The sequence below is a fragment of the Camelina sativa genome, chromosome 4 (genome assembly GCF_000633955.1).
Source record: "Camelina sativa cultivar DH55 chromosome 4, Cs, whole genome shotgun sequence".
NCBI lineage: Eukaryota > Viridiplantae > Streptophyta > Magnoliopsida > Brassicales > Brassicaceae > Camelina > Camelina sativa.
In genome coordinates, this window is record NC_025688.1 from 711,672 (window position 1) to 783,760 (window position 72,089).

Below are 72,089 nucleotides of genomic sequence, written 5' to 3' on the forward strand. Positions count from 1 at the left end.
TATAAATATATGAACAAAACATACATAGTTTTTTTTTTTTTAGTAAGACAAAACATAAATAGTTAAGTACTAAACAACTAAAATTAAACTTTTAAATGATTAGATAAAATAACTAATTGATTCTTTTATAAATAACAATATTTATTTTAATTTGTTTTGAGTTTAAAGTGTGACCAAAATAAAATATTTTAATTTGAGACCGACAACCCCGTCTGATCCGCCGGTTCAACCACCGGTTCACGGGTTTTTAGCGGGGTTTTCTGGTTTTTTGCTGGTTTTATTTGTTAGGTTTTTAGAGGTTACCCGGACCGGAATATCTATCGGGTTGTGGTTGGATCGAACCGACCGGCCGGTCCGCTCATGATTAGAAAAACATTGATATAAATCATTCAGATCTCTATTTACCAAAATACATCTCTCATATTCATACAAAAAAATAAAAAAAAATAACAATCGTTTCTCAGTTTACAATGCTAAACCGTCTTATAAACTATAGTTTATTTTGAAATTATAATATAAATAAAAGGAATTTCAATCTGTGCTCTAGCACGGGTCCAAATCTAGTTGAATCTGTAAAATGTTAATGCAAAGTCTTTTTTTTTTTTGTCAAACAATGCCAAGTCTTATGACATGGATGTTCGACGTCGTTCAGTTATCACCGTTCCTTACTTAAACAAGTAAAACGCTGTCGTATAATCTATCAAAGGACTAAGGGCAGTTGTGTAATTTTATAGACAGCAGAACCGCAGAAAGGATTCAAAGCGAGAGGGGATAGAGTGAGAGAGAGCTTCGATGACAATGGCGTCAGTGAGGGAGGGAGTTTCACAAAGTCGCTGAATCTCGTCTCGATTTCTAGCTCAGTATTGGGATATGGAGAACCGGAGATCGACGGTTGAGATGACAAATCCAAGAATATGTAAATTATGAAAATTGAGAAGATTCTAGAATATATAGTTTAGGAATATTTACATTTATCTAAATATATTATTTTACATTTACATTATCCTAGTTTAGGAAATCTCTTGTGTATATAAAAGAACATAAGTTGTAACATTATAATTATGAGAATCTAATATTAATTCTTCCTGAATACTTTTGTGTTCTTACTCTCATCAAATTTATCATGGTATCAGAGCCAAGTTCGCACATACTCAACCCAATCCACAATCTATATATGTAAATATTTCTAAACTATATATTTTAGAATCTTCTCAATTTTCATAATTTACATATTCTTGGGTTTGTCATCTGGACTGTTGATCTCCGGTTCTTCATATCCCAATAAAAATCTTTATTACAATAATCACAAGATGTTAAAATAAAGACCTTTACAATAATCACAAGAAAACTATCATATATTTATGGTTATGAAAACGTTTATTTTTCCAAGATATTGTCTTCGAAGTTGACGATGGTTATATAAGTAATGAATGAATTAAAAATCGAGGGTGAAGTTGACGCGGAAATGACGATGGTTAATATAAGTAATGAATGAATTATATATGTTGTCTTCTTCTTAATCGAGGGTGAAGACAACATACAAGACATTTAAGATATGAAGACAAAGAGAAGAAAGCACAAATTGACAAACTTATGACGGAGTGCAATGTTTTTATTCCAAAATATTTAAAATCACAAATTAATATTACAAACAATATCAAAAATCACTAAGACAAAACCAAAACTAATTATAAATTTATAATAGATATGTACGGCTATGTGATCTATATCACCTACTAGATATCGCACACAAGCTATCTCACCGAAGTATAAAGATGTCTATTTTCTAAATTTTCAAACTTAAAATGTATAGTATTCTAATATCTTTTCAAAAGTGTAGATTTTGCCAACTTACTCTAAAAAGTATCTCAAAATATCTGGCTTTTTCACTCAATCACAAAATATATCTCTTCATCTCCAATTTTATTCAATTCAAGGATCTTGCTTTTCAACTCCGTTTTTCGAATTAACTTTGTTCTTATGTGTGAACAATAAGAACAAGATGATTGAGAAAGCTAAAAGTATTGGGAGTATATTGGAAAACAAGATGAGTATCTTGCGGACTAACTATTATAGATCATCAAAGTCCGTTTAGGAAACCCAAACCAAAGAATATTTTAGAAATTCTACTGTGATAAAGATAAGAGATTTAGAAGATTTATTTATTCATGCATGTTTATCTATTTTCTGTTCTAATTATGTTAGACATAAGTTAGCTTCTAGATATATTGTATCAATTCTCTTGAGATCAGTAACACATAAAAAAAAGTTTTCCCCCAAATAATTTTCTAGTTTCCATAAAGAGTCAGATGATAGAATCAGAATTCAGAAGCTTCCCCTAGCTCACCTTGGCACCAAGATTTCCTCTTTATGAGAGTCATAAACGTGGGTGCTTTCGTGGCACATTTGGAAGAGGTGAATCGGTGGTTTCAGATGCACGGTCCAAATCTAAAATTAAGTGGATAAAACAAAAGTACTTTGGCGTGGGATATACTAATATCATCTACATTGCATGCACAACCTCTGTGAATGTTTTAACATAAATTTAAATATAAAATGTGTTGTAAGAGCATTTGTAGTTTGTTAGAGATTTTCAGGGTATGAATAGTTGCAGCAGTTGGGACGGATAAATCCATCTGCGGATCAGACCGTTTTTTATTTACTATTTATTATTTGTAGTCCGCAGTGGTGCAGTCTACATAAAACAGAAACAAAACCGCAGCGGACCAACTGCGGACCGTTTTTTCTTACAAATAGACTTGGACCGTAGCGGTTCGCTGTCCACACTTTGAATGGTAACTGCGGCCAGGGCGGTCAAATCCATTTGCGGTCTGGACCGCTCCATTTTAAGGCGGTCTACAGACCGCTGCGGACTAACTCTATTTGTATGCAAAAGTGGTCCGCAGTTGGTCCGTTGCGGTCTTATCTCTGCTTTATTTGGACCACACCACTGCGGACTACATTTACTGAATGGTAAATAAAAAGCGGTCTAGTCCGCAGACGAATTTGTCCGCCTCAACCGCTGCAACCATTCATAGCAAGGAATTGAATGGTAACTGTGGTTAGGGCAGCCAAATACATCTACGGTCTGAACAGCTTCATTTTTAAGGCAGACTACAGACCGCTGCGGACAAACTCTGTTTATATGCAAAAGCGGTCCGCAGTTGGTCCGTTGCGGTCTTGTCTCTACTTTATTTGGATCGCACCACTGCGGACTACATTTGCTGAATGGTAAATAAAAAGCTGTACAGTCCGCATATGGATTTGTCCGCCCCAACCGCTGTAACCATTCATGACCTTAGAACAGAGCGGTCTGGACCGCAGACAGATTTGTCCGCCCTGACCGCAGTTACCATTCATACCCTCATAGTCTCTCAAATATATTATAGTAATATCAATTATTTAGTTTAGTTATTTGTTTAAAATTTAAAAGAAAAATAAAATTTTAAACCAATTATATATTGCCATGTGTATAGATAGTTTCTCATGAGATTTTCAAAAATTCTCATTTGAGAATCAATTCTCACTTCTCACTCCTACTTTTTATTAATTTTTACTTCTTTTATTGGTGAGAACTCATTTGAGAGCACACCACTGTACATGCCCTAAATATCTTAAAAGCAATAACAAATTCAATTAAAATATTTTTATAAAGACATTTTAGATATAGTGTCTCAGACCATCTCCACTCATGAACAACTCATTCAAATTACTTAAAATTAAATATTTAATATTTTATTAATAAAAGAAAGTTATCTATTTAATTTTAAAGTCAACAAAAACTTCAGCATATAAATGATATTCTGAAAGTTCATGATTTAAACATCCCAAATTTGAAAGTTCAGTATTTTTTTGACATTTTTCTCGTTCTTAAAGTAATTAAAGAAGAAACGTTTCTTTAGTTTCTCTTTTCTCAGTTATGCATTTTTAATATTTTTTATTTTTTTTAATTAAAAGCAACCCTCTACAAATAACCAGTGGAGATGCCTCACATTTTCCCAGAAAAATTATCTTACAATATTAATATACATTTTGTAATTACTACTCCATCCGTTTCAAAATATAGGATGTTTTAACTAAACCAAACATATTAAAAAGTATTTACTTTTAACAAGTTTAACCAATCAGAAACAATACTGCATAATATAAAATACTAAAATAATCTAAAAATTGCATAGAAATTTGAAAACATCATATATTATGAAACAAAATACTTTTCTAAAACATCTTATATTTTGAAACGAAGGGAATATATATTAAGACACTCATAAATCTAATGGAGTTGCTATAATAAATAACAAAACATCTTTATTGGCTTCCTGCGAATTTGTTTACCATAATGTATATTTCTCTCAAATCAATTTTTTGAATCATCTTCATTTTTTAATGAATCAGGAAAAAGAAAACACAAATTAAACATTATTAAAAAAAATATAAAACTAGGGTAGTCATTTTAAATAAAAATAAAAGCATGTGTAAATATTATACTTTAAAATGAGAGAAAATAAAAATATATCATATACTTTCAAATTTTAAATTAATTTATTGTAAAATAATTTTACGTTATATTTAGTTTATATGAAAAGGAATTAAATTCAAAGGAAAATTTTATATAATGAAATATATTAAAAATGGATAATAATGTATTTGAGTCTAAAATTCAGCCGAGACGTCCTTCGCGAAGAGGGTGCAGGAGGCTATATATAAGGCTAGGCTCATTAGGGACGTGTTTGATTCCGCTGATTCCTCTTCACACAGTCCTTTTTTTGTTTTCAATCTAATATAGTAATTTATTGAAATACTATCAAGACATTGATCGCTACTTATCTTCGTATTTTTTTTTGTTTGTTCACAAATTGGTTTTGTAGTCAGTAGACAAACCAAGATTCATACTTTTTATTCAGCCACAGTCATCTATAATGTTAGTCTTGCAAGAAAAATCTTATAGTTGTTACTAAAACAAGACTCGTAATGTTATTCAGCCAAAGTCATCTTTAATGTTATTCCCTTTTTTTTTAATTGTCGTTTAAGATTTTTGCACACAAATTAAGGAAATTATTAAATTTTATGTTTTGCCCTTTATTAATATATTTTATAATTTTTTTATTGATTGAAACTTTAAAACAGCAGGGATAAGATTGGAAAATCTAACATCAAACATCTGCATTGAAAATCTAAAACGACAACTAATATGAAACAAAAATTAAGTCATAGAACGACCACTACAAGAAAACAAGCGTTTAGCGACTCCAACAATCGTCGCAAAAACCTACTTTGCGACTACTATGCGACTACTTCAGATAGTCGCTAAAAAATGGTCGCAAAATTTAGGTGTCTTAAAATGGTCGCAATTTTACGACGGAATTATGACTGCTCTTATATAGTCGCTAATAAGCGACTCTTTACAGACTCTTTATTTTAGGAAGCTTCGGTCGTAAAGGTAGTTACAAGTCAGTCGCAAGTTAGTGATTAAATTGTTTGACCATTTTCAGACTCCTTTCTTTCGTCGCAAAATAGTCCTCGTTCATTAGTAACCATTTTGCCACTAGTCTGATAATTTCATAGAAATAATTTTGGTCGCAATTTGGTGACATTTTAGCATATAATAAACCTGTTTTATCTATCAAATTTGGAATGAATCACAATAAATTAAAATTGAAAACCAAATTACCACAAAAGATATCATAATCATTCATTAAACATAAAGATTAGCATAATCATTGTATTAACCAAAAAGATCATCCTAAAGCAAAAACAAGTAAAAAGTCTCAAACAAGCAATTCATGTTTTTTTAGCAAAGACAATGTTTAGAACTTAGTAAGTGGATAAAGGGGATGTGGTGGCTGGTGTTGTGTCTAACTTGGTGGCTGGTGAGTACCTGACACGGTGGCTGGTGGTATGTTGTCTTCAGGTGTGGTTGCTGGTGTTGTTGCTGGTACTCTTGGTCGCAAGGAAGCAATAATAGTATCATATGTTGGATCTTTCTCTTTCACGTAGATGAGAAGCTCTTGATGCTCCTGCTCACGTCGGGCATTCTCAGCATCTAGATGAGCTATCTTCTTGCGAAGTTGTTCATGAAGCTCGTGAAGTGATGGTGGAGAAGATTCTGCATAGCTCTCCTTCCTTTTCCCTTTCCTTAGTGTCTCAACAAGAGATCCAAGACCAAAAAGGTTTCCCTTCTCATCTGTTTGAGTACACTAAAACAAAGAAAAACATCAAGGTTAGAAACAAGTCTTAAGAAATCAAAATGCTCAGCAAATAAAGAAACCATGCGGATTAAGAAAACTAAAATATGGATTAAGAAAGGAAAATACTCATTCCTTTCATCAAAATAAAGAAAGTTACCATTAAGAATAATCATACACACTCATCAAAATAAAGAAACTAAGAGTTACCTTAAGAAAGATATCATTCTTTTCATCAATGCTGAGAGTACGATGAGTTGAACGTTCAGAAGAATTCCCTGAATTTTCTGGACCATCATCGTCCACTTCACACAGTCTCTCCTCTAATGTTTTCTCATAAGTCTCAGCTACTTGTTTAGCTTTTTGATCAACAAACGATCCGTCAGCTCGAGTATGTGTCTTCATGAACACTTCAGCAAATGATACCGGACGGCCCAATTCTTCTTCCTACAAAGAAATTGTGAAATGTTAAAATCATGGAAACAAGGTGTTTAGAGTGTTATAATCATGGAAGCAAGGTGTTTAGGGTGTTAAAATCATGGAAGCAATGTTAAATTACCATTTCTTGATGAACTTGCACATATGATTTCTGACCGGCAAGGTGTTTGTGGACTCCAAGACCACCACGATCGGAGTTTCTGCACTGCGAGGCATTTGAGCTCCTCTCCATTACATCAGGTTCGTTCCAATGATCACACATCTCAGCCCACAGTTCTGCACTGGTGATCCAAACAGGTTGTTTACCACTGCTTTTAGCTTGACTAACAATGCCTTTCATTCGCTTCTTGGCTATCTTTAAGAACCCCTCTCTAACAAGCTCAGTAATCCCAGTATCCCAATAGAACTTCCGCTACATATTACAATTGAGTTAAGTTAGTGATGATACTAAGTCAGTTATGAGAGATAATAAAACTTTGAAAGCTATAAGACATTACCGCAAATGTCCTGAAATATCTCTCTTGAATGGGTCTAGGAGTAACCTTCCAGCTGTAGTAAGGACCATCAAATTTCCTTCTAAATATTCCAGAGATCACCCGAGAAATTTTTCCTTTGTGTCTGTTAAACCTGTCACAAAACAAACACAATCAGTCTTAACCAATACAAAGTAACACAATCAGTATTATCGAAACAATCAAACACAACCTCTAATTAATGAACAAAACAATCAATCTCAACCTACCACTAAGAGCAAAGAGAACAATCTCAATCTCAATCGCAAAACAAAACAAACAATCTCAATCTCAATCTCAACTTAATCAACAAAACAAACAATCTCAAAACAAAACAATCAATCGCAACCTACCAAACAATAAAACACAACCTCTAACTTAATCAAACAAAACAATCAATCTCAACTTAATCAACAAAACAAACAATCTCAATCTCAAAACAAACAGTCAATCGCAACCTACCAAACAATAAAACACAACCTCTAACTTAATCAAACAAAGCAGTCTTTCATTAAACTTAATCAAACAAAAACAAAGTCTCAACCTAACTCTAAGAGCAAAAAGAAATTACCATAGAGTCTCAACGCCGGGGATGGGATCGACAGACAGGACTGGGAGATGTTGTCGGCCTGGAAGAGCTAGCAGAACATCTAACAAAGCTTGGTAGTCTTGTTCGGCCGGATTAGGAATAGGGTTTTCTTCTTCGGCAGGATTGGGATTAGGGTTTTCTTCTTCGTAATCCTCTTCCATGTTTAGGTCTGGTTGTTCTTGTATGATTGGAGGAACAGGAGGCGGTGGTTGAGGAGCAAGAACTGGTACTTGAGAACCAACCCGCGGTGGTTGAGAACCAACCCGCGGTGGTTGAGAACCAACCCGCGGTGGGGGAGAACCAATCCGCAGTGGTGGAGAAGCAACCCACGGTGGTTGAGAAGCAGGAGGCGATTGTTGTGTCCTCGGCGGAAACTGGGACGGCATAGTTCTATATGAATTAGTCACGGACTGAGAGCCTGATGGATTCGAGGAGTGAGACGACGTTCCGACACCACTTCGACCTCCGCGTGAAGTCGCACCATTCGAGGCGTGATTAACCGCGGCAGAACTGGGTTCCCTCGCACCATTGGAGGCCTGATTAACTGCGGCAGAACTGGGTTCCCTCGCACCATTGTAAACCCTAACACCTCCAGCGGATCTGCCTCCGCGACCCCTAACACCTCTAGCGGATTTGCCTCCGCGACCCCTACCAGCCATTAGAGAGAGTTGAGAAAGAGGAGAGATTTGAGAGAAGAAGAGGAGAGATTTGATCGATTGAGAGGACAAGAGGAGAGATTCGAGAGGAGAAAGAAGAGAGAGTTGAAAGGTTTTCGACACTTAGTGAAAATAGAAAGAGAGAAAGAAGAGAGCTTGTTGTGTTCTTTGCCTAGTAATTAACGAAGAGGAGTCGCAAAGTGGTCGCAAAAGAGACACATACTAAAAAAAGGGGGGAATATTACGCGCCTAAAACTTGGCAAAAAATAATAAAGTGGTCAAATAGAGTAACACAATGGTCACAGAAGGGTAGCGACATCGTCGCAAAATTAGTAGCAAGATAGTCGCAAAAAACAAGAGTCGCAAATAGAGTAACAAGTTAGTCGCAACTTGTTACTCTATTGTGACTCTCCGACTTTAGTCACAATACAAATTTTTGGAATCTATCATTTTTGCACAATTCTATTGATATCAATCAACAATATGGACTCATGATTGTCTTCTAGAGTATATGGATTAGTTTATGACCTTTAAATATTGTTTTCATATCTTTGTTTTGCAATTTTCATAAAATTACAAACCTTCTTATGAAATAACATGTATACTCTTTACAATGATTTAGATATTATGAAATTTTTGTGTCTAAATACTAAAATGGAAAGCTTTGACAAAGTTTATATGACTGATATTGATCAATTCAAAGTGGAAATGTGTATAGAAACATGTTAACATTTCTCTAATGTGAAATTTCAAATTCAACAAATCGAGAGTTGCTAAGGAGTCGCAAACCAGTATCTAATTCAGGTGTTAGACGCTAAACAGTCGCAAAAGTGGTTGCAAATAAGTCGCACATGTCGTAGCACCTTCGTCGCAAAAAATAGGAGTTAGCAAGTTATCGATAAATAAACTTGTGACCGGAGTATAAGTTGCAAAATCGATGCTAATTTGTGACTCTTTGTTTTTTATAAATTACTGTCACTAAACAGTCTCAAATTGCGATTGTGTTGCGACTATAATGTTTCCGTCGTAAAAGTGCGACTGTTTTGCTTCTTCTGTAAATTTCGTCGGGAAACAGTCGTGAATGAATCGCTAAGTGGTCGCTATTTTTTACGACTGAATTAAGAGTCACAATTGGTAGTCGCTAAACGCAGGTTTTCTTGTAGTGGACAACTAAATTAAAACGGAGTGAGTATTTGTTTTATAAAAAAAAAAGACAATGTTGTTTAAATGAAACGTAATAATTAAGGTTTCTTCAGCTGACAATTGACATGGTTAAAGAGAATGAAACGAATATATTTCAGCGGACCCGCCTAGTGAACTCTCTTTATAAGCCTCCGGCCTGCCCGGTCATACTCGACTTGTCTTTCACTTTGTCCAAGCAAAAGCTCCATTGGGATGTCATCTTTTGTAGCTGCTGCATTCCCGTACTTTGCCATGATTGCGTCCTTTCTCTGAGATTTCTGGTTCTCCTTTGCAACCTTAACCCTCTTATAAACCAACTCAGCTTGGGAAGGAGCCGCTTGCATATGCATGTCCTGTCCTTTTTCAAAAGCTTCACATGAATAGGTGTTTAGCTGTTTGAACTCCAGAGTTTGGCCACTTTTTCTATATTGGTTATCTCCTAAACAAAAGTTATCATTCGGATCTGCATCCGGGAGCGGATCTTCACGCATGGATCGAGATTTAGGGTCGTAATAAGCTGAGTTCACATCAAGGTTCACCAAGTATTTTGCAGTGTCTTCTCTGATACGCAGATTCCTTACAGTTCCTGTGCTACCACCATCAGTCGTACGAACACGTTTTGTAACCTTAGCAAAATCCTTATCAAGCTTAACTTCATCAACCCTTAAGTCGTCGTCTTCTTCCTCTCTATCACTTGTTGCATCGTTATTGTTCTTCTCCTCTAGTTTCTTAAGGTGCTGCTCCTTGAGGTACTTCTTTCGTGCAGCCTCTTTCGCGTCAAACAGATCCATCACAAAACGGTAGTTCGAAGGATCATAACCGTTCCATCGGTCCCTCTTACCATCGTAGTCCAATATAATACTCTCGATTTTCTCATCAGGTGCAATGTTCTTGTCTGTGTATTTCGCTCCAACCTTGCGAGGTCTATCCATACATGTTTTAACATCATGCGTCATTGCACCACAGCTCTGACAAGCTCCCTTGCAATATTTCTCGGCTTGGTCAATCTTGGCACATCTTTGATAGTATGTTTTTGTGGAAACGGTTTCGGTTTTCCAATTCTTTTGATGCTCCAGACTCGGGTTTTCAGAATTAGACTTGGTATACCATGGAACTTTTGACAAAAACTGAGGTGTGTGAGGATTGATTACCTTTCCATCCTTGTCTACCTCAGGTGGAGCAAGCCCTGCTTTACGAGCTTCCTCTAATTCGTTTTGCTTCCTACGATCTTCCCTAGACTTAAAACCAACTGAAGCTGTCGCCATTGTTGTTAGGTCGTTTCGATTTACTCTTTGCACAATTGCACGCAACAATTAGAAAGAAAATTAACGGCTGCAAAGAATGAAGTTTGGTGGGATTTGTGATAAGAAACTAAGATCCCTAAATAAACTCTTAAGGGAAAGTTTTATCTTTCTCCCGTGAGCAATCATATTTATAGTTAGAGCTTAACATAATTTTTTAGGAAATTCTTTTAAACCGGAAAAGGAAAAAACTAATGAAATTTCTAATTTAACTAAAACATAATTTGTAAACTTTCCTTCTTGAATAAGAGTGTCCTTTTTCTTTTTCTCGACAGTTGCTTGTGTAGAGGATCAAATCTAAACATGTCTTGTCTTGTGCTTCTCATTGTCTTCTTCAATTCCTCTTTCGTTCTTCTTCCATTTTAAGTGTAGAAACAAGAGAGGAGAAGCCATTATAATATGAAGACAACAAAAAAACACTAAAAACAAAAAAGAAGAAGCACAAATTGAGTATTTGAAAATAATTCAATTCATAAATATTACTGGACAACAATATTACACAAATCACCAAAGCGATAAGTCATATAATACTTTTACCGATTTTTGGTTGTTGGCTAATCAGCATAGGCTGATTCTCAATAATACTGGCTTCAGTTTATCTCTCGTGCTGTATATTTCTATTTTAGCCAAGCTTCAAACAAATCTGAATTTTGTGTAGTGGTTGAATTACCAATAACGCAATAAGTAACCATAATCTTTCTTAAGTTTATATATCCACTATCAAGAAAAGAGACAAGTGCTTATTTTAGAACACTTTTCATAAGTTAGTTAATTATCTATAAATCATCACATACTTCTCCACAACTCAGTTTTAAGTCTCTAAGAACAAGATTGAGCTAATCGCGACTTTGAATTACTCGAAGAGTACGCAAAAACAAATATGAAAAACGAGAAAAGAACACAAGCGATTTAATGAGTTCAAGTCCAGAACCGGGAATGCTACGTCTCGCCGGAGGTATTACTCCGGTAATCTACTAGAACGATAAAGAGAACAATTCTGTTACAAAGCTCGAATCCTCTCTCTCACCTTCACTCTAGATTAAATCACTTTTCTCTCTGATTAAGATCTAACAACCTCTTAATCTCTTATTCTTTAAAGATAAAATCTGAGTAAGATAAAACAAACCCGATCTTAACCGACTCGAGCTTGATCCAAATAGAGAAAACAACCCTCACGTGAAACCCACGTGCTTTCTTCTTTGTAATTAAACCCTCTCTTTGACCGAGAGACTTCTCAACACTTATGCATTCCTTATGTAGAATCTGAGTCACAACACCACAATTCTCCAACTTGACTCTGATTTTCACCCTTTGCTTGTTCTTTTTCTAGTTCCTGGACTACCCCCTCCGGTACTTGAGCTCCACCGCTCAGTGTTCAGTAACCCGGTGCATCTCTAATGCTCCACTCAACTTCTCAATTGGCAGCACCTTCGTAAAGATGTCTGCATAATTGCATTCACTACCAATCTTAAGTACCTTCACCCGACCTTCATTGATAATGTCTCTTATGAAGTGTAACCGGATGTTGATATGCTTGGTCCTCTCATGGTGAACTGAATTTTTCGCCAGTGCTATTGCACTTTCAGAATCAGAATGAACCTCCACGAATCTCTGAGGATGACCAAGCTCACCTGCTAAACCTTTTAGCCAAATAGCTTCTTTAACAGTTTCAGTCAGAGCCATATACTCTGCTTCAGTTGATGAGAGAGCAACTACCTTCTGTATCTTCGACTTCCAACTAATGGCATTGCCTCCCACAGTAAACACATAACCTGAGATCGATCGCTTAGAATCTCCATCTCTTGCATGATCCGAATCACAATAGCCTCGCAATAAGAAATCATCATTCTTTCGATAACAAAGGCTTCTCTTCTCAGAACCTCTCAGGTACCTCAACACTCCTTTAGCTGCCTCCCAATGACTTTTAAGTGGCTTTCCCAAGACCCTGCTAATGACTCCAACAGGATAAGCCAAATCAGGACGAGTATCAATCATTGCGTACATGATACTGCCCTTAGTATTAGCATAAAGAACTGTCTTCATCCTATGAAACTGATCGTCATATTCCTGATCAGTTGCAGCTCTTAACTTGAAATGTGCTCCCAATGGAGTCGCAACTGCTTTTGACTGATTCATATGAAAAAACTTTAGGATCTTCTCTACATAACCAACCGGAGACAACACCAATGTTCCAGCAACACGATCTCGAGTAATTTCCATTCCCAAAATTTTCTTGGCATCACCCAAATCTTTCATCTCAAATTCCTGACCCAACAAAGTCTTCAATTCTCGAACATGAGATTTACCAGTAGATGCAATCAACATATCATCAACGTATAACAACAAATATATATACGTACCATCTTCAAAACTTTTCCAATAGACACATCTATCATAAGCACTTCTGTTATAGCCTATCTCACTCATGAATGCATCAAACTGTAGATTCCACTACCTAGGAGATTGCTTGAGACCATACAGAGATCTTTTAAGGAAACATACCTTATCAGGATGATCTTTATCTTTAAACCCTTCTGGTTGAGCCATTACTATCTCTTCATCCAAAAAACCATGTAAGAAGGCTGTCTTCACATCCATCTGTTGTAGCTCCATATCAAACTGTACAACCATTGAAAGCAGATACCTGATTGACACATGTTTCACTACTGGTGCAAATATTTCAGAGTAGTCTATTCCCTCCTTCTGAGAATACCCCTTTGCAACTAAACTTGCCTTAAACCTTGGTGCTTCAACTCCAGGAATTCCAGGTTTTCGTGTATAAATCCAGCGACAACCGATTACCTTAGCACACTCTGGTTTGTCTCCTAAATCCCATGTGTGGTTCTTTTCCATTGATGACATCTCCTCTCCTATAGCAGCATTCCATTTTTTCCAATCAGGATATGATAAAGCTTCTCTATATGACCTTGGTTCTGTCCTGCCTTTATCCTCAGTATAGTAAGCAAAACCCGCCATATAAGATTCATGGTATTTTTTATTCACCTTGATAGCTCTTTTCCCTCTATCTCTGACCAACTGGTAGTCACTTAAATCTTCCTCGTCATATTCTACCTCTGCATTTTCTTCTATTGTTTCTTCTTGATTTAGAGGTTGCAATGGCACCACTTCTTGTTGATCACTCGTAACTCCACCTTGATCAACTGAACCTCGATCAACTCCACCTTGCTCTAAGGATTCTGACTCGAGCCTCTTTATACATCACAGCTTCTCTGAATACCACATTACGACTTATGACACACCGACCTTCTTCAGAAACCCAGATCTTATATCCATTTACACCCTCTGGATAACTCGTGAAGTAACCCTTCTTTGCTCTTGGGTTTAATTTTCCTTGGTCAGCATGAACATTGCTGGTTTAAATTGTTTAAGCGGAAGTAAGAGCAAGGTTTGATAGAAGTAAAGTAGAGAGAATGTGATAAAATATGAGATTCTATTAGAATAGTGTTTACAATGTCGACTAAGAGCCTTAAATAGAAGAAAAACTAGGTTAACAATCCTATACACTCGACAACTTGTAAATAGGGACATAAAGAGAGAGAAGGGATTGATCCCAAGGCTGATAGCGACGTGACTTGGTCTCCCTAAGGGAAACTATCTCGTGACTTTATCCTCCAACGGCTCCATAACTTCTTCGAGATCCTTCTAATGGGCCTTGTTTGAGTGTTTCACCTCATCTCTTCTCATTACACTCGATAGGCCTCGGCCTTAATGGTATTCGTACGGATGACCGTACGGACAACCTCAAGTCTCGAGTCTAACATGGTCAATAAACATAAGCTAGACAACCAAACCTTCTTAATGAGCTTAAATCTGGTATTCTTGAAGTCCATCTTTCTTCAGGAAGATCACCCTCAATAGCAGTTGAGGGAGATCGATTTATCAAATACACAGCGGTGGAAGCTGCCTCAGCCCAGAACTGTTTCTCCATTCCACTTTCACTCAGCATGCTTCTCACCTTATCCATAATTGTGCGGTTCATCCTCTCAGCAACTCCATTTTGCTGTGGAGTGTAAGCACATGTTCTATGCCTCACTATACCTTCATCCTTGCAGAACTTATCAAAGTATTGATTACAATACTCGAGCCCATTATCTGTCCTTAACTTCTTTACTTTCTTTTCTGATTGTGTCTCCACCATTTTCTTCCAAGTGACAAACTTCTCAAAAGCTTCATCTTTCTTTTTCATAATATAAATCCATGTATATCTTGAGTAATCATCAATAAACGAAATAAAATACTGACAATTACCCAATGATGTTGGATTATGAGGAGATCCCCACAAGTCTGAGTGCACATAATCCAGCTTCTCCTTTGTCACATGTTGAGCTTGAGGAAAACTCACTTTGTGGTTTTTCCCAAATACACAATCTTCACAGAACTTCAATTCTCTGATGACTTCCCTTTTAATACACCCTTTCTTGACCAAATTTTCCAAACCCTTCTGACTCATATGTCCAAGACGACTGTGCCACAGTACAATCTCATCATTCGACACTTCTGAAACATGAGATTCACCTATCACCGTTTCCCCTTGAAGAATGTAGAGTGTCTCCCTCTTTTCTCCTCTTAGAATCGCGGAACAACCCATTATAACCTTGAGAATACCATTATGAGACTTAAACCAACATCCTCTATCTTCAAATGTGCCCAATGAGATCAAACTTCTAGACATTGTTGGTACAAACCTCACATCAGTTAGAATAATAAAGGTACCATTTTGATTCTTGATTTTCACACTTCCAATTCCCTGAACTTGAGACATCGAATCATTGCCCATCTTCACATAGCCTGAGCTTACCTTCTTGAACTCACATAACCAATCCCTCCGTGGAGTCATATGAAACGAGCAACCAATATCCAATACCCATTCATCAGTTTTACTTCCAGATGTAACCAAACTCTCACCAACAGCCACTAGAACCATAGCTTGATCACTTGAATTTGCTATCCCAGCTTCTCCATTGTCAGAACTCTGCATCTTTCCTTTGTTCATCTTAAGCCATTTAAAACACTGTTTCTTAAAATGACCCTCCTTCCCACAGATCCAACATACGCGTTTTCCATCTTTAGACTTCGATCGAGACCTTCCTTTACCTTTGTTACTTTGACCACTGTATTTCTCTACAGATCGACCTCTGGTAAAATGTCCCTCACCTACAGATTTACTGTTCTGAGCTACTTCCCTTTATTTCTCTCTTGCCGCAACCATAACATCATCTAGCCTCAGTTTCCCTCTCCCAGTACTATATTTCAAAGTCTCTACCAAACTATTGAACCTAGCTGGCAAAGAACTCAACAGGATTATAGCTTGTACCTCATCTTAGACTTCGATCTGAAGATGATTTAGATCTGCAACGATCTTCAAGAAATCGTCAATATTATCATCAATCTTCTTACTCTCCTGCATCTTGAAAGTATAGAAATTCAATTGAGAGTAAACCCGATGCGGCAACGTAGTAGGCATGAACATCTTGTCTAGCGTAGACCATGCCTCAGCTGCAGTTTCACACAGTTCAATGTTCCGCAACACCTTATCCGCCACATTCAAGAAGATCACGTTCTTCGCCTTATCACACCGTTCCGATCTAGCTAACTCATCCGCCTCCCGTTTCTTCTTCTTTTCAGGATCTTGTTCTTCCTCTTCCGTGAGTGGCGGAGACGGAGCTTTCTCCACCATCACATCCTTTAACCCGATCACACTTAGATGAGCTCGTATCCTTGTCTTCCATAACGAGAAGTCACCGGAACCATCGAACATCGCAATCGGAACTCCTGACATCTTGATTCAGCTTCGCTTCACCAAAACCGTAGCTCTGATACCAATTGTAAGTCTCTAAGAACAAGATTGAGCTAATCGTGACTTTGAATTACTCGAAGAATACGCAAAAGCAAATATGAAAAACGAGTAAAGAACACAAGCGATTTAACGAGTTCACGTCCCAGAACCGGGAACGTTACGTCTCGCCGGAGGTATTACTCCGGTAATCCACTAGAACGATAAAGAGAACAATTCTGCTACAAAGCTCGAATCCTCTCTCTCACCTTCACTCTAGATCAAATCACTTTTCTCTCTGATTAAGATCTAACAACCTCTTAATCTCTTCTTCTTTAAAGATAAGATCTGAGTAAGATAAAACAAACCCGATCTTAACCGACTCGAGCTTGATCCAAATAGAGAAAACAACCCTCACGTGAAACCCACGTGCTTTCTTCTTGAGCTTGTAATGAAACCCTCTCTTTGACGGAGAGACTTCTCAACACTTATTCATTCCTTATGTAGAATCTGAGTCACAACACCACATCAATCAAAGGGTCTCTTTTGTCCTATATGATATCAGTCCACAACAACTCAGACTGTTGTATTTTCTATGGTAAAATCCATTTTTAATCAGAACTGTACATTCATAGTGCTACACTAACAAGACATGGCCTCAACAAGACTTCAAGACACAGCAAAATATGGCACCCAAGAAACGGTGAAATGAACAATTATGGACAGAAACACAAATGCTTGGAACCAAACCTGTTTTGTCTAATTACCTGCCGTTGAAACAACAGTCTCCAACATAATTTCAATGCGCTAGCTCAAACAAATGCTTAATATAATAAACAAAACTAAAAGTGGGACAATGACAATTAGCACACGACTATAAATTAGCACACAACTTTTAAAAGTTGTTTTCCGTTACATACGAGATTAAAAGACTATGTGGATTCCAAAAATTTTACATGTGTATTTGTTAGTGAGGAGTAGAGCTTTAAAGGTGCCATCGAAATTGAGAAATTCTGCTGGAGGTTGTTCCATGGATGTTTCTACGTCTATAATTTTAAGAAATGTAAACTTGGCAAGATGGTTTAGTGGTGTAGTTGGTTTTCACGTCAGTCTAACACACTGAAGGTCTCCGGTTCGAACCCGGGCGAATCCATTTTCTTTTTAGTTTTCCCTTATAATAACCGTTGGATTATATTTAACATCTTCATACGTAACATTTCTCCAATGTTTGTGATTTGTATTTTTTGAAAATCACCTAAAATCTTCTAAAAATTAACAAAATATATAATATATACCTTTTATTTTGCAATACCTCATTGAGATTTGTGATCAGATACTATAACCTCATTTCGAGCTAATTTCTTCTATTTGGTACGTACGTACCTTTCTCGATAGGGGTCTAATAATAGAGCTAGATTGTTGTATAATCTTATGATTAATGTAGGCGATGCTCCCGGAAGTTTTCCTGGTTGCGATGGACACAAATGCAATTTGGATAAATATAAATGAGAAACCAAAGCACATAAACGAAGGAAGAATATAATCAGAGATGACACTAGCTTACTTGCTTATTGAGCTAAAAAATATCGTTAAGTAAAACTCTAGGCCAAAACAACGTTTACATTTGTTCTTCGTTTCCATGATCTTCTTGTTACCTTATTTGCTCAACATATTTTTTTCTTTGGCCTCTTTTATTACTTTGTGGATTAAATACAAACGTCCTCTGAAATTTTTGTTTAATTTGTTTGTCTATCAACTTATTTATTATATATCATACTCAAATATTAGGAAAATAGTGTTTTTCCAATAGAAAACAGTACTGTATACTCTTCTTATTATGGACATTAGCACTAAGCTGATGAGCGTTCCTTTACCAAATCCCATTTAGCACTAAATTCAAGAAGACATGAGTGTTTTATTTGATGTGCATCATTTTAAAAGTCAGCTGTAATTGATAATCTCACATTGTAAAATTGTAATCAATGCCGTGGGCATGACAGAGTCGTTCTTACATGAGATGTTTAGTTGTTACCAATCTGTTGAATGTTTTGAAGATTTCATTAACCAAAATCAACAATCTAATAAACTTTTGACATGTCCGATTCCGATAGAGTTAAATGATAAATATCACTTGATGAGGAGAGGCTAAGGCTCTACATCTAGGTTTTAATAAACTAGTTTGCTAGTGGAAATGTGTTGTTATGGACTAAAACCAACAATACAAAAACGTGTATATAGGCGAAGTAACGAAGAGGATTTGGGCATCAATATTTTAGGGGATTATAATTGTTATGTGTATAAAGTAAGATAACTATTTGTTTTAGATGATGATGAACTAGGACCATTTGCAACCTCATTCTATTTTGGAGAAAAAACTTCTTCAACCTTACATTTTCATCTCCAAAATAGATATTTCCAAATTTGATATATCTATATTTTATTAAAAAAACTAAAGTTAGTTATTAATTATAATTTCATATTTAAATTTATAGATAACTATGTGAATTATATAGTTTAATAATATTATTAAATACAACAATAACATATATTACATAGAAACAGAAAATCCAAGACAACAAAAAGTACAAACAACATAGCGAACAATTTTTTTTTTGAGAAATACCCTAAAATAGCACTAAAACAAGTTTTTTTCCAAACTTAACATAAATTTTTAAAAATAGCATTATTTAACATATTAAATATTTTTTTTTAGGTTTGGGTTCTCAATTTCACAATTAGGATATAGTTTTGAGGGGTAGGGTTTAGTATTTTGAATTTATGATTTAATTTTGAAAGATTAATTAGTGCTATTTTTGGAATTTTAGAGATGTTGTGGTAAACAAGAGACGAGAAACAGTTTAATCACACACAAGAAGAAAAAAATAGAGATGTTGTGCTAAGTTTAGAAAAAAAACTTATTTTGGAGATATTTTTGAGAATCTCCTTTTTTTTTTTTTTTGGGTATAATTGATTTAACAATAAAATTTAAAATACATAATGAGTACTTAAACTCAAAATTAATATAAAATACAACAATAACTAACAAATGTTTTATAGTGTAATTTTGTTCTATAACAAATTTTAAATAAAAATTTATGGTAATTTTTTGCTTATTTCTTATATAAAATATTTGGGTTGATTATGTAATTTTTATAAAAACGGTCATTAACAAATCAATACTTATATACAATATTTCAAATATATTTTGTCTGAAGTCAAAAATAGATGAATCTGTTGGAGAAAAACCAAATACCAAACTGGAGCAAAAAATGAAGAAATGAGTTGGAGATGCTCTCCTATCATTTTGTTTCGTCTCCTCGTGGTCCAAAGGTTTCTATATCCTATGCAAATAAAAGTTGCATATGTCTTTCCCATTTTTATGAATATTATCTCTCCTCACTTTAAAATTCATCTTATTTTCTTACAATTTTTGCAAGCTTAATTAAATCAAACGGGTACTTCCCCGGCTGACACAATATTTTTTATCATTAGATCTATCATTAAAATTTTCAATTTGGTTAAATTTCTTCGTAGATTAACTCCTCACTTTAACGAAAATTCACATATCTATCTATTCAAAAAATTATAGAAACGAAAGAAAGTGAAATTGGGTTTGGAATTATAACTAAACATTATTTAAAATGTGTGTCGGCGAGGTTAAACAACAAAAATATGTTGTTTGATCTTTTGAAAAGATGAGAGTATGAGACCGATCGATATATGTAAAGGTAGGTGCAAAACCACGTCATCCACCCATGAGTATATTTGGTAAATTTGTCATTTGACATTTAAGTTAACCAGTAACTAAATAAGCAATTATATTTGACATTTGACTAATGACTATGAGTTAACGCGTAATTAGAAAGAATACACAATGACTATATGACTATGACTGTCTGTGCTTATCTTCTTATAATTAAAAAGAGAAAGTACAAATTAGAGAATGTCCAAAATTCCTAATTTAATTATTCAAATTGCCACTGAATTATTAATAAAAGAGACACTTTCTTGAAATCAAGAAGGACAAAAATGACTTAAAAAACTAAAGATTCGATTTTAGCTGTAGGGTCCGCGTGTTTATCCGATTACCCACCGGATAATCCGACAACCTATCCAGCTGCATGGATATTGATTTAAAATTGGGCCTTATAAATTATTTTGTATGCATGTTGGGCCTTGCGTATAGGATAAATCCTGCAAAACAGACAAAAATGTAATAGTTATTAGTTTGTTACTAATCAAGGAATATAGCCTAAAAATATCCATAATTGAGTGGTAATAATGGCATATGTTTAAATGTTAATATCTGCCTAAATCACACAATGCAAATCACTGAAATTTTGACTAATAATTCTCCAGTCACCTTATAATTAGCATACAATTACCATATTTGCCACACAATACACTTACCAAAAAAAACAAAAATAAACATCGAACATAGCTAAATCGATACCAAAAAATCAATGTTAATTATGCGTATCAAAGATTTTTGTGCTTGCACAAGAAATCTATCATTTATTGCTTCTAACCTAAACACTAATATATGAATCACCTATAAATATCATCATGAAACGCATAGACCCAATCATCACACATTCACCAATTTTCAAATACAAGTTTTGAAACACATACCTCGCAATGACTGCATCCTACGAGATGTGAAGCCTTTCAAGACTTCACAGAAAGTGCAATTCAAGGTTCTTCATACCTGGGAGACATATACACCAATGTTTGGTGAAACAATTGACATGATACTCGATGATGCCAAGGTAAGTATAAAGATCTGATATTGTTGTATACATACACATTCAGCAGTATTTATGTTCATAAACCTAACCTACTGTTATGTCATTTTCAGGGTACAAAGTTCACTCTTCTGTGAAAAAGGATCTAATGAACCGGTCCCAAAAATTCAAGAGGAGAAGTCATGCAATTCATATGAATTTAATATTTGAATGTAACATATGATTCAATATAAAATGTTGAGATTTAGAGGTTAGAAGCAACTCTGACCTCCTTATCCTTCTATGTGAGAGTTGGCAGATCAATATGAACTTGAAAGACATGTAGAGTGAGAGAACCAGCCAAAGTAGCAGCATTCCTTGACAGGCAAATGACATCATCTCTTTTAACTTCATCAACCTGCATGTTCGTTTGCGAGGTAAGTCTTCCAATATAGCCATCTAAAAATGTCTAAATTTTAATACAGAGAAACCATCAGACGTATATTTGTAAGATTTTTATTTTATTTATACCTAAAGCCTAACTCATGTTGTGTCACTACCAGTTATTGCCTAACAAATATACTATGAGCAATCGATCCATGCGAAATCCTAATTCGATGAAGAGCTGGTACATATCAAAGAATTAGGATTTTAAAGCATCAAGCAGTGAGAGAGCTCATGGATTTGGAAGGCTCGGATCCTCGAGAAGAAGATGGCTCAAATGCATCTTCGGTGATGGAAGTGGAGAGAGATCTCACGGGCAATGTTTGCTATTTAGTTTCTGATGGAGACGGAGAATGGAATTTTGAAAGGAAAAAAAATCAAAATTGTATTGACAGAGAATATAGTTATATGGATTATATAGCAGAATCAATAATATTGAAAAAAAAAACTTATTTTCACCAAAATAAGAGAATCAAATCAATTTAAGAAGTAGCAAACTCAGTGAGAAAAAGAGTTCTTACACAATTGTTACGGAATAACCAGCCTTGGAGATAGATAAGAGTAGTTCTTTCCATTTAGGTAACCATTCGTGATGGGATAAGACAAAATCGGAGGCAAACACATAGAATTGTTAATTATATAATACATGATTGGTTGATCCAGTGGAGGGAAGGTGGTAAGAAACGAAAAAAGATTGGTAAGAGACCAATTTTAAAGGTCACGGAGGAAGAATCGAGGAAGAGAGGAGGAAAGAGACAAAGGAACAATGACTTTAGGTTTAATGTCTTTCTTCGGCTGATTTTTGTTTTGCTCCAACTCAAAATATAATAAATCTTATTATAATCATACAAATTATATGACTACTAGATTTTGATCCGTGCATACGCACAGAATAATTATTTGTAAAATTTAATATAATAGAATTTTAAATAATTTTTACAACATAATTTGGTTGTATATTATCAATTTATTTTTAGTAATTTTAACAATATAATTTGGTACTATATTATCAATTTATATGTTAATACTAAAAGTAACAATAATTTGTTAAAAGTAATATATTGGTAAGTATTTTACTATATAATTTGGTCGAATTATAAAATATCTATTAATAACGCTAGTTTTTAACAAAATATTAAAATGAGAAATAGGCTATTTTTTTAAGATAAAACAGAAAAAAGAAGAGACCCCATAAAGTAATAAAGTAATGAGAATATTTGTGTGATTGTTTAAAAAGTAACAACTAATGAAAATACTACACTAATTATTTGAATTAGAAGAACTAATTTTCTCAGTTTGTTTTTTTTGGAAAACTCGTTTGGTTTACTGTTAAATAAATAAAAGGAAAGGAGATTACTTAAAACAAAAATCAGAAAAAGGAGATAATGTAAAATCCTCTCCTTCGTCGGAACCATACTACGCCACCTAATTGCGATTTGAGCCAGCGCAACCCATACCTTCTTCTCTCTTTCACCACTGTTCTTTCGCCATACCTCTTTCCTTTCATCACCGTTCTCTCTCTCTGTTATATACATGAGCTGAACATGTATGATCGGGTTCAGGTAATTTCCTTTCTTGTAAGTTTTTTTAATTTAGTAAGAATCACTTCTTAAATTTGACAACGAAGTAACTGACTTGAGAAATAACAGACTCCTATTTAATTTGCGACTGTCCTCCACGTTATCAATTATTCTGATCAATGTTCTCCGTAATCTATTATATTGTATACTCTATTTGGTTTATTAGATCACAACCGATTTGACAATTCAGTTTTGATTTCAATTTGATTCAGTTTTTATTCAACTATTCAGTCTCTGATTATTTATTTATTTATTTAGTTTTTGGCAAACTTCAGTCTCTGATTATAAGTGATATTTTCTTCAGTTTCTTTACTTACCTTCTGTTTTGGGAATGAAATATTTTAGTCAATTTGTTCTATTACTAACTCTATGTATTTCTTGTTTTTAGTTCTGTGAATATTGGACAGATTGTGAACCAAAAGTTGGACAAAATGGTTCGATTTTTTTATGTACTTATTTTATCTCTTTTTATTAAGGATTACTGGCTATTGGAATTGAAACTTATAAACAATTCGTATAAACTTTCATGTCAATTTTACAGCTGAGAGGTTCTAAGAATTTTGGACTACAAACACAACATCCGTAATATGTCCGTTATAGCTCAAGTTGACGACGGTATAATCTTGACCTTCAAGCTCCTCAAGCTCTTCTATTCTAAGACAGATTTCGGCTACATATCTATCCTCAATCTATTCTCTTTTACGTAGACTGATTAACATATATGGTCTAACCAAATCACGATATCTTCAGTGGATGCAGTTGATATTGGAGTAGACATGCCATTGACATTATTGCAGGTTCATTCTATCACTAAGGTATTTATCGTTGCTTGGTTTAACTTTTTAAAAAGTAGCTAAAAATTCGAGTAAGAGTCATGATTTAGGAAAATTAGGAACATTAAACCAAAACAAAAAAAACATAGCAACTGTGTTCTTCAAATAGAAAATTGGATTGCATTGACTGCTATTATTCTTCTTATTGAAGGACACCTAGAGCAAAACATGCATCTCTAAACGTAGGATATAAAATACCATCAACAGTACGTAAATCTTCAAAACTGGTTTCACCTCTTCTATGTGTTAAAAGGATTCTCATGTAAAACTGATCACCAATAGCTGTTGACCTAAATTGCATCTGAGTAACACCTGAATTTCTTTTACGCCTGGTCCACTTTTTAGTAATTCTGTTCCAAACAAAGTGTTTAGGAAACTCAGTGTAAGTCAGCTGTTTTACTTATGGGTTGTGTGTGTTCATCTTCATCCACTCCAAAAATTGAGAACCATGAGAGTAATAGAGAGACATCTTGGAACTGAAAAAAAAAGATTATAATCAATATAAGTAAAGATAAACAGAATATAATAAAAATGGAGAAACTAATTGATTCAATAACTTGAACAGACGGTATCAAGCGGTGACTATCATTCCCAGAGAAGTGAAAGAAGCAAAGGAACAGACGTTATCAAGCGGTGACAATCGTTCCCAGAGAAGTGAAAGAAGCAAATGAATACTGTAAGTACAACTAACCTGGAGTTAAATAGGAGAATAAATCATCTTGCCCTGATCTTTGCTTGTACGTAGTGGTGTTAGTGTCAGAAAATTACGGGATAAGTACATATGAAGTTTATATAAAATAGAGTTGAATATGAAAACAAATACCTGAGAAGTTTAAGTAATCTGATCAATAGATTCCTAGCTACTTAATGGGAAATAATCTTCAACTTTGTTGCTCAAATCAGTTGTCATGAGTTGAGAAACTCTAAGAACATCATCTGGTTCCTATTGCCCAGCCTGCAAAGTTTTGTTGAAAATAAGGGAAGATATCGTCAAGATTTTTCCTTTTAACAAAGAATTTGCTTATAAAATTTAGGAAAAATAAAAGACTTACTGCATTTTAAATTCAGCAATCTCAGATAGGTCTCCATCAAGAAACAACTTTGTAGAGAATCTAGAATTTTGAACAGATACTTTACCTATATAAAAAAAATGTTTTGTTAAAAGGTCGCACAGAGGGATATGCATTGAAGAAAATCATAATTAATATGCATTGAAGAAAAAGTAATAGATATGAACAAAAGCTAAAGAACTTACCTCCAAAGATAATTGTTGTTTTCAAACAGATTTAGCTTTCTGAAGTTGAAAGAGGTTTTCGTGTTTGATCTGGTGGTGCATTGGTAATTGAAAATAGAAGAGGTTTTTTTTTTGGTAACGAAATAGAAGAGGTTTTGAGGTTCGTTTTTTTGTGTTTAGAGAAAGTTGAAGAAAATTTATATAGAAGATGAGAATTGTCGTAACCACCATGAACGTGGATCTATTAGTGGAGTTGTGCTTCTAGTCGAGCAGAGGAGAGGAAGATGAAAAGGTGCACACACGTGTTTGGATGCTTAGGCTATGTTTGTGGGCTTCATATATTGTGCATAAGCCAAAAACTCAAGGTTCACAAAAAATTGGGCTTATAGCCTTGTACTTGGGCTTAATATACACATACAGCAAATCAAAACCCTATTTAATAGTTCAGAGATTTGCTACAGTTTTGTATAAAAGTTCCTATTTTTTTGCCACGATCTGGTTTACATTTTTTTCCTAAATTAAAACAACAGCAAAATCTGATGTGGCTTTATTCCATTGTTAGTTTTTTTTTGTTTTTTACAGAATTATTTATCCACGATCTTTGGAGTTTTTTTTTTCAGAAATTTTGTTTTATTTTGTTGACAAATTAAATTGAAAAGAATCTGATGTGGCACAATCTTATTGGACAAGTGACTTGTGCTTTATAGGATAAAGGATGTAACCAATGTAGAAAATTCGCTTCCTGTAGGTGGATCATATTTAATTGTTTTATCTTTTAAATTAAACTTACTATGATATCAAATTAAATTACAAGTATTATTGTTAAATAATACGTATTATTTAACAATAATACTTGTAATTTAATTTGGTATCATATTATTGTTAAATAATACATATTATTTATTTAATCTTAGACTAAATTTTTTTTATAAGTATTGAAATAATAGTAAAAAAATATACATTTAAAGAAATTTTAAACAGTTATGTATTTTTTATATTTTTTTTAAACATGTCGTTTATTTTATTTTAGATCTTATGTTTAATCGGATTTGGATCAAAAGATATGCTTCTTTTTAAAGCGGGTCATGTATTTTGTGTATTTTGTTTTTGCAAATAACATTACCATATTACATAAGTAGAGCAGATGCAGCACATGCAGCAGATGCAGACATACTATATATTACACTAGGATAGTTTTCTGGGGTTAAATTTCTTTAATCTGTTGTAGGACGAATCTAGCACGACTGGTTTGAATTATTAAACCAATACTAAAACTATGACCTTATTTTATATACTGTATATTTCTTTTTGAATTAATTAGGTTATAGATTATATTCTTATTTACTATACGAACTACGAAATATATCGACCTACAAATAAGAAACAACACTATACAATAAAAATAAATTAAAACACAATAAGAAAATAAGAACATACACTAAAACACAATTTGGTGTTCCAAAAAAATAAAAATGAATATCAAAATACAATAAAAAAAAACTATCCCACGGTGTACAGCGGGTTCGAACTTAGTTAGATATTAAGATTCTGAGCTGGCATCATCTCTCTATTCATCTTCACTATTATATAATCCCATTATTTGTCCTCTCTTCGCTTTTGATATCAATTCCATTTCAATCTCTTTTACTCATACAAATTTTGTTTCCTCGAAAAAAAAACACACAAAATGAGAAGCTTTCTCTACCTACGCGTAGTAGTGTCCCTCTTCTCATCATATGTTAACGCATGTGACCGATGTCTTCACAGTTCTAAAGCATCTTATTTCTCATCTGCCTCTGCTCTCTCTTGTAAACATTCCTATCTTCTCTCATTACTTCTTTTAAAAGTACTTGTTTCTTTCTTTTCTCATGTCTTGATATGTTTTCACAGCCGGAGCTTGTGCTTATGGCTCTATGGCTACCAGTTTCTTCGCCGGACACATTGCGGGAGCTATACCTTCCATTTACAAAGATTGTGCTGGCTGTGGAGCTTGCTTTCAAGTCAGATGCAAGAACCCCAAGTTGTGTACCAGTAAAGGAACCATTGTGATGGTCACAGACTTGAACACGGGCAGCCAAACCGATCTTGTTCTTAGTAGTAGAGCTTTTAGGGCTATGGCTAAGCCTGGTTCTGGTGCTGACAAGTATCTTCTCAAACAAGGCATCGTCGACGTTGAATACCAAAGGTTCCATTCTTGAAACACCCAACTTCTTGGTTTGTTTATGGTCACTTGACTTATTTTGGTACTAATAAAAACATTTTGGAAATGAAAACAGAGTTCCTTGCAATTACGGTAAAAGGAATTTGCACGTGAGAGTGGAAGAAGCAAGCAAAAAGCCAAACTACTTGGCGATAAAGCTTTTATACCAAGGAGGCCAAACCGAAGTGGTAGGCATCGACATTGCTCAAGTTGGTTCGTCACAATGGAGTTACATGACTAGAAGCCACGGAGCCGTGTGGGCTACTGACAAAGTACCAACCGGAGCACTACAGTTTAGGTTCACGGTGACAGGCGGCTACGATGGCAAAACAGCTTGGGCAAAGAGAGTTCTTCCGGCCAATTGGAAAGCGGGGAGGATCTACGATGCGGGCGTTCAGATCACCGACAATGCTCAAGAAGGTTGTGATACATGCAGTCACATATGGAACTGACTCATTACAATTCTTCTTATTTAGGCAAACAACAAACAAGTACCATTCGATTATATATTAGAATTTATTTATACGAAACAAGAGGACTAAGAAGATCTATATATGTGGTATATGTACACGGTACACTGCTCAAGAACCATAGTTCATTCTAAAAAAACTAGAGTCACTATATCATTGCAATGTGCAAGCAAATTAAAGAATCCGACAAGAAAACAAAATAACATAGATATGTTATACAAGCTATTAAACACGCATATTGGATGCAAATGGTTGTCAACTAAAAATATAAAATAATGAGATGAAAAAAAAATGAGTGGAATAAATTGTGACAACCATTTTGGAGGCATCATACATTTTTTTTCTTTTCGTCAATCTGATTTCATTGATCTACAACAAGAGAGATTACAAGAGCTGGCAAGGATATCAATCCTTCCAGAGAACTAAGCCGGCGAGTACAAATACACTCCCGGAGACTAAGACCAAAAGAGGTGAAACAAAAGGGAAAAAACCCAAACATGTAAAATACACTACATCCAGTTTATTACTTCTCAGATCAAGATCTAGAACTTCAAAAAGAGACAAATAAAACCTAAATCTTGGATAAATTAAAACAGATCTGAGATAAAAAAATCACACAAATGGATAAGAATACAAGATTCTCCTTTACCACAGATTAAAACCGAATGGAGATGCCGTGCGACCCTCTTTATGATGCTCCGATGAGAAGCCTCAGAGGCGGTGAGACAGATTCAGAACCTAGAGAAATAGAAGGAAGGAGATCTAGATCTACAAAGTGAGATTCTTCATCTAAGACAGAACAGATCCGGTTGACGGCTGCCTCTGCCGTGAAAGGGGACAGCCAGATCCGAAGCTGAGCTTGATGGAGATTCAAAGACAAGCACCAGGAACCCAGAAGGCGATAAGGTTTAAGATTCATAATCTAGATCTGAAAAAACCAGATCTGATGCCGTTGGAAGAAAACAAAGACATAGATGAACCGAAGATTAAGAAAAAACAAGACTAAAAGAAAGAAAACCCCAGCTCCGGTGCTAAAGAAGCCACCGGAGCTGGTTAGACCTAGGCGGCGGCAGATGTTTTCTAGAGAGAAGGGAGAGGTTTTGATTTTTAGAGAGAGAGAAAAAGGACGTAAGTTGGAGGCATCATACTATAGTGAGGAAAATGAAAAAGAAAAAAAAAGTATTACATTAAGATATTAGAAAAAAATAATCGATTAAAAAGAATTCGAAGAATAATGACATAAATTTGACAATATTTGTTGTAGCATTTACAACTAAGCACAAGTAGAACATATATAGACAAAAGTTACAACTTAGAGCAAGGCCATTGCATATCCTGTGGGATGTCTTTTGGTTTTTTTAATAATAAAACAAAATAAAAATAAAGTTTTAATTGTAAAAATACACAGATCTGTGTCTCTGCACCGATGAGTTTAGATACCCAGAGACACTAAACGTGTCATTATTCTAGTGGTTACTCTTTGTTTTGTTTTATTTTGTTTTTTTTTTCTTTTTGTTTTCTTTCGGTTGCTTCCCTCTCTCTCTCTCTCTTGATACCACTGAAACGAAGAAAGTTAAATCAATTTATCCAAATCGATGAAATCAGAACAACATAAGTTTTGATCGGTTTCCAGATCAAATATATCTCTCGTTGTCGTCATCTTCTTCGATCCAAGTCTTCGACCTATGGAGAAGGCTGTGGAATAAAAGAGACTTACGACCTCGACAAGGAGGAGAAGTTGCAGCTAGTTGAAGCAGAGAAGAAGAAGATTAAACAAGAGTATGAGAAGAAGGAGAAACAGGTCGATGTCAGAAAGAAGATATGAGCTCTCATCAACATCTCTTTTGTTTGTACTGTGGTCTGAGAATTATGTGTTCCTCTTTTCTTGCTTTAGATATATATTGGTTTCTTGCTTGTTCTGTAACAATGATTACTCAATGCAACTGAATGCTTCATTTTTGTTTCTCACATGGTAAAGATACTCATAATTGAGGATGACTAATGGGAGGAGAAACAATAAAAAGAAGTTAGTGAGAATCTAAAATTAAATTAGTATTATTTTAAAATTTAAGACATTCATGTGAGTATTATCAATGGGAATGCCTTTAGAGCTCTGTTTGAATTTTTGTCCAAAAAAAAAGCTCTGTTTGAACACGAGTTGTTAAAGAACTGGGAGCATTTGGCGGTTTTGATACAGGAAGAGCGAATTCCTAAGGAGATATGCAGATCAATACCATGGCTTATGTGGGAAACTTGGAAATGGCGGAATAATTTTGTTTTCCAAGGCAAACAAGGCGACATAAGAGAATTGGTGGCGAAGGCTTTCCAGGAATTCTTTCAATGGATGGCAGCTCAATCAGCTTCTGGTAATCTAGGCCTTCACTGGGAGGGGAGATCACCAATCATGGAGGTAAAATGGCGGAATCCATTGGTAGGTGTTGTTAAATGCAATATTGTTGTATCTTGGCATAATAACACAACAATGGCTGGTGGCGCATGGATTGCGAGGAATGATCAAGGTGAAGTATTGTATCATGCTAGACAGGCATTACAGCCTACAGAATCACAGGTGCTAGCTTTCCTGAGATGTTCCTTATGGACACTTGCTTGAGGCATTGCATACTCTACATGTGGATTGGATTGAAGTGGTGTTGGATAATACTGCGGCTGTTGAGGCTATAAACAACCCACAGGAGTGGCCACGATATTGATTCTTACTAAGGGAAATCCAGAATTTATTGTCAAGCTTTAACGTTTGGGAGTGCCACCGAATTGCGGCTTCAGCAAATAAAGTGGCAACGGCTATCGCGAATAGTGTCACACGTGATGGGCGTCTGCAGTCTTACTTATCACTTGGGGGTCCTTCTTGGTTGCTTGACCAGGTGCGAAATGAGGCAGGTGCTTAAGTGTGTCGACACAATCATACAGCAGAGGGAATGATCAGTGGTTTGGTCATGCTGGGTGTTGCTCCGCTGTTTCAACTGGTGCACTTGGAGGATCTTCTGATCTCAGTATCAAGTGAGAACTGGTGGTTATTTTCTTTCAAGTTTTCAGATTTTTTCCATTTCCTGCTTGTAATCACTACAATCTTTCGCTCTATGAGATGACAAAAAAAAAAAAAGAACACGAGACATCCCTAGAAAACTGCTTAAGTGTTTTTTGCTTTATATTTCAGAAACAATTTAATAATTATATATACATATAATACTGTATATGGGACTAGATATTGGAGACAAAAGAGAAACATTATTGTTTTTATTATTTTCAGTAACTCAAAATTTGGCAAAAAGGTTTTGTGGTGTAGTTGGTTATCACGTCAGTCTAACACACTGAAGGTCTCCGGTTCGATCCCGGGCGAAGCCATATCTGTGTTTTTGATCATTTTTCCTTAAATGTTCCCAACAATATATGCGTTGAAATGGAGATTTTAATTCTGAAACCTATAATTTTTAGTACTTCGATAACTATTAGTTATCTTTGATTTTATCCATCTTGATGAAATATTTGTATAACTCCAATACACAAAAAGTGCTGGAGACTTTTGAGCTATAATAGGATTCTTTAATCTAATGGGCAAGACTCAAACACATACTTAAAATGCAGTTTAATTATCTCAGGTAATGCAAAACTGTTTGTGTGGGACAAAAATAAATCGGCAAAAATATTCTTGCTTATGTCTAACTGTGGTGATGTCTAAATTATAGGTTTCAGGTAATACACATGGTGATGTAATGTCTCATCTAACTTTATAATTTATTGGCTTTTGTCCTTGGTGTTGATTGAGTTTGCAATTATTTTGATCTTCAAGCAGGCCAAATATAGCTCGATCGTAAGGGTTTGGAGTTTTTTTGTATGTCACACTCACACGCAATGCAACCATTGCAATAGTTGTTATCAGAGACATTAATGATTCTTTTATAATACCGCCAAAGAGAATCCAGCAAGAACAACGGAACGAGCACTTTTGTATTTTTTGTGAAACATCATCAGGTTTTCGACAGGGATCCCCTGTGACTCTTCATCATACGTACAAACGGCTGTTTAAGTCCATCAACAAGCAAGCACAAGTGTTGCCTTAACAGAATCATATTCATATCATATTTGTTTTGTTTTGTTAAGAAATACTTTGCAAGTCGGAAAAAATTATCATGTTGAAAAAAAAAATCTAACAAATAACTGATTTGAATATGTTTAATTTCTAAGAAATTTTTATTAGCAAACTGTTTTTGGAAATTCTTTCAAAATGTTACAAAAATTAAGAGTCACAAAAATAAGTGTAGCTCTTTTAAAACATTTTAAAAATTGGCTTGAATTAGCCGAACTAGACGATGTGCTTACTTAAACAAAAAGAAGGCTAAGATTAGGTGAGAAAATGCATTGGTTTTGGCATTAGTCATGCTCACCTCAGTGGACTCTTTCGCAGCCCCACCACTCCAAAAAAATGAGAAGAGGATCTCAAAGATATACTCTTCTTGTTACTAGACATTAGCATTTACCAAATCTCATTAAGCACTAAGCTCAAGAGGACATGAGTGTTCCTATATGTTGATACGCATCATTCCCTTTAGTTTACCACTCAGTAATTGATATAGAATCTAGAGAAAATAGAATCGTAATCTTATATTTCGTATACCCCCGACAATGAAACAAAAAGAGAGGGAGTAGTATGAAGATATATATTCACATGTAGTAATCAATGCCATGGATATGACAGAGTCGTTCTCACATAGATATGTTTAATGGTATACCTACCTGTTGAAATATTTTGAAGATTTCATCGACTTAAATCAACAATTTAACAAACAAAATTATAATATGTCCGCTAAATGATAATTAACTAGAATATATCCCGTGCTTAAAAATTATTGTTTTATTTAAAAAAAAAAATTATAAGTATTATATGAAAGTTCTAAACAATTTGTAAATAAAATAAAATAAGGATGATAAGAGAATCATAATTTGAAATCTTAACAAAATCTTCAATTTAATTATTAAAAATAATTGTATTGTATACTTGGATATAAAATCTTAGTTTTCAAAATTCTGATTGGTTTATATATATTCTTTTAAAAAATAATTGGTAATTTCGTCCATAATTTATTAGTGAGAGAAATTATTTAGATTTTTTAATATTTGATATATGAGTGTTTTTTATTTTTAATTTAATTATATTTATTTAAATAGTTAATTAAGCTTTATTAATTTTTTTATAAATTTTTACACATTTTAAGGTTAGTTTCATACTTGTACTTCTCAATTAATATAGTAGGATAATACTAACACAGACATATAAGAGTTTAATGATAAATCTCTTGAAAATCAGAGGAGAGGCTCTAGTGCTCCACATCCTAATTATTATTTGCGTTTATACTTTATACACCTGAGTTGTTATGGACTAGAAAACCTAATCCTTTTAGTTAAGTTCACGTACACCTCTCATTTCCTTGTGACTTTTAACAACAAATGTAGGCTTCAAATGGTGATTAACAAACTGAACCAGCTGAATAGGTTAATAATGATGGGTTGAATAAAAATGAGCTGAACCATCAAAATGAGCTGAAGAAACTGAATGAGCTGAAGAAGCTGCAGAAAAATAAATTAGTATGTTAAATGGTGACCATTAAGTTGAATAGCTGAATACAAAAATATAATATTAATAATATCTCTATAATAGTATCTGAAATTATATATTTTAAATATAAGAAATATATTTTAAAAAAAAATAATATATTATTAGTTTTTATTTGGAAATAAATTTTTATTGCATAATATTATTACTAGAATATCTTTTATTCCTAACAAATAATTTTAAATTATTTAGTTTAATATTGAACATTAAATAATGTGAAAAAAAATTTGCAAACAAAAAATATATTAGATAGTGATGATTCGTTTGTTACATATTTCAAAATATAAATATATGTATAATAATTAAAAAATATAAATCTTATTTTAAAAACTAATTTTTAAACTCACCATCTTTAACTTTCCTAGATTATCGAAATAACAATCTAGATTTCCACGTTTGTTTTGTTAATTGATATTTTTTTAAAAGCTAAAATATTAATTCAAATATGTAAATTGAGACAATGTAATTTTTTTTTTTAAGTTTTCCATTTCATTCAATCTGTTCATCTCCTATTTTATGGTTGAACAATTTTCAGCCAAAAAGTGCTATTTTTCAGCCATGGGATGGAACCCAATAAATTTAGGTTGAAAACATATTTATCTTAAATGGTGAGTGTTTGGTTGAACAATGTTGAAAAGCACGTTCAACTCATTCAACCAGGTTGAAAAATACAACCATTTGCAACCGTAGAGTTCTTTCATAAAACAAAAGTGAGAGGATTTTAATTTTAATTAGTGAGGAAGACACATATATAGTAGTAGTAATTAATACAGATATAAAACACTTGGGTAGATTTATCATTTTTACATTAACCAATGATACAAAAACTTGTGTAAAGGAAAGTGATGAAGAGGGTTTAGGGAAAAAAGGAAGAAAGTGAAATTGGTTTTGGAATTTGTTCTTATCTTTACCCCCTTCGCAAAGCCATCCCCTTTTTAGGTTTCTCTCTTGTTTTAAAATGATTTTATAGGGTAAGACATGTTTATGGATATACTCAATGATTTAAATATCAAATGCATGCTCTATAAAGTAATAATAAAAATTGGGATTCAAATTTTTGTATATTTCTATCTGAAAATACTTTCAAATCACTTTAAATCAAATGTGAAATTAAACTTTTATTAAAATTAAGTATCGTTAAATAAATAATATCCAATTTCAACTAGTAAATGAAATTATTAAAACAAATAGTACATGATTTTTTGTAAAGATTTTAAACAACAATGATCTAATAATACATGATTTTGTTTAGATTTCCAAATCAACTAAAATCCAATAATCATACTATTTTATAAACAAAGTTCTGTCTGGCACATTTCCGAAATTTTGTTTTTATCACCAAACAAGAAATATATGTTTGCGCCTTCAAAATATTAATAATCAACTACAAAAAATATAATCTAAGTATTTCCTAAGGTTACAAAGGAAAAAAACAAATACTTATGGGTTTGTTTCGTTTCTTAATTAGTTTTTCAATACTCTACCATATGTTTGTTACCTAATCAGAAGACCGACATGTACAAAAGGCTAAAAAGAGCCGGTGAATTGGCCATGTCATCGTCCCACCCCATGACTCATATTGGTAAAACTAAAAATCTTCTCTCTTTCACACTTGTTCTTTTTACTTTGGTTGGACTAATGAAAGTAATTAAATATCATTTTATTAACATACGAGTAAAACGCGTAATTAAGGAAGCTACACATCACACACATAGCTATGACGTGACCGTGTGTGTTAGATATGAAGACGCTGAGCTGGCATCAACTCTCTCTTCAATCTTCATCACTATTATATAATCCCATTCTTTGTCCTCTCTTCTCTAAACTCATGTTATTCACATATCTCTCTTCTCTCTAATTTGATCATATAGATATTATTTGTTTCTTCAAGAAAAAGAAAACACAAGAATGGGAAGCTTTCTCTACCTTGTTGTAGTCATCTTCATCATCTTCTCTTCATCAGTTAACGCATGTGATCGATGTCTTCACCGTTCTAAAGCATCTTATTTCTCCTCTGCTTCAGCTCTCTCTTGTAAAGATTCAATCTTCTATTCTCTCATTACTTATATAAGTTACCATCTGTTTGTTTATTTTTCTCATGTTTTGTTTTCTTTTGCAGCTGGAGCTTGTGCTTATGGCTCTATGGCTACGAGTTTCTTCGCCGGACACATTGCAGCGGCTGTACCTTCTATCTACAAAGATGGTGCTGGTTGTGGAGCTTGTTTCCAAGTCAGATGCAAGAACCCTAAGCTATGTAGCAGTAAAGGAACCATTGTGATGGTCACAGACTTGAACAAGAGTAACCAAACCGATCTTGTCCTTAGTAGCAGAGCTTTTAGAGCTATGGCTAAACCTGTTGCTGGTGCTGACAGAGATCTTCTTAAACAAGGCATTGTCGACATTGATTACCAAAGGTTTGATTCTTAAAACAACACCTAACTCTTTGTTTTTCTTAATCACTTTAGTTATTAATAAGAAGCAATTGGTAAATGAAAACAAAAACAGAGTTCCTTGCGATTACGGGAACAAGAACATGAACGTGAGAGTAGAAGAAGCAAGCAAAAAGCCAAACTATTTGGAGATTAAGCTTTTACACCAAGGAGGTCAAACAGAAGTAGTAGCCATCGACATTGCACAAGTGGGTTCTTCACGTTGGGGTTACATGAGCAGTAGCCACGGAGCTGTGTGGACGACTGACAAAGTACCAACCGGAGCACTCCAGTTCAGGTTCATAGTTACAGGAGGATACGACGGCAAAATGATTTGGGCTCAGAGTGCTCTACCAGCTAATTGGGAAGCTGGTAAGACTTACGACGCTGGTGTTTAAATCACAGACATTGCTCAAGAAGGTTGTGATCCATGCGATGCTCACATCTGGAAGTAATAACTCAATTCCAAATCCAAATTCTTTAGGCACAAGAAAACACACTCTTTGATAGGATTATATATATATGTAATGTGTAACAGAGCTGTTTATTCAACTGAGTTTAAAAGAACAAAAACACAAATCTTGATTCCAATAGAGTTCATAAAACATTACTTTACAACAGGGGGAAACGATAATTAAAAAACACAGATAACAAACGCAAAGTAGAAACCCTAAAACAAGATTTTGAAAACCCTAAATTCCCAATTTTTCAAGAACTGGTGAATTTGGTAACAGCCTTGGTTCCTTCAGAAACATCGTGTTTTGCGAGCTCACCAGGGAGAACAAGTGATGTGACCCTGAGACGCGGATGCGGATCGATGAACAGTTGCGTCTTCGGCCAAGTCGAAACCGGTGAAAGTTTCCTTGGTCAAGCCTTGGAGGTTTGAATCTAGGGAAGATTCAAACGACAGAAACGGGAGAAGAGGAGATTCCAACGAGTCGTTTGCGAGAACGGTCGTGAGGCCTCTTCGGAATGTACGAATGCGGTCGGATGAGTTGGATGCGGCTATCGGGAAGATGCGATGGAAGCGACGGTGGAAACGAATCGAGATGGAACGATGGAGAACTCGAGGACTTGTGGATGAGAACTCGAGGTTGTGAAGAGGAAACGATGGAAGTGAAACGAGAGGGGAAATGAGAGTGGATCGAGTGACGACACAAGAGGCTTGGCTCTCCTCTTGATACGGTCGCTAACAAACGTTGAACCCGATTCAAGGTTTGCTAGGGTTCTCTCACTTAGACAATCCCGGATTGAGCTAATGAGAGGTTGGAGACAAGTCAAGAATCTCTCTTGAGAAAAGTTTTATTTTCATTCAAGTCTAAGGAGGTACAATAGCTAAGAGAGAGTTTAAATACATTAGGTCAAGTGAGGGCTTAGGGACACGCGGATTCACTATGATCCGCACAGTTGTCCTTAGACGTGTTTCCCTTGTAAATGGAACACGTCACCTCTGTTGACTTTCAAAGCAAAGCTCTCAATGTTCAAAAGCAAAAGGATCAAAAGACGAATATTCCCAAAGTTCAAATTTAAACCAAAGATAAGAGGGAAGAGAGATAACCGCCTTGGCCTTGCGCGGGAAGCAACTTAGCCTTAGGCGTTGTACACCAAGCTCCATGTCTCGTTAAAACCTCTCCGGTAAACCCATTGGGAAAAACCCGGAGTAGGGAAAAGAGTACACTTCCTTGCTTAAGTGACTTGATCGTCTTCACTCATGGGTAAGAGTGAAGACTAAGCGAATGGAACCTTCGGAGTCTTCTTGGGACGGTTGAGGTTGGATGAACAGGTTGAGCCGTTGCTTGGCCGCCTTCGCTGAGCTTCTCGAACGTGTCGTGGCTCCGGAGGTGATTGCCGGTGCTTTGGTCGCCTCGGTCGCTTGCGTCTCGGACAGGTTCGGCGTCTCCGGGTCGTCTTGGTGGTCGCCTTGGTCAGCCTCGTGTCTTGCGATCACATCATTCCCTCCCTCTTCAAAGCGTTTTGTCCCCAAAAAATCCTCGTCGTCACCTACATCAAATGGGACGAGATCAGTTACGTTGAAGGAGGTAGATGTACCAAACTCACCTGGAAACTCGAGTCGGTAGGCGTTGTCATTGATCTTCTCGATGACTCGGAATGGACCATCTCCTCGCGGGCTGAGTTTGTCCTTGCGCTTTTGTTGGAACCTCTCAGGCCTTAAGTGTAACCAAACCCAGTCGCCAGGCTTGAACAGCATCGGTTTACGTCCTCGGTTGAGGAAGCGTGCGTACTGCTCGTTCCTTCGTTCTATATTGGCTCGAACCTCCTCGTGTAATGCCTTGACCATCTCTGCTCTCGCGGCTCCATCTTGATTCTTGGCTTCATTCGGCGGTATAGGAAGGAGATCCAGTGGCGTCAACGGTTTGAACCCATAAACAACCTCGAAAGGAGACTTCTTCGTGGACGAGTGCACCGCCTGGTTGTAAGCGAACTCGATTATCGGAACACACTCGAGCCAGGAGCCTTTGTTGCTAGCGATTGCTGTGCGGAGTAGAGCGCCTATCGAACGGTTGACGACCTCCGTTTGGCCGTCGGTTTGAGGGTGAGCCGCAGTGGAGTATAAGAGCTTCGTTCCAAGCTTTCGCCAAATGGTCCACCAAAAATGTCCAAGGAACTTGGGCTCTCGATTGGATATGATGGTGCAGGGCACGCCATGAAGCCTTATGACTTGACTAAAGAACAAATTCGCCAATTGCACAACATCGTTGTTCTTGTGGCACGGGATGAAATGAGCCATCTTCGAGAACCTATCAACAACCACCATAAGACTATCTTTATGCGCCAAGAGAGGTAGGCCGAGGATGAAATCCATGGAGAGATCGATCCATGGTGCGGTTGACACTGGCAAGGGCATATAGAGGCCATGTGGATGAGTTGTCGACTTGGAAGTGCGACAAACGATGTATCGACCAACGTGCTTCTCCACCATACTTCGCATCTTTGGCCAGTATAAGTGCTCTTTTAGCACGGCCAAGGTCTTAGTGATACCGAAATGACCCGATAGTTCTCCACTATGAGCTTCACGAACAAGCAACTCCCGGATAGAACCATTTGGTATACACAGCTGTCTTCCCCTGAACAGGAACCCCTCATGAAGGTAGAAATCGGTGGAAATTCCCTTCCCATGGTTCTGAAAGCAATTCCCAAACTCAACGTCTCCAACATAAGCATCCTTGATGCTTTCAAAACCCAACACTCGCGCGTCCATCGTGGTGATCAGTGTGTGTCGTCTTGATAAGGCGTCGACGACGACGTTCTCCTTGCCTTTCTTGTACTTAATGACATAGGGAAACAACTCGATTAACTCCAGCCACTTTGCATGACATCTCTTGAGGTTAGTATGACCGCGGAGATGCTTTAGAGTTTTGTGATCAGTGTGGATCACAAACTCTCTCGCCAGTAGATAGTGCTGCCACACCTCCATTGCTCGAACGAGAGCGTACAACTCCTTGTCATAGGTCGGGTAGTTGAGCGCTGCACCACTAAGCTTCTCACTGAAATACGCGACTGGTCGGACTCCTTGAGTCAACATGGCTCCAATCCCAACTCCCGAAGCATCACACTCGACTTCAAAAGTCTTGTTGAAGTTAGGCAACGTGAGCAATGGCGCGTTCGTGAGACGTCTCTTGAGTTCAGCGAACGCCTTATCTTGTTCTTCTCCCCAATGAAACTCGCTGTTCTTTTTGATCACCGAGGTGAGAGGCGCGGCCACGGTACTGAAGTCTTTCACGAACCGCCGGTAAAAACTTGCTAGGCCGTGGAACAATCTGACTTGACTGATGCTTGTTGGCGTGGGCCATTCCTCGATCATGCAAATCTTTTCCTAGTCCACCTTAAGATCCTGCGAAGACACAACAAAGCCTAGGAAGACCAACTAATCAGCAGCAAACATGCACTTTTTCAAGTTTGCGTAGAGTCACTCTTCGCGGAGAGTAAACAAGACTGAATTTAAATGTTCAACATGATCAGCCAAACTCGAACTATAGACAAGTATATCATCAAAGTAAACTACTACGAACTTATTAATAAATGATCTTAAAACATGGTTCATGAGACGCATAAAGGTAGAAGGGGCGTTAGAAAGACCGAATGGCATTACCAACCATTCGTACAAACCCTGTTTCGTCTTGAAGGTGATTGTAACGCCCGCGATCCTGAATAGGATCGTAGGCCATGGCTTGGTCCGAGATGGAAGGATGATCTCAGACAAGTCGGGGAAGAGCTACTCGTTAGCTCGGACAAGGGGAGAAAACGAGCCAAGTATGGGACAGCTTCGGGCCAGCTCCGGACAGCTCCGGGCCAGCTCCGGACAGCTCTCGGCCAGCTCTGGATAGCTTGAGGCCAGCTGCGGTCAGCTCGGCCAGCTAGTGTCAGCTCGACCAGCTGCCAGGGAGCTCGACCCAGCTCGACCAGCTGGACGACAGTGGACAGTTCACTGACCAGTTGGGAGCTCGGGACCGAAAGGGCACGGCCTAATAGCCATGGCCGAACGGGTACGGCGAGCGTACATGAGCGAACAGGAGTGAATGAACGGATTCGTCCGAAGGGTGCCTTTTGGGGCCAAAATCGCGGCCCAGGACCCTATATAAAGGGGGCGATCCTCTCATTCTGCGGACACGTTCGGATACAGAAAAATACACCAAAAACTCGAGAGTACGAGTAAAGATCAGGAAGAAGGATCCGAGAAATAAAGAGTTCGGCGAGAAGGGTAATAAGGGTCGGAGGTACGGTACAGTACCGTCCATATAGGCTCTGGGAATTGGGGTAGTGCATCAAACATAAGCATAAGTAATGCTTCGGTTGGTCCGGTTGGTCGGAGGAAAGGGGGTGCGGCTCGGCGGTTGGACAGGGATCGGTACAGACCCCCAGTACACCGTCCGAACTGATGCGCATGCTACCTCCCTACCGATCAGCGTACCATCCGGGGTGTCCAAGTACGGACAATTCGGGCGGAGAAAAGTAAACGCGGCTCGGCGGTTGGACAGGGATCGGTACAGACCCCCAGTACACCGTCCGAACTGATGCGCGGGATAACTCTCTACCGGCCGATCTCTGTACTGGACGGTTATTAGTACCTAGCGTGCATTGCATGACATGTACAGCGGGAAAGGGAATGTTATTGATGCCTACTTTGTTTCAGGAAAGGAGGGTGATCGCGGGAAAGGAAGTGCTTAGGCGCGGGACTCATGGCCGGGAAGATGAGTGGTGGTGTGAAGGGTAGATAGGATCGATTATACAGCTTGTTCTAGCTTATTATGCAAACTCATAAGTTGTATCGAATCCTTTGATTACTTAATGAATATCGAATAATTATTACTCTAAGTATTATATCATGAGGATTATGTATGAATCACAGAATGTGCAAACGAACCTTGTTTAAAGGAATGGGCCCTAAAATATGACTAAGTAGTGTAAAGGGACGGGAGAACCTCTCCGGCCATAGATGGCCGGGGATGGGGTCTTTCAAGTTGGTATCAGAGCATGCTTGGTTCTAGGACCGGTAGTGCGGGTTTGGGGCATCACCACTCATCGGCTTCATGGGATCTCGCGGTAGTTGTTCTTACTGTTTGCGGTTTGTTAATTTAGCCGTGACTAATGCATAATTTTGCAGATGGGTAAGAGCAGCAAGGAAAAGAAAAGAAAAGGCAAGGAGGTGGCCGATGGGACCATGGACGCGGAGACTATGGTCGATGCGGACGTAGGGAACACGGACACCCTGATTGCAGCCGGACCTGAGGCTGGAGAAAAACAACCGGATAATGATAAGCCGGAGAGTAGCGGAGCTACGGACGTGAATAGGCAACCGAATGTTGTACCATCGTCCCAGGAACAGTGGGAAACGATGAAGGCCATGATGGCACAGCTGGACGTGCTCACAAAGGCGTTGGTACCGGATCCTGTGGTACCAACGGTACGTAGCAAGATTGTTGCGGGGACCATTGGGGTAGGTCCTGGAGATTCTCCGAGAAAGAGAAAGGACTACCTTGATGCACTGGAGCATGTCACGAGGCTAAAGACAAAACATTTCTCGGGTAGTACGGACCCGATTGTGGCTGACGAGTGGAGGAGTCGACTTGTAAGGAATTTCAACTCCACTCGCTGCCCGGAGGAGTATCAAAAGGACATTGCTGTCCATTTCCTGGAAGAGGAAGCCCATGACTGGTGGGTATCAGTGGAGAAACGTACAGGTGGTCAAGTCCTAACCTATGCGGACTTCGAGATAGAATTCAACAAGAAATTCTTTCCCCCGGAGGCTTGGGATCGACTGGAAAGCGAGTACCTGAACCTGGTACAAGGGGTAATGACGGTACGCGCGTATGACGTTGAGTTCAGTCGCCTTAGGCGCTTTGTGGGAAAGGAAATTGAGGATGAGAAAGCACAAGTACGTCGCTTTATCCGTGGACTAAGGGTAGACATCCGCAACCATTGCGTGAACGGTGTCTTTAACTCGGTCGTGGAAGTGGTGGAAAGGGCGGCTATGATCGAAGCTGGGATAGAGGAAGAGAAACAGCTCAAACGCGAGAAAGTTTCTTCTCGTTCGACTCACCCAGCCAAAACCACCGACCAAAAGAGGAAGTGGGACAAGGTGGATAACGCAAGGTCTGAACCCAGGTATGGGGAGTGCAAGACTTGCGGAAAGTACCATAGCGGTTCTTGCTGGAAGACCGTGGGTGCATGCGGACGCTGTGGAAGTAAGGACCATGAGATCCGAAACTGTCCAAGGATGGACAATGGCAATGGGCCAAGGACCTGCTACTTATGCGGGAAGGAGGGACATTTTAAAAGGGAATGTCCAAAGCTTGATCAACGGGGAAACCGTGGTGAGGAAACTTTACCGCCACCACCAAAGAAACAGGCTGTTGCACCACGCGTGTATGAGCTGTCTGAGGAAACTGCCGATGGGAACTACAGGGCGATTACTGGTATGTAACGAGAACCCTTTCTAGTTCAATTCGTGCATTACATAGCATCATGGTGCATGTCTATGGGGATAAGGGTACTTAGCATTCTAGAGGAATGTGTAGGGACCTTAAGTATAGGTGGTGTGGAAACGCACACCTTGTTTGATTCGGGGGCCACACACTGTTTTGTGAGCCCAGAAATGATAGGAAAAGGTGGGTTCCAGAGAGAACCAAACACCGAATATGGAATGGTCCGAGCAGCCGGCGGGCAGGTGATGTTCCCGTACGGTGTGGTTCGCGGCATCTCGGTCATTGTCAATGGTGTGGATATGCCTACTGACCTAATCATTGTGCCACTCATGAAACATGATGTTATCTTGGGGATGGACTGGTTGGGAAAGTACAAGGCTCACCTTGACTGTCACCGAGGGAGAGTAAATTTTGAGGGAAAGGAAGGAACATTGAGATTCCAGGGAATAAGATCAACTTCGGGAAGTTTGATCATCTCAGCAATCCAGGCGGAAAGGATGCTGGAGAAAGGTTGTGAGGCGTACTTAGCCACAATCACAACAAAGGAAGTTGGGGAAAATAAGGAACTGGATGAGATTCCGGTAGCCAATGAATTTGCCGATGTGTTTGAAGCGGTACGGGGAGTGCCGCCGGATAGATCAGATCCGTTCACCATCGAGCTGGAACCGGGGACGACCCCTATATCTAAAGCGCCTTACCGGATGGCACCGGCAGAAATGGCGGAGTTAAAGAAACAATTGGAAGAATTGTTGGAAAAAGGGTTTATCAGACCAAGTAGTTCACCTTGGGGTGCACCGGTCTTGTTTGTGAAGAAAAAGGATGGTAGCTTTAGGCTATGCATTGATTACCGGGGGCTGAATAGGGTTACGGTGAAGAATAAGTACCCATTGCCCCGGATAGACGAGTTGTTGGATAACCTCCGAGGTGCAAAGTGGTTCTCAAAGATAGACTTGGCCTCGGGGTACCATCAAATTCCGATAGAGCCATCGGACATTCGGAAAACGGCTTTCCGGACGAGGTACGGCCACTTTGAGTTTGTGGTTATGCCGTTCGGATTGACCAATGCACCGGCAGCCTTCATGAAGATGATGAATGGTGTCTTCCGGGAATTCTTGGACGAGTTTGTAATCATTTTCATTGATGACATACTTGTCTACTCGAAGGATTGGGAGACTCATCAGAATCATTTAAGGGCAGTTTTGGTGCGGTTAAGGGAACAAAAGCTTTTCGCGAAATTAAGCAAATGCTCGTTTTGGCAAAAGAGTGTCGGGTTCCTTGGACACATTGTCTCGGACCAAGGAGTGTCCGTGGATCCGGAAAAGATCAAGTCGATAAAGGACTGGCCACGTCCGAGGAATGCCACCGAGATAAGGAGCTTTCTTGGGTTGGCGGGATATTACCGAAGATTCGTCAAAGGCTTTGCGGGTATGACTCAGCCAATGACGCGATTGACGGGGAAAGATACCAAGTTCCTATGGACGGAGGAATGCGAGAAAAGTTTCGCGGAGTTAAAGGCGATGCTCACAAGTGCTCCGGTACTGGTGTTGCCGGAAACGGACGAGCCGTACATAGTGTACACTGACGCCTCTATAACCGGGCTAGGTTGTGTGTTAATGCAAAGGGGCAGTGTAATCGCATATGCTTCAAGGCAACTGCGTAAGCACGAGAGGAATTACCCAACGCACGACTTAGAGATGGCCGCGGTGGTGTTCGCGTTGAAGATTTGGCGTTCATATCTCTATGGAGCCAAGGTTCAAATCTTCACCGACCACAAGAGTCTGAAATACATATTCACCCAGCCAGAGTTAAATCTAAGGCAAAGACGGTGGATAGAGTTTGTCGCAGACTATGACTTGGATATTGCCTATCAACCGGGAAAGGCGAATCAAGTCGCAGATGCTTTGAGTAGGAGACGCTTCGATGTGGAAGCTGAGAAAAATCAGGAAGCATTGGTTAATATGCTGGGGACCTTGCATCTAAATGCATTGTCGGGAGAAGTGGAGCCATTGGGCTTAGGGGCAGCTGATCAAGCGGACCTACTTAGTAGAATTCGTTTGGCTCAGGAAAAGGACAAGGAACTAAAGGGTTGGGCGGAGAATAATAAGACTGAGTTCCAAACATCGAACAATGGAACCATTGTGGTGAATGGACGGGTGTGTGTGCCGCAAAGTAAGGAACTAAGGGACGAAATCCTAAGGGAAGCGCACCAGTCTAAGTTCTCAATCCACCCCGGTTCGACCAAGATGTATCGCGATCTGAAACGATACTATCACTGGAAGGGAATGAAAAGAGATGTGGCCGCGTGGGTTGCTAAGTGTAAAACCTGTCAACTCGTTAAGGCCGAGCATCAGGTACCGAGCGGTTTGGTCCAAAGTCTACCCATGCCGGAATGGAAATGGGATCATGTGACCATGGACTTCGTGACTGGGTTGCCTATGAGCAAGTGGAAACACGATGCAGTCTGGGTAGTGGTTGACAGATTGACCAAATCTGCACACTTCATCGCAATCGCGGAAACGGATGGGGCCGAAGTGATCGCGGCCAGGTACATGGAAGAGATTGTCCGGCTTCACGGGGTACCGGTGAGCATTGTCTCAGACCGTGATACACGGTTTACCTCGCTATTCTGGAAAGCTTTTCAAAAGGCCCTGGGAACAAGGGTGAACTTGAGTACAGCGTACCACCCACAGACGGACGGGCAGTCCGAAAGAACAATTCAGACGCTCGAGGATATGTTGCGAGCATGCGTACTGGATTGGGGTGGAGGCTGGGAAAGTTACTTGAACTTGGTGGAATTCGCATACAACAATAGCTACCAAGCTAGTATCGGAATGTCGCCTTATGAAGCGCTATATGGCCGAGCATGTCGAACGCCTTTGTGCTGGACGCCGGTTGGGGAACGGACGTTATTCGGACCCGGGATTGTGGACGAAACGGCCGACAAGCTAAGGTTCTTAAAAATCAAGTTGAAAGAAGCCCAAAACCGACAGAAAAGTTATGGGGACAAGCGTCGGAAACAGTTGGAGTTTGAAGTGGGTGACTTGGTGTACCTTAAGGCCATGACCTATAAGGGAAAAGGGCGTTTCACTAAGAGGAAAAAGTTGAGCCCAAGGTACGTTGGTCCGTACAAGGTACTTGAACGGGTAGGTGCGGTGGCGTACAAGCTGGAGTTACCACCAAAGTTAGACGCTTTCCACAAGGTGTTCCATGTATCTCAACTTCGGAAATGCCTAAGAGAAGAGGATGAAGTGGTCGAAGATGTTCCGGCCGAGTTGCAAGAGAACTTGACCGTGGAAGCAACACCTATTCGGATCATTGATCGAATGGTAAAGGAAATGCGCAGGAAGAAGATGAACATGGTAAAAATCTTGTGGAACTGCGGCGGACGGGAAGAAGCTACTTGGGAAACTGAAAACAAGATGAAGGCCGATTTTCCTAAGTGGTTCAAGGAGATGGGTGAAGATCAACTTGATCCGGATTCGGGGACGAATCCCCTTCAAGGGGGGGAGACTTGTAACGCCCGCGATCCTGAATAGGATCGTAGGCCATGGCTTGGTCCGGGATGGAAGGGTGATCTCGGACAAGTCGGGGAAGAGCTACTCGTTAGCTCGGTCAAGGGGAGAAAACGAGCCAAGTATGGGACAAGTATTGGTCAGCTCCGGACAGCTTCGGGCCAGGTCCGGACAGCTCCGGGCCAGCTCCGGACAGCTCTCGGCCAGCTCTGGATAGCTTGAGGCCAGCTGCGGTCAGCTCGGCCAGCTAGTGTCAGCTCGTCCAGCTGCCAGGAAGCTCGACCCAGCTCGACCCAGCTCGACCAGCTGGACGACAGTGGACAGTTCACTGACCAGTTGGGAGNTTCCACAAGGTGTTCCATGTATCTCAACTTCGGAAATGCCTAAGAGAAGAGGATGAAGTGGTCGAAGATGTTTCGGCCGAGTTGCAAGAGAACTTGACCGTGGAAGCGACACCTATTCGGATCATTGATCGAATGGTAAAGGAAATGCGCAGGAAGAAGATGAACATGGTAAAAATCTTGTGGAACTGCAGCGGACGGGAAGAAGCTACTTGGGAAACTGAAAACAAGATGAAGGCCGATTTTCCTAAGTGGTTCAAGGAGATGAGTGAAGATCAACTTGATCCGGATTCGGGGACGAATCCCCTTCAAGGGGGGGAGACCTGTAACGCCCGCGATCCTGAATAGGATCGTAGGCCATGGCTTGGTCCGGGATGGAAGGGTGATCTCGGACAAGTCGGGGAAGAGCTACTCGTTAGCTCGGTCAAGGGGAGAAAACGAGCCAAGTATGGGACAAGTATTGGTCAGCTCCGGACAGCTTCGGGCCAGGTCCGGACAGCTCCGGGCCAGCTCCGGACAGCTCTCGGCCAGCTCTGGATAGCTTGAGGCCAGCTGCGGTCAGCTCGGCCAGCTAGTGTCAGCTCGTCCAGCTGCCAGGAAGCTCGACCCAGCTCGACCCAGCTCGACCAGCTGGACGACAGTGGACAGTTCACTGACCAGCTGGGAGCTCGGGACCGAAAGGGCACGGCCTAAAGGTCATGGCCGAACGGGTACGGCGAGCGTACATGAGCGAACAGGAGTGAATGAACGGATTCGTCCGAAGGGTGCCTTTTGGGGCCAAAACCGCGGCCCAGGACCCTATATAAAGGGGGCGATCCTCTCATTCTGAGGACACGTTCGGATACAGAAAAATACACCAAAAACTCGAGAGTACGAGTAAAGATCAGGAAGAAGGATCCGAGAAATAAAGAGTTCGGCGAGAAGGGTAATAAGGGTCGGAGGTACGGTACAGTACCGTCCATATAGGCTCTGGGAATTGGGGTAGTGCATCAAACATAAGCATAAGTAATGCTTCAGATGGTCCGGTTGGTCGGAGGAAAGGGGGTGCGGCTCGGAAGTGGATCGGGAACCGCCAGGTTCGCCGTGAACCAACCGAACTGATGCGCATGCTACCTCCCTACCGATCAGCGTACCATCCGGGGTGTCCAAGTACGGACAATTCGGGCGGAGAAAAGTAAACGCGGCTCGGCGGTTGGACAGGGATCGGTACAGACCCCCAGTACACCGTCCGAACTGATGCGCGGGATAACTCTCTACCGGCCGATCTCTGTACTGGACGGTTATTAGTACCTAGCGTGCATTGCATGACATGTACAGCGGGAAAGGGAATGTTATTGATGCCTACTTTGTTTCAGGAAAGGAGGGTGATCGCGGGAAAGGAAGTGCTTAGGCGCGGGACTCATGGCCGGGAAGATGAGTGGTGGTGTGAAGGGTAGATAGGATCGATTATACAGCTTGTTCTAGCTTATTATGCAAACTCATAAGTTGTATCGAATCCTTTGATTACTTAATGAATATCGAATAATTATTACTCTAAGTATTATATCATGAGGATTATGTATGAATCACAGAATGTGCAAACGAACATTGTTTAAAGGAATGGGCCCTAAAATATGACTAAGTAGTGTAAAGGGACGGGAGAACCTCTCCGGCCATAGATGGCCGGGGATGGGGTCTTTCAGTGATCTTCCACTCCTCACCCTCCTTCATACAAACATGATGGTAGGCGTTCTTCAAGTCGATCTTTGAGAAGATGCTGGCGCCACTAAGTTCGTCTAGCATATCATCGAGGCGTGGGATGGGGTGGCTATACTTGATGGTGATGTTGTTGACGGCTCTACAGTCAACGCACATCCTCCATGATCCGTCTTTTTTCGGGACTAGGAGCACTGGAACAGCACACGGACTCAAGCTTTCTCGAATGTATCCTTGCGCCATAAGTTCTTTGACTTGTCGCTCGAGCTCCTTCACCTCTTCGGGATTGACTCGGTCGGCTGGTCGGTTGGGGAGTTGTGCGCTTGGTATGAGGTCAATCTGGTGCTCAGTGCCTCTGATCGGTGGTAGACCCTCGGGTAGCTCCTCCGGGAACACGTCGGCGTAGCGTCTAAGGACGTCGCGGATCACCTTCGGTAAGGCGTCTAGTGAACCATCGAGACCTGAAAGCAACACATCTCGAAACACCATCAATAACACTTGGGCTGAGTCCTTAAGGGACTTTCTAACATCACCATACTGAATCAAGAAATTCTTTTTATCGTTCGAATCTTTAGACAACTTGTCTTGCATTTCATGTACTTGCGTGGGGCTCAAGGGTTTCAAGGAAATACGTTTGTTGTCATGAACGAAAAAGTAGTGGTTAGTGTAGCCGCAATGCATGGTGCACTTATCAAACTGCCATGGACGTCCCAATAAGAGGTGGCTAGCTTGCATAGGCACTACATCGCATAGGATTTGGTCCTTATACGGACCAACACTGAATGGGACCATGACCTGTTCCTTTACATGGATCACGGTCTTATCATTTAACCATTTCAAACGGTAAGGGCGAGGGTGGTTTGTGGTTTCAAGAGAAAGTTTCTTGACAAGACTGGAACTTGCCACGTTAGTGCAAGAACCTCCGTCTATTATCAAGCCACAAACGCGACCACTTACAGTGCACCTCGTGTGGAAGATGTTGTCGTGTTGATTGGTGTCGTCGGTGGCTACGCTTGCGTTCACAATGCGGCGTATCATCAACAGTTCTCCAACTTCGGGCTCAACAACAGCTTCTTCCAGTTCAGCCTCTCCTCGAACAATCTCCTCGGGTGCCTCATCGTCGGACTCGATCTCGCCGGCTTCGGTAAGGATCATCGTGCGTGCGTTCGGACAGTCTCGGGCGTAGTGTCCTCTCCCTTGACACTTGAAGCACATGATGTCGCGGCTCCGGACGTCGGTGGTGTTGCGACTCGGGTCTTGGCGCTCATTGGTGGCTGGCTCCTTTGGTTTGAATCTCGAGTCAGCACTGGTCGCCTTTGGCTTGTCTTGGTAACGGTTCGAGGGCAACGCATTAGGAGTCCATGTTGAAGCTCCTTGAGTTCGGACACGAGACGCGGAGGCGCTCTTCTTCTTGATTTGACTCTCAATTTGCATCGAGAGGTGCAATAGCCCTTCAAAGACCTGATAGGGTTGCGCTCCACCTTGCGCGCAATGCGCTCTTGCAAGCCGTCCAAGAACTGTGCCATGAGTGATTCCTCGGAGTCGTCGACTTGTAGACGGTTGCGCAGGTGCTCAAACTCTTCGTAATACTCCTCCATTGATCGTGTTCCTTGCGTGAGTCGCCGGAACTTCTTTTGTAGGTCGCAGTGATAGAATGGAGGCACAAAGCGTCGTCGCATCTCTACTCTGAGGACTTCCCAAACAGTGATGGGTCGTTCTCTGTTGCGGCGTTGTCCAGCTTCGAGGCGATCCCACCAAGTGAGGGCGTGATCGGTGAAGTGAGCCACGACATATTGAACCTTGCGCAAATCCGGATAGGCATGACACGAATACAAGTGCTCCATGCGGCTTTCCCATTCGAGGTAGGCTTAAGGGTCGGATTTGCGTGCGAACGTGGGTGCGATCATCTTGTGGGCTGGTTCGTAACGCCTCGGAGCATCGTCATACTGATCGTCTCGCCGGTGGCGTCGTCTAGGCCTTGGTTCGTAATCCTCCTCGGACTGGTCGCTCTCCGTTTCTTGTCGTTGGCGTCTCGCGGGTTGGGGATCTTCACGGGGAGGGTTTAACATCTCAATACGTGTTAAACGTTCAGCAAGTTGTTCGATGCCGGTTTGCAGTGCAGCGAGAGTAATCCCTATCTCCGGTGGTGCTGGTGGTACTTGGTCGGCCATCGTACGTATTGGTCAACGTGATGTGGCGAGGCTTCGCGGTTCGAGTTGAATTTAAACCTTGCAAAACCAAAAAGCAATACTCGCACGCGTGAGTACCAAACGCTCAAGGACCACAAGAGATTAATCTTATCACTCAACAAGAACGTGCTGACAGCTATAACAAACCAAACCTATGACTAAACAAATAAAGCAAAAGTAAAAAGTACTACAAGACAAAATCTGCTTTATGGTCAAGATTAAAAACACGGATTCAAAATGCAAAACTAGCTTTAAGGATCTAAAAGTAGACAAGCAAGAACAAGGATGAACACATATATGAACAGGATGAACAAAAACGATAACTAACACCCTAGACAAATGACTAACAACCTTTGGAACAAATTAAACCAAATGAACAAACGGAACCTATGGAACAAAAAGATGCAAGCTTTGCTACCAATGAACACAAAGATTGAAACTTTAAACGAAAGAGATGAGTTATGAAATGAAACAACCTGACTCGAGTCTTTAGTTTTGTATCGTTTTGGGAACAGCCCTAACTCGAACCTTGTTGCGAACCCTTGTAGCACCACTAGAGACACCGGAGGTTGTCACCGCGCTCAGCCTGTGCCGCCGTGTGAAACGTCTTCACCGGAGAGGTAAGATCCGTGAACCAAACCCGAGAACTATGTTGTGTTTTCATAGATTGTTGGAACCAATCTAATCACCAAGCTTGAACCACCGCAGATCTGTGTTGCCGAGTCTTCCACTTCGCCGTTCAGTTCGTCAAGTCAAGCCGTCGAGAAAAGTTGCAGAACGAGGTAACGACGAAGCTTTACGTGATTACGTCTCGTGTTGTTGTCGTTGTTATGTTGTTCGTTTATAGCTAAACCAATACTTAACCAGCTAAACCAAGAGGTTTATGTACACAACCGAACTTTGATTATTGAACGTACATACATGAGTTGAATGGTGGTGTCGTACATGGTTACGTGTGTTGGACGGTGATGTTGATTAATTTAAGAACGCATGTAGTTGTAATCGGTTAGTGTGGCTGGTTTAGAAATTGGTATAAATCTGGGAGCATGCGAACGTATGAATTGTGTCGTTATGAATTATTAGATTGTTGGTTTGATTTAATTATTAAACTACATCTAATTAATTTATTTGAGAAGCACCGGCATAATTAAATCGGATGTGGTAATTAGATTATTAATGGAAAATAATCTTTGATTGTTTAATCTAAACCATTGCAGATTGAGATTGTTGTTGGGTTGGATTTCTGTTGTTGCTGGCTTTTACTTGAGGATCAACCAATTTGCTAAGTGAGGACTAGTTGGTGTCTTTTTCATATACTGATATGTTTAGATAGTTACTTAGTTTAAAGCTAAGTCAAGTATACCTATGGTTTATATATAAATAATTTTAGTTGATTGTTGCGTGTATACTAATAATATATATAATATATATTTACAAAATAAAAAGTAAGGAAAATGAATTAGTAATAGGATTTGAAAATTAAAAGAACTAGATATTTTAAAATGGATTGTGTGGTGTGTGATATGCATGTTTGTGTGATAAAATAAATTGTTTGAGTGTGAGGAGAAAATGTGCTAAGACACAAAGAAGCGGGTGAGCCCTACAAAAAGAAATCTTTGTAGTTGTGTGGTGGTCTACCGGCACGGTATGCGGCTTGATCAGGATGATTGATGAGCCGACGTCTGTGCTATGCTAGGAACAAGTGCAAGAGGCGCTTGGGGTCCGTAAGCATGAGCACGAGTGATTGATGCTAGGACAAAGTGCATGAGGCATGGAGGTTTCGTAAGCATGGTGCATGAAGAATTGCGAAAGCATGATGGATCTGATAATGCACGAGGGTAGCGTGTGATGACACGTTGTATCTGACCCGTCTTTAGGGCGGTTATGGGACATAGTCTCATTTGCTTGGTGTGTGTGTGTCGTTGACACGTGATTGATTGCTTGTCTTAGATTTAGACTTTGTGATGGTCTAAGCATGTTTGTGTATGAAGACTTCGTGAGCCCTAAGGCTTGCCCTCGCTGAGTAATCTTAGATTGCTCACCCCTCTCTTTCTCTTGCAGGTAACCATGAGGAGTAGTTGATAGAGTTGGTGTTGGTGTTAGGAGCTGGAGATTATTATTTTATTTTCCGTTGTTGGATTATCGAACTGGTTGTTAGTTTCAGTTTAACGTTTAATGGATGGTTTGAAAGCTGTTTAAGTTGAATTAATGGATTTTACGGTTATTTTCCGTTAAGTATGGTTTACTTGTGGTATAAGTTAACTTTGTGACATGCCATGAAAATTGGGTGTTACAGCTTTGCTTGAGATACCAATATCTGGATGAACTTGTTTCAGAACCTGATAAGTACCGAAGTAGCTTATCAAGGATAATAAAAGAAATAGGGATGAGGAACAGAAGAAAAGGGGACTGAGGTGAAGAATCGGATCGGAAGGAGGGTGAAGAGAGAAAGAGGAAGACGTTTAGAAAGAAGAAGATAAACATTGTTGTTAATTCATTCGATAAAGGTTCACAATCGATCGAGAGTGATACTTAAACACAACAAAATAAGATAAAAGGCCTAATAACAAGAGCCCAATTGCCATCTTAACAATACCGTCCCAATGAGATCCACCATGTCCTCATGGTGGAAGGTATTGGAACTCTCCAAATTTCGTAGTCTTGCTCCCTCCAGCATCAGCTTATGTAGACTTAAGATCAATCCCTGTTGTTACTGCAATTTCTTTCTTGCTCGAGAATGTCACTTCCAACTCTTCAGTGGGATATTTGGAGCTTAGCTTCTTCCTCTTTTGACAATCACCACTCAACAGCTGTTCATGTCTTGCATCATTAGCGCTTTTGCCACTACTATCCATACGTGCCCCTTTTAAAGCTATCTTGTCCTCAAGATAGTCAACATCCCTTTCAACATTGCTCCTTTGCTCATATTTATGGGATCCTTCTTGCTCTTCGTCACTCCTCATCTTAACTTTTCCTGTACTACGCTTAAACTCTTCATCCTTTTCATAAAGAGTGATCCATTCTTGGTTGTTAAGAAAGGAGAAGGTGTGTTCCTGCCAGTTAACACAAGTCTCTCCCAATTTGGATAGCCAAGTATAGCCCAAAATCAGATCAGCTTCAGTCTTGGTTAAGTCCAGTGCGAGAAAATCCTCAATGATCTCAACTCCTTGAATGAACAAGCTGACCCTTTTGCAAGTGCCTTCACTCTTGATGACCTGATCATGTCCCAAACCAACTGACCTGGGTTTGGTCCTTCTCTTGGGCAGCCTAAGGTGAATGGCTAACTCTTCTGACATATAGTTCTGTGTAGCTCCAAAGTCAATCTCGACAAACACTCTATGACCTGAGATAGAGCCCCAAAACTGTAGACCCTTCTTCTTGGATAAATCTGTTACTGATCGCTCCTTATACTGACTTATGGAATCAATAATGTCCTTTGCACCTTCGTATAACAATGTCAGGCTCATAAACTCCTCGTCGTTACCCTTGCAACATGAAACTTGCCCATTTGCCATGTGTTGGGCCCCTATATACCCACTCATTTCCTCCAGCCATTTAGCAACACCCATTGCTTCTTGAAGTCCTTTAGGTTGCAGTTTCCTAACCTCCTCCTGTAAGGGTTGATTCAAGCCTCGTATGAACACAACTACCACATATTTCTCTGGTATAAATCTTGCTTCTCTACGCTTAGCTTCGAACTCTCTGCAATAACTCAATACAGAATCATCTTGAAGCATTCCTGAGTATACTAAACGGTTTATCTCACCTTGTATTCTTGGACGGTTCTTAAGTTCTTCCCTGATCACGCACTTGAATTCTTTCCAGCAGGTAGGACACTTCTTTGCCCATAGACTCTTGATTCTATCACCAAATTCTCCTTCTAAGCTTGAATAAACAATACTTAACCATTCTTCCTGAGGAATCTTATTCTCGCAGAAGTATGTCTCCCAACTGTGTACCCAGGTTAGTAGCTCTTGATAGAAGCAACTCACATATTCATCTTGTTTCCTTGCTTCCCCATCTCGTGAAAATCCTATCGGTGAAACGCACTCCGCCAAAGCCGCCTGATACTGTCTGAACTCACTGTTTGATCCTCTCGTACCTTCACACCCAACAACTCCCAACGTTTCATCACGACCTGGTTTTAGAACTCTCTCCTTTGCGTGTTCAGCCATCGCAAAATGCGTTTCCTGAAATCCAATGTACAATACTGTAGTTTTATCCACTTCAGCTCCAAGCCCTTGACGTCTCCTTCTTACTTGTTCCCTTGCAACTACATATTTGGTCCAAGACTTCAAACCACTACTAGCTCTACCATTTCCATCGTGAACAGCCAGAAATCTCGGTAAATCATCAACTGGTTCAACCCCTTGAGTTTGACAGAACTTGTTCACACCTCTAATACGATTTCCCGATCCCTTTCTGATATCAACTCCATTATCAAACTCTTGTGACGCATCATAATCAGAAGAGATACACAAACGACTAGCCTTACTAGCAACAACCTTAATCCTAGAGTCATTCAAAGAATATCCGAGTCGTTTACCATGTTTCTTCATGAAGTGTTTTCTGACCTTTGTCGCCGATTTAAACTCATGATGTCTCCTGCGTGTTGATATCTTCCTGGCATTATGATAGTTTCGCTGAACAGGAATCCTCTCTTCACCAAGAGATTGGACTGTGTGTGGAAGCTCGGAGATCCACAGACTGAAAGAAACCTCTGGTAAGGCCGTGTTCACCAAGTGTTCGACAGAAGTCCCAAGAGAAATTTCTGGGGTTTTTCTTGGTGTTGGATCTGATGGTGGAAGATCTTGACTCGCGTTGATGGACTGTTGGACGGATGGTGGAAGATCTGGACTCACCTTGGTGGTTTGATGAGTAGCTGACGGAAGATCTGAGCTCACCGTGGCGGACTTGATGTTATGTAAACCGGTTTGTAGGTCGAATAAGAGTTGCTGTCTCTCACGATTGGTTTGCATCATCTCCTGCACATAACACTTAATTTCCTCACAAGATCGTAGGATACGATCGCAAGTTTCATCACTGACATTCATTTTTTAGTTTTTTTTTTAGTTTTTTTTTTTTTTGATAAATCCTTGAGTTCAACTCTCAATGAAAGCACCAATTTGATAAGTACCGAAGTAGCTTATCAAGGATAATAACAGAAATAGGGATGAGGAACAGAAGAAAAGGGGAGTGAGGTGAATAATCAGATCGGAGGTAGGAGGAAGAGAGAAGGAGGAAGACGATTAGAAGAAGAAGATAAACATTGTTGTTAATTCATTTGATAAAGGTTCACAATCGATCGAGAGTGATACTTAAACACAACATAATAAGATAAAAGGCCTAATAACAAGAGCCCAATTGCCATCTTAACAGAACCTTGAAGAGGTAGATCTTGTATGTCTCGACGCTCTTCTTCTTCATCTTCTTCTTCTTGTCGCCACCAGTTCCAGCTTCTTTCGGGGGTTTCTTGCCGGCTTTTGGTTTCTTCTCCGCCGGTGCTTTCTCGGCTTTTGATTTCTCCTCTACTGGCTTCTCGGAGGCTGGTTTCTTCTCCGCTTCTTCTCTGCTCTCGGCGCCATTGTTTTTGACTTTTGTGTTTTTGTTTTTCTGGGTTGAAGAAGAAGATGAAGAAGCACAGATCTGAATTGTGTTTTATTCGATGAACATGTATTTTGTTTTTATAGTAGTTCGACTAATTGATTCTGTTGGTTATTAGGTCTTGACGAAGATCGATGACGTCGGAGATCCTAGCCGTTGATTGTGTTTTTAATCGACGGCTCATAAGAATGTTTGTAAACTAGGTCAGCTCATGAAGCGGGATCGCTGACTTGTCAAATATTTGGTATATGGTTGCGCGGCGTTAAATCTCCGTTCCCGCTCCACTAAAAGTTTTGATGGGCTTTTTTATTGGGCTCATTTAAATAAATAGGCCTGATTCAAAGCTGATCTGAGTAATTTAACCAATGAAAATAGAGTAATTATATGCTACATAATACTATATTTAAAAATAAACCAAAATTAAAGATAAAACTAAAGAAAAAAAATATTTATATTTTTAATTTGACAAGATTAAATATCAATTTAGGTTTATAAAAGAGTGTTTAGATTTTTAGCCTTTTAGGTTTTACAATTAAATGAAATTATATGTTGGTTTAGGTTTATAAAATAGTGATTAATACATAGTTTGTTTCCATAATATGTTTTGTTTCTCTGATTTTAATTTTGATTTGTTTTTAAATATAGTATAAGGTGGCATACTACTCTATTTTTATTGGTTAATCTAATAGGGGTGAATAAGGAGGTTCATATAAATATGAATTGATATAATTAAATATGAACAAGGAGGTTCATAATTATATGATTTGATATAAATATGTTTATAAAAATTTCAATAGTAATTAAAAATTTATGCATATCCATGTTTTTATATAATTTTTTGTAAGTCAAATCTTGAAATAATTACACATATCAGATTTTCACTTATAAATGATAAGTCAAATCTTGATACAAAGAAAAAAATATTGATAAATCAAATCTTGAAATAATTACACATATCAGATAATTTCACTTATAAATGGTAAGTCAAATTTGGATACAAAGAAAAAAATATTGATAAATCAAATCTTGAAATAATTACACATATCAGATAATTTCACTTATAAATGGTAAGTCAAATTTGGATACAAAGAAAAAAATATTGATAAATCAAATCTTGAAATAATTACACATATCAGATTTTCACTTATAAATGATAAATCAAATCTGGATACAAAGAAAAAAATATTGACAAATCAAATCTTGAAATAATTACACATATCAGATTTCACTTATAAATGGTAAGTCAAATCTGGATACAAAGAAAAAAAATATTGATAAATCAAATCTTGAAATAATTGCACATATATATATTTGGTAAGTTAAATCTTGATATGAACATATAAATTAATGTAAATTTGACAAGAGATGAAGTGCAACCATTAACTTCACCATTGAAAGTAAAAGAACATTTACTTAGAGAAATCAAAAGAACAATTACTTAGAGAATGAAAAACATTTCATTTAAAAGTATACTATTGGTTTCTCTTCTTGTCGCCGTCTTCTTTGGTAAGTGTGCACACTTTATCAATAGTAACATTTTCAAACAAACTAATAGAATTTTACATATATTTTTACCAATTTTTGAGACTAGTCTTTGTTAAACTTAATTTTAATATTTTTGTTTCAAAGATAATTTTTTTAAATTTTTGGTGATTTTAAGGACAAAATTTTGCGTACGTGGATAAGTGCGATACAGACGAGACATGCATGCAAAACTGTTTTTGCGACAATGCGTACTGCGACAAAAAATGCCATATTTGCGTGTATAAATTATATGGTATGGATTCAGTTGATATCAGTTCTTCCAAGCAGCATGGTATTCAAGATCATAAAGGTTGTGGCAATGGAGCACCTCCACCGCGAAGATTGAGATTATAATGATTAAACTAGATTAAGACCTGTGCTAGAGCACAGGTTGAAATTCATTTTATTTATATTGTATTTTTTATATAAAATATAATTTATGTTATTGTTTCTAAAAGTTTTTTTTGGATAAAACATTATGCAATAAAATCATATGCTAAATATGAAAGCTTGAAAAAAGCACATATTTTGTAAGTTTTATATTATTAATGATTCTTGATAAGTATCCGTGTTATAACACTGGTTAAATTGTACTTCGTAATCTATCTTGTAATCCACTGTTTAACTTGTAACCAATCAATCTATCAATTTTGTAATCTATCTTTGGTTAACGTTGTGGTCTATCGATAAAATCTGTGGAAATAAATTTGTAATATTGTGTTTAAAAATCTTTGGAAACAACGTGATATAAGACTAAAATCTTCCAAAAATACAGTTTTGAATATCTATGATTTTATTTGTTACCATTAATATATCAATTATCAATTTGGAATATCCCTATTATTTAGGTGTAACCATTAATATTAATATATGGATTAATCTATACTATCTATAACCTATTTGTAATCATTTGTAACCACTTATTAAAAATATAAAGTCTACAAAACCTATGTTGTGTACTTCCATTTTATTAAAAAGGGGGTTAAAAATATCAGTCTAATAACAAGTTATTAAATAAAATAATTTATTTAAATAATTTTGATTTGTTATTTTTGTTGATGGCCATAAATTATGAATATCGTCTTAAATAAAATCAAGATGAGTTAAGATTACAAATTTAAACATAGAAAACACATAATTGAACAATATACCTTATTGGTTTACATATTAGTTTTGGTTTCCTAATCCTACAAATCAAATAATTTTTTTTGGGAAAACCATTAAACTATATATAGGTGATGTTCATTTGTTCTTCCAAATGGTCAATCTAGATGCAGATGAAAAATGATATTCGTGATGCAGATGAAAAATGATGTTTGTTTAGTGCAATTAAACACATCATCTAGATGTATTTGTCAAACTCATCCAAAAGGTAGAAAAAAATGTGGATGATTTTAAGTGATGGATTCATATGGTGATATACTTCCAAAAATTGTAAATGTCTAAAATACCTTAACTTACAATATTTTCAAAACCACATATATGCATCAAAAAAATTTCTCAACTTGTAAAGTCAAGAATTATCATTTTTCCGTCAAAACCGCAAAACGGCACGATTATATTTTTATTTTTTTTTACTAAAATGTAAAAAATACAGGGGTTTCCATCAAAATAAAATCTTTTTACCAAACTTTGTGTTACACCAAACTATAAGTCATGATTTTTGCAAGAAAATTTGCAATATTCCGTTTTTCAACCAAAACCAAAAATCACGATTTTGGCGAGAAATTATGGAAATGTGCACACCAGAACTGAAAAATCGGAGAATTGTGTTTTCTGTCCAAAATTGTAAAAGATAAAATCGTAAAATTGTGTTTTTTCGTCAAAACCGGAAAATATAAAATTGTGTGTTTCTCACCAAAATTATAAAAGGTAATTTGCAAAGTAGCATATATGTGAATGAGGTCAGAAAAAAAAAAAATTCTCACATATGATGCAGCCTCTTAATGGTATCTCTATTTTGGTTTTTACTTGATGAGTTTAGTTTATATTTTGTTTAGCTTCATGTGTTAAGTGGGCTTTACCTTTATGTTGGTTTTCTTATATTCATTAGGCCTAGGGTTTTTGACGTCTATCTTTGTTATTTATAACCTCCTTTGTGTTTAGAAGAGAGAACATATTATTGAATAAGAATCAAAGCTTTCAGCTTCTTTATTTTCTCTTGAACATTGGTTATTCATCGAATCAACGATTTTCAAGTCTCGTCTCTTGTTCAGCTATTCTTCGAATCAACGAACAACTAGACATTCCTTCTCTTTGGCCATTCCCAGGAATCAACGAGCACACGTGAAAGGACCCAACTTTTTAAAAAAAAATAAAAAATATAAAATATAAATAGCGGAAATAACCAATATAATTCACCAATAATTAGCGGAAATAACCAATATAATTCACCAATAATTAACCAATATAACCATACCCACTAGCCACCTAGCCACAATCACAATCAATAGCGGAAATAACCAATATAATTCACCAATAATTAACCAATAATAATTCAATAACCAACATTAATTCCAAATCATAAACTAATGATCCAAACACCATAAACCAGAGAACCAACAATCCTAAACAACATTCTAGGACTCAACTCTAGCAACCTAACAGAAGCCAGACAACCAAGCGAACCACTAGAACATCCTCCTCTTCATTGCCTTGATTCCACGATCACACTTTGCCTTTACCTGCACCACAAACACAAATTGCAATGCATGAGTATTTTATAAACACTCAGTAAGGCAATCCTCCCATCTATTGGGCTATACATTCAAGCAATAGAGACATCTCTAACCATCAACCAACAATCAACAATCAACGATAACAAACCAGGACTCTGCATCGACCGACACCAACATGCATCGACCGACACCAGATGGGGATGCATCGACCGACACAAGGTTGCATCGACCGATGCTAGATGCACTTGCATCGATCGACACTCGCACTGCATCGACCGACACATGCTCGACATAACACGAAAACCCTAGGTTTTACGCGCTGTCCTCGCACTTGCATCGACCGACGCACAAAGTGCATCGACCGATGCAATGCCAAGCATCATGTTTTCCTCGAAGCTTCTCGCCAGATCTTCGTTCCTACAACCACAAAACTCAATACCAAGCCACAAGAAAGCTTCCTAACGTCCTAAACATCTATCTAACAAGCCTAACAACACATAGCAAGCAAATCAGAGAGATCTCTAGCTTAGATAAGCTATGGTCATGCACTTAACTTTGCCAAGAAGATTCTGAACCTTAAACAAGCAAAACAACGCTCCTAGGAAGCTCGTACAACGATACCAGCTACAGATCTCTACAAGAACAGCCTCAAATCTCCATAAATCTCCATAAATCACCATGAACACTCAAGAACACTTAGGGAACTTTTCAATCTTTTGTTTTGTCTCAAAAACAGCCAATCTCGTCGAATGAGACAAAAACACGAGTTAAAGGTTTTCCCTAACCCACAGCGCAGCGTTTAACTTAACTCGTCCGTAGAAAACCAACCTTGCATCGACCGATGCAATTTGTGCATCGACCAATGCAATCCCTAAACCGGGGTTTCAGTTCGCGGATGTTACAATTCTCCCCCACCAATCTATATTCGTCCTCGAATCTCAAACAACCATTAGCCAAGGACTCCCGTGCTACCGTCTCCACGGCCCGCACTCCTCTGACCTATCTACGGAAGATCACCACTAGGCGATAGACTCACGCTCCAGGCGTTATTCGCTCCCAACTTTTGGACTTTCCTTTACTCATAGGCCTAAACGTTGAGTTTTTATTGGCTCCTCATCAGACCCAAGTCTTCATGCCATAATGTTGGCTCCTCATCGGGCCTAAGCCCGCATGCCATAATATATAAGGAAAATCCAATACTCGTCTCTCGGGTTGCCACCCTACAGTGCGCCCCTGGATCGTCATCCAAAGTCGATATACTAACCATACTCCCAAGCCACAAAGTCTCAGAATATGGCAGTACTAGGAGAACCAAAGTTCCCCAAGAGTCGTGAGCAAACAATTCTGAACACGTCTGAGTCCTATCCCTATCCAGGTTTCCTTCCCGTGGCTCGTGTAAGACATCAAAATGTCCTACCAATCACATATCCCCTCACTGGAATACCTCATGACCACACAAGGATCATATACATGCCACAAGGGCTAAACAAATGTCCTAAATAGGACCGCCACCAAGGCCAAACAATCTGTCCTAAACAGGACCGTCACAAAGACCAAACCATTTGTCCTAAATAGGACCATCACAAAGTCCAAACAATCTGTCCTAAACAGGACCGTGACAAAGACCAAACAATCTGTCCTAAACAGGACCGTCACAAAAGACCATCTAGCTAAACAGCCCGCCACAAAGGCTACACAATGTCTAAAAAGACTGCCACACACGGCACAATGACTCAAAAGTCCGCCACTAAGGCCATACAAGCCTCTCCCAGGCTCTGCACCACTAAAATGGACAAATTCTAACTCACATAGAACTTTCCATTTTCAGCACTTTCCACTTTTGGAAACTTCTATTTCAGGAAACTTTCCCCAAAACCCCGCCTTACGGAAACTTTGTACCCCGAGAACCACCTCATCTTGTTACTGAGTCGCACAACCTACCACTCCAAGCGACCGAGTAAACAAGAGAGATGGGCTGGAATACTCCATTCCCGCTCCAGCCACAGATTACAGATGGGACCAGGCTGGACAAGTTCAAGTCGCGGCTTGCTTCTCATACCAATTCTTAAACCTTGCCTTCATCCTCACCTCAGGCTCCCAAGTCTACTCCTCCACACCATCACAATCCCAAAGGACTCTCATCAAAGGAACCTTCTTCTTCCGAAGTTCCTTGATCCTCCTCTCGAGAACCCTCACTGGTCTCGCCTCCAAAGTCATTTTAGGCTGAAGATCTTCAAGAATCTTAGCCAACAACTGATCATCCTCACGAAGACACTTCCACAACATAGACACATGGAAAACCTTGTAGAATGCACGCATAACCTCAGGTAACTCCAGTCTATATGCCACTGGTCTCACCCGCTCAATCACTCTGAATGGACCTATAAACCTCAGACTCAACTTAGTCTCTGTCAATGACCTGTTCGGACCCCGCAACATGGCCATCTTGAGGTACACTCTGTCTCCTACCTGAAACTCAAAATCTCTCCTCCTCTTATCAGCATAACTCTTCTGCCTATCCTGAGCCTCCTTCATGTTCAGCTTGAGAACCCGAAACTTTTCTGAGGTCTCCTGAACAAAATCCGCCCCGAACATGCTCCTCTCCCCCACCTGAGTCCAGCATAACGGTGTACGGCATGATGTCCCATACAAAGCCTCATAAGGAGCCATCTTAATACTCGCCTGATAGCTGTTGTTGTAAGCAAACTCTACTAGGTTCAGGTGATCTGCCAAAAGGCCACCCCAATCCAACACACACATCCTCAGCAAATCCTCCAACATCTGGATCGTCCTTTCTGACTGTCCATCTGTCTGGGGATGATAAGCTGTACTCATATGCACCTTAGTGCCCATCTCTGCCTTAAATGCCTTCCAGAACACCGAAGTGAACTTATATCCCTATCAGACAAGATACTCGCTGGCACCCCATGCAACCTGACTATCTCTCTCACATACTTCTTAGCCAAGACTGCTGCTCCATCAGTCTTTTTAATGGCCAGAAAATGTGCTGACTTAGTCAACCGGTCCACAATGACCCAAATAGCATCAAAAGTCCGAGACACTGGCAATCCCACCACGAAATCCATCGTGATCATGTCCCATTTCCACTCAGGAATGGGTAGACTCTTCAGTAACCCCCCAGGAACCTGATGCTCAGCCTTCACTAGCTGACACACATTGCACCTCGCGACCCAACTAGTTACATCCTTCTTCATCCCGACCCAATGATAGTACCTCTAGAGATCACGGTACATCTTAGTTGCTCCTGGAATCATAGAACACCTGCTCGCATGAGCCTCTCTCAGGATCTCCTGCCTCAACTCCTCATCATTGGGCACACAAATCCGACCGTGCACCAAGATATAACCATTATCTGAGACCTGATACTCTGAATCCACATCCTTTGAGGCATTTACTTGCCCCAAATCACTCTCCTGAGCCAACCGCACACAACCTCAACGCACTGATCTCTCCTACCAGAGACTCCATCTCATGCTCCTGAGCCAAAACTACCCTCTTCCGACTCAGAGCATCTGCAACCGTGTTAGCCTTACCAGGGTGATAGGCTACCTCTAAATCATAATCTGCCACAAGCTACATCCACCGCCTCTGCCTCAAGTTTAGCTTGGGCTGAGTGAATATATACTTCAGGCTCTTATGATCTGTAAACACCTGTACCTTTGCACCATAAAGATAAGATCTCCAAATCTTCAGGGCAAAAACTACATCAGTCATCTCCAAATCATGAGTAGGATAGTTGCCCTCATACTTCCGCAACTACCGCGAGGCATAGGCAATCACCTTCCCATGTTGCATCAGCACACACCCCAAACCAACTCTAGATGCATCTGTATAAACCACATAGGGTTCTCCCTGCTCAGGCAAAGCCAACACTGGTGTAGTAGTCAACATCTCCTTCAGGCTTTCAAAGCCCTCCTCACACTCCGGTGACCACACAAAAGGGACATCCTTCCCTGTCAACTTAGTCATAGGGTGTGCCCTACTTGCAAAACCCTGAACAAACCTCCTGTAGTAACCTGTCAAACCAAGAAAACTCCTGATCTCTGTGGCATTCTGCGGTCTAGGCCAATCCTGGATAGCCTGAATCTTCTCCGGATCTACAGAAACCCCCTATACAGAAACAATGTGACCTAGAAAACCCATCTCACGCTGCCAAAAACTGCACTTGCTCAACTTAGCAAACAACTTCTGCTCCCGCAGCTTCTCCAGAACTGCCCTTAAATGCACTGCATGCTCCTCAGGACTCTTAGAATATACCAGGATATCATCGATGAAAATGATTACAGACACGTCCAAAAATTCATGATATATGCTGTTCATCAATCTAATAAACGCTGCTGGCGCGTTAGTCAACCCGAAAGACATCACCACAAACTCATAATACCCATAACTCGTCCTGAAAGCCGTCTTCCTCACATCTGCCTCATCTATCGGTATCTGATGATAACCCGACGCTAGATCTACCTTGGAGAACCAAGTAGCACCTCTCAACTGATCCAACAACTCATCGATCCTAGGAAGAGGGTACTTGTTCTTCACAGTGACCCGGTTCAAACCCCGATAATCAATACATAACCAAAAACTCCCATCCTTCTTCTTCACAAACAACACCGGCGTTCCCCACGGTGATACACTAGGACGGATGAATCCCTTACTCAACAAATCCTCTAGCTGCTTCTTCAGCTCTGCCATCTCTGCTGGAGCCACTATGTAAGGAGCCTTGAATAACGGCGTCGTCCCCGGTTCCAGTTCAATAGTAAAAGGATCTGACCGAGATGGTGGTAATCCCTGCAATGACTGAAACACATCCTCAAACTCCTCCACTACCGAAATACCGGTAACCGTAGACTTCCCCACTGACTCTGGCATAAATATAGTAACCAAATAAGCCTCACGGCCCTTTCGATCATCTTCCCAGCTTGGATGGCCGAGATCACGAGACTCCCCGAAGTCGGTCTAATACCCTGAAAAACCAACTTCCCTCATGGACGCTCAAACTCCACTCTACCCTGATGGCAATCCAAATGCACCATATGCCGATGCAACCAATCCATCTCGAGAATAACATCATACAGCTCCACCAGACTGATAAGCAAATCCGCTGGCCATGACTCTTTTGCGATCTGAATATCAACTCCTCTAACTCGTCCAACAACTCTCAGGAACTTGCCTCCCGCAACTCGGACAACTCTTGTACGCTCCCCAAAATCCCCTCTGATTCCCGCACTCTCTGCACACTCCGGAGTAATAAAGCTATGAGAAGCTCTAGAATCAAACATAATGTGAGACTTAAACCCGCCCACCAACAAGGTCCCTACACAAACCTCATGTGTTGAGAACCTAAGGAAAAACATAAAATCTGAACCTACTAAAATTCACAAAGCTTAAGTACCAGAAATTATACCTGTGATCGCCCCGACACTGGTTCCACCAGTCTCTGCAGTTGTGTGAACCCGTGGCGCCTGCTCAATCCGTGCCACCTGCTGACCTCCAGGCTACACCTGCTGCAATGGTGACACTGCTGCCGTCTGCAACTTGGGACACAAGGTCCTGATGTGCCCTGGCTCCCTGCAATGATAGCATACAGGAACCCCTGCCGTCGGAGCACTCCTCTTGGGACAGCTAGCAAACTTGTGCTCCTTGCTCCCACTCTTGAAGCAACTCGCACCACTCGACGTCTGCGTAGTCTCCCACCTCCTCTTGGTTCCCTACATAGGCTTGCCGCCCCTGCTAGAACCTCCACGATGCTGAGCCTTACTAGGCTGAACTGTTGGACTAACCGCCACTGACTATGCCGGATATCCTCCTCAATCTCTGCCACAATCTCAACCAGCTCTGCACGCGTAGCATAACTACGTCCTCTACAATGGACCCTCAAGTCATCACGAAGAGCCCTCATAAACCTCCTGATTTGGGCCTCCTTAGGCTCCATAGCCCGACCCCCATAACATAGAAACCGACTGACCTCTAAGTCTAGCTCCCGCACTGACCGTGTCCTCTTAGAAAACTGAAGGAACTGCACGTCCAACCGGTCCAATGTCAGCCCAAGTCATCTCCCTCTGCACTCTCCTAGAAGCCACTGATCTCCACCACACCTGAGCATCACCAACCAGATGATGGACCCCTATGTCCACCAAAAACTCCTCAGGACATCTCAGAGTATGGAAGTTACGTTCCACACTCGTCGTCCACGCATCTGCAGCAGTAGGATCTGTACCCTCCAAAAACCGCGCAGTCTCGATGCCCTTCATCTCCTTGAGCATGGACAAATAACATCCATGTGCTCCTGCATCCGCAGCCACTGGCTGCCTCTCCTCCGCCACCACTGGTGGCACTACCTGAGCCTGAGTCGGTACCACTGATGGCAACCGCTCCAAAAACTGTGCTAGCAAAGCCGTAAGGTCAGCACCAGGGACTCCACCCGCTGGGACTCCCACACCCGGGACCCTAACACCACTGCCCACTGGAGCATCAACACCGCCCCCTCTAGCCACACTCATGGAATCCTCCTGGACACCCTGCGACTCGCCAACACCCTCAGCTGTCACACTCTGGTCTGCCCCTACCATAACCACGTCCGCGTCCACGACCAGCAACAGCACCATCTCTAGCCATCTACACTACCATGGACAGAAGACTAAGCAAACAATTTCTATTATAACACAAAAACATAAAATCATCGTGGAATCACAAAGTAGGCTCGAAGAGGATGTTCTAGGACACTATGCCACAAACAATTGACTAAATCACATAATCAATCAAAGCATGCAAATCCCAAACATCTACAACACAAAGCCTAGTGAACCCAAACCTAGAACCGTAAGGGCTCTGATACGAAACTGAAAGGACCCTTTTTTTTTTAAATAATAAATAATAAATATAAATATAAATATAATATAATAAATAAACTACAACTAGTGGTCCCATATCCACTAGCCACCTAGCCACATTCACAATCAAGAGCGGAAATAACCAATATAATTCACCAATAAATAACCAATAATAATCTAATAACCAGCATTAATTCCAAATCATAAACTAATGATCCAAACAACATAAACCAGAGAACCAGCAATCCTAAACAACATTCTAGGACTCAACTCTAGCAACCTAACAGAAGCCAGACAACCAAGCAAACCACTAGAACATCCTCCTCTTCATTGGCTTGATTCCACGATCACACTTTGCCTTTACCTGCACCACAAACACAAATTGCAATGCATGAGTGTTTTATAAACACTCAGTAAGGCAATCCTCCCATCTACTGGGCTATACACACAAGCAATAGAGACATCTCTAACCATCAACCAACAATCAACAATCAACGATAACAAACCAGGACTCTGCATCGACCGACACCAACATGCATCGACCGACACCAAATGGGGATGCATCTACCGACACAAGGTTGCATCTACCGATGCTAGATGCACTTGCATCGATCGACAATCGCACTGCATCGACCGACACATGCTCGACATAACACGAAAACCCTAAGTTTTAGGCGTTGTCCTCGCACTTGCATCGACCGACGCACAAAGTGCATCGACCGATGCAATGCTGAGCATCGTGTTTTCTCCGAAGCTTCTCGCTGGATCTTCGCTCCTACAACCACAAAACTCGATCCCAAGCCACAAGAAACCTTCCTAACGTCCTAAACATCAATCTAACAAGCCTAACAACACATAACAAGCAAATCAGAGAGATCTCTAGCTTAGATAAGCCATGGTCATGCACTTACCTTTGCCAAGAAGATTCTGAACCTTAAACAAGCAAAATAACGCTCCTAGGAAGCTCGTACAACGATACCAGCTACAGATCTCTACAAGAACAACCTCAAATCTCCATAAATCACCAAGAACACTCAAGAACACTTAGGGGACTTTTCTCTCTTTTGTTTTGTCTCAAAAACGGCCAATCTCGTCGAATAAGACAAAAAAACGAGTTAAGGGTTTTCCCTAACCCAAAACGCAGCGTTTAACTTAACCCGTCCGCAGAAAACCAACCTTGCATCAACCGATGCACTTTGTGCATTGACCGATGCAATTACTAAACCGAGATTTCGGTTCGCGGATGTTACAACAAGGTTCTATCCCGGTTATGCTGCACCAGTTTTGGTATCAGTGACAAAGACAATTCGTTCCCAACCGTGTTTTTGACTTTTGCAAACATGGCTGCTATGCGCAAAAAAAAAAAAATCTGAACGGCGTTGATATCAGGATTTTCACCTAGGGTATCAATTCCCTATGCAGTTGTAGTACAAAGGGTTATCAATCCAAATGGTTGTTATGCTAGCAGATAGGATGCAATCAGAAACAAGCAAGTCAAGCCAAATAATAATGGGGGTTTTTTCTATCAACCTAAGGTGAACAAAAATAAGAAAACAGAAGGAACAAAAATAAAGAACACCTCGAAGTACCACACGATGCAGGTGATCGAGTACCTGATCGGGTTGGTGGTCGGGTTAATATAAAAACAGTAAACAATCAAGATCCAAAAGCTCCTAAGGATGGGGTAATCGGTTCATAAGTATTCCTAATCAACCTAGAATGTTTTACAGGCCTCAAACAATTTATTCCCTAGACAATGAATCCCTAAACCTTGCTAAAACACTCTCGTGATAGAAACAATCAACCTTATTCACTTCCCTACCCAACTCTCATTGGAGAAACTTGACTAAGCAGGCATAAAAATCCGATTCATTATTGTTAATAAACTCCTTACACATCTAATCTCTTAGGCTAAGTGAGTAATCTCTAGCATTAGCTAATTCAGGCATTTCATCAAACACCTCTCGGGCGGAAATGCCTAGAATCTAATCTCAACCTCTCGGTCTGAAACTAGCACTAGGAACACTAACCCAGAAGGGAATTTTCATAAAAACAATCAAGCTAAAACACCCTAACCGATTAAAAATACATACTAGCCTATCCCATCCCTAGAAACTTTGATTCACTACGTAGATCTCATGGCAAAGAACATAAACCCATAAATGAATAAAAATTGCATAATCATAAAGATGAGAAAGAGATAAACATTTTATTAAAAAGAAGCAATAGAAAAATGTGAACAGAATTCAAGTTGAAAGAAGAACAAAAACATGAAAAGAAATGCTAAGAAAAGTGTAGAAACGGCTCTCGCCTTTTCTCTGTCGAAAATAAGGTTAAGAGGGGGTATTTATAAGGAAACAGGTTGACCTAGCCACGTCAGCAGGTATACGACCATTCTGCACGAGGTGGAACTCGAGCTCCACTTCGGGTGCATGATCGGATAGGTGATCGGGTGGTTCCATTCTTCGATCTGGATGTATATACGCTCATTAAAACAGGAATAACTCTTGAATCGCACATCTGATTGGCTTCAAATAACCACCTTTGGAAAGAGAACTCGATTTCCTATAACTTTGATGAAGAACCAGAAGCTGAATCCCACCGTAAAATCTTCATTCGAGTCGATATTTGAAGGTCTCGTCATGAACTCGACCATGTGCTATGTGACAATTATCGGGTGGTATGGTCGGGTGCCTCTTTTTTCCTTCTTGATGCTTCTGTGTAAACCCTATAAATGTAACCAGTTCCTTCCTTGTGATAGCTGCAACTTGTTAACCCTTCTTTATGCTTTTTTTAGGCTCTAAAGTACATGTTATCTTCCAAATGCACAAATGCAAGAATGCAGCACCCTAAATGGCCTAAATACGAAATCCTACAGTTAATGATCTAAAAACGCTAAAGTTAGGGTAAATATAATGCAAAATATGGACAAAAAATGATGTTTAAAACATGTAAATTAGAGAGTTATCAGACCTCCAAACTTAAATCTTGCTAGTCCTCTAGCAAGGAAGTAGGAGGATGAGGTTTAAAAACGGGGACTTATAACCTTTTTGTGCTAAGCGAAGGATTCAAGCTATAGTCCTTAAAGATAGTTTAACGGTGCTAAGATCAATCAACACACTTACATATATTTTTTCTATGCTTATCGCCATGCATCGATCTAGTTCATTCTTCAACTAACAGTAAAGACTTGCAATTCCAAAGAACACCTCTTTCACATTCATTAAAGTGTTTGGCGAATTCTTGCAAATGGGAAGTGAATGAAGCTCAATCGGTTTCAAGGGTAAGCCTTTTGGTAGGTGGGTTTCAAACAATATCTTTGGGTGGCTTACTCTCAAAAGAAGGAATGCTAGACAGTTGTGAAAACTATCTAAGATTGAGAACAATTAGGGCATACAAAGCTTAATTCTTAATAATCTACCCTTTTCTCATTCAATTTCTTTATGTCCAACACCTTAGAATAAAACTGCCTACAACCTTGATTTTAACTCCCTTTTTTTTTTACAATCCCTAAGATTCTAACTTTGAAGCTAGCTCTCTTTTACAACAAATTTTTTTCTTTCTTTACTATACTCCCATTTTTTTTTCTCTCTTTTTTTTCTTCTTTTCTAGGANTTATACAAGAGACAAAATATCTTTTTTTTTTTTTTTTTTTTTTTTTTTTTTTACTTAGAGCTAATTAAACTGAACCTTAGGGACTTTCTTCTTTGGTTCCAATAATATAGAGATGATTCAATGCTCAAGCGAGTGGAGGAAGCATTCAAAAGACACAAGGTTCTAAACAAAGATTTTTCATTTTTTTCCAAAGATTGATCTAGAAACGATGAACTGTGATTAAGGGCTATAACTTCAATCCTAAGGTTTGACTTTAAACAAGGTAGTTTTAATCATTGTCCCTTAAGATGCATATGCAAAAATCCTATATGAAGCAAACAAGACTCGATCCTAATAATGTAAATGCAACTACATGAACACTCTTTTTTTTTCAATNTTTTTTTTTTTTTTTTTTTTTTTTTTTTTTTTTTTAATGCAAATAGATGCAGACTCAAATGAATAAACTAGTATGCAAAAATTTGAAATAAGAAAATAAGAAAATAAAACACAATGTTATATACATTCTTAGACCCTCCCCAAAACTTAAATTACAGAGTCCCTGTGTAAATAAAAGTCTCATGGGTTGGTGAAGAAAGACGTCACTACAGTTTCCATGCTTCCCAATGTACACTCAGGCTTGTTCTCAGCTCCAGTGGTTGCTGGATTTGGCTCATCAGTGAGCTCGTTGATGTGTGCAGACATGTTGCTCGGACCAGCATCCGAGTCATGCATCGGGTAGGGCATCGAGTACCCCATCGGGTTCGGCATTAGATAGGCTCTAGCTCATTTAAATATCCCCTTAACACTTAATGTCTTTTATTCCTAGAATTCAAAGACACGAAAGAAAAGAAATCAAAACAACAAAAAACTTAAGCCAAATTTAGAAGGACACTTTTGGGACTTCCTCCCAAGAGAGCTTGTTTAAAGTCACTAAGCTTGAGTTTTCACCTTTCTCAT

At 39.1% G+C, this 72,089-nt stretch overlaps 5 protein-coding genes, 2 long non-coding RNA genes and 2 other non-coding genes across 11 annotated transcripts; 7 read left to right on the forward strand and 2 right to left on the reverse strand.

The window, feature by feature from the left end:
- On the reverse strand, window positions 9,691–11,036 carry LOC104783426 (pre-mRNA-splicing factor SLU7-A-like). The gene has a single exon (XM_010508586.2). It carries the CDS (start codon window positions 10,825–10,827, stop codon window positions 9,691–9,693), a length of 1,137 nt encoding a protein of 378 aa, XP_010506888.1. The 5' UTR covers window positions 10,828–11,036.
- Window positions 17,737–17,810, forward strand: TRNAV-AAC. The gene has a single exon. It is a non-coding gene; the product is annotated as a tRNA-Val (tRNA).
- On the forward strand, window positions 23,173–25,696 carry LOC104779471. 3 transcript variants are annotated; one of them, XR_766479.2, is made up of 6 exons: window positions 23,173–23,387; window positions 23,794–23,839; window positions 23,947–24,020; window positions 24,156–24,220; window positions 24,804–24,914; window positions 25,523–25,643. It is a non-coding gene; the product is annotated as an uncharacterized LOC104779471 (long non-coding RNA). The 3 variants fall into 3 exon arrangements; XR_766478.2 differs by lacking the exon at window positions 25,523–25,643 and adding an exon at window positions 25,653–25,696 and having other exon boundaries at window positions 23,174–23,387; XR_766477.2 differs by lacking the exon at window positions 25,523–25,643 and having other exon boundaries at window positions 23,174–23,387; window positions 24,804–25,120.
- LOC109132642 lies at window positions 24,345–25,019 on the reverse strand. Its single transcript, XR_002037639.1, has 2 exons — window positions 24,930–25,019; window positions 24,345–24,714 (listed from the first exon to the last, which is right to left on the reverse strand). It is a non-coding gene; the product is annotated as an uncharacterized LOC109132642 (long non-coding RNA).
- Window positions 27,126–28,211, forward strand: LOC104779472 (expansin-like A3). The gene is made up of 3 exons (XM_010503834.2): window positions 27,126–27,280; window positions 27,363–27,657; window positions 27,749–28,211. The coding sequence occupies exons 1-3, from the start codon at window positions 27,160–27,162 to the stop codon at window positions 28,122–28,124; spliced, it is 792 nt and encodes a 263-aa protein (XP_010502136.1). The 5' UTR covers window positions 27,126–27,159; the 3' UTR covers window positions 28,125–28,211.
- TRNAV-AAC lies at window positions 31,432–31,505 on the forward strand. Its single transcript has one exon. It is a non-coding gene; the product is annotated as a tRNA-Val (tRNA).
- Window positions 35,580–36,791, forward strand: LOC104779473 (expansin-like A1). The gene is made up of 3 exons (XM_010503835.1): window positions 35,580–35,803; window positions 35,891–36,185; window positions 36,277–36,791. The coding sequence occupies exons 1-3, from the start codon at window positions 35,680–35,682 to the stop codon at window positions 36,596–36,598; spliced, it is 741 nt and encodes a 246-aa protein (XP_010502137.1). The 5' UTR covers window positions 35,580–35,679; the 3' UTR covers window positions 36,599–36,791.
- On the forward strand, window positions 41,881–43,143 carry LOC104783427. Its single transcript, XM_010508587.1, has one exon. The coding sequence runs from the start codon at window positions 41,881–41,883 to the stop codon at window positions 43,141–43,143; it is 1,263 nt and encodes a 420-aa protein (XP_010506889.1).
- On the forward strand, window positions 57,801–58,418 carry LOC109132410 (putative defensin-like protein 254). The gene is given in 3 exon segments (XM_019244016.1): window positions 57,801–57,965; window positions 57,967–57,995; window positions 58,146–58,418. Coding segments are annotated over 3 exon segments (282 nt in total). The 5' UTR covers window positions 57,801–57,930; the 3' UTR covers window positions 58,364–58,418.

Bases quoted from the DNA above. Each gene is read 5' to 3' on its own strand.
- LOC104783426 (XM_010508586.2), bottom strand. From the start codon at position 10,827: ATGGCGACAGCTTCAGTTGGTTTTAAGTCTAGGGAAGATCGTAGGAAG.
- LOC104779472 (XM_010503834.2), top strand. From the start codon at position 27,160: ATGAGAAGCTTTCTCTACCTACGCGTAGTAGTGTCCCTCTTCTCATCA. The intron at 27,281-27,362 runs GTAAACATTCCT...ATGTTTTCACAG, and splicing joins ATCTGCCTCTGCTCTCTCTT to CCGGAGCTTGTGCTTATGGC. The intron at 27,658-27,748 runs GTTCCATTCTTG...AAATGAAAACAG, and splicing joins GTCGACGTTGAATACCAAAG to AGTTCCTTGCAATTACGGTA.
- LOC104779473 (XM_010503835.1), top strand. From the start codon at position 35,680: ATGGGAAGCTTTCTCTACCTTGTTGTAGTCATCTTCATCATCTTCTCT. The intron at 35,804-35,890 runs GTAAAGATTCAA...TTTCTTTTGCAG, and splicing joins CTCTGCTTCAGCTCTCTCTT to CTGGAGCTTGTGCTTATGGC. The intron at 36,186-36,276 runs GTTTGATTCTTA...AAACAAAAACAG, and splicing joins GTCGACATTGATTACCAAAG to AGTTCCTTGCGATTACGGGA.
- LOC104783427 (XM_010508587.1), top strand. From the start codon at position 41,881: ATGGACGCGGAGACTATGGTCGATGCGGACGTAGGGAACACGGACACC.